This window comes from Equus asinus, chromosome 15 (genome assembly GCF_041296235.1).
Source record: "Equus asinus isolate D_3611 breed Donkey chromosome 15, EquAss-T2T_v2, whole genome shotgun sequence".
In the NCBI taxonomy this organism is placed as follows: domain Eukaryota; kingdom Metazoa; phylum Chordata; class Mammalia; order Perissodactyla; family Equidae; genus Equus; species Equus asinus.
In genome coordinates, this window is record NC_091804.1 from 40,098,076 (window position 1) to 40,169,033 (window position 70,958).

General features: G+C 50.0%; 1 protein-coding gene and 1 long non-coding RNA gene across 3 annotated transcripts in view; one reads left to right on the plus strand and one right to left on the minus strand.

Moving 5' to 3' along the window:
- The window catches only part of KCNG1 (potassium voltage-gated channel modifier subfamily G member 1), an 18,267-nt gene extending 6,922 nt beyond the window's left edge, over positions 1 to 11,345 (minus strand). The window contains exons 1-2 of one of the 2 annotated variants that reach the window (XM_014832480.3): positions 10,880 to 11,345; positions 10,346 to 10,489 (exon numbers count right to left, since the gene is read on the minus strand). The gene's annotated coding sequence lies outside the window, so the exon portion shown is untranslated. The remainder of the gene's footprint in view (positions 1 to 10,345; positions 10,490 to 10,879) is intronic. The other variant, XM_014832475.3, reaches the window with a different exon arrangement.
- Positions 11,346 to 15,565: 4,220 nt separating this feature from the next.
- On the plus strand, positions 15,566 to 22,457 carry LOC106825932 (uncharacterized). The gene is made up of 4 exons (XR_011494443.1): positions 15,566 to 16,751; positions 18,030 to 18,228; positions 18,717 to 18,841; positions 20,004 to 22,457. It is a non-coding gene; the product is annotated as an uncharacterized lncRNA (long non-coding RNA).
- Positions 22,458 to 70,958: the final 48,501 nt, after the last annotated feature.

Below are 70,958 nucleotides of genomic sequence, written 5' to 3' on the forward strand. Positions count from 1 at the left end.
ACACTTGATTTTAAATTAGCCCCCACTTTCTGTATTTATTTAGCTTGGACAGACGGTCTAGTGGACGTCAGTGGCTCTCAACCAGGGCCGATTTGGTCCCGCAGCGGCAATGTGGCCATGTCTGGAGGCATTTGAGATGGTCATATGAGGGATGCTAGGGCATCTAGGGGATAGGGGCCAAGGATGCTGCTGCATGTCCTATGATGCACAGGCCACACTCCACGTCGGAGAGTCATCGGGCCCCAACGTGACCAGTGCTGAGTGAGAAGCCCTGGTGTTGTGGGCACAGGCGTGGGCTTTGGAGCCTCGTGGCGCAGGCAAGTTACTCAACCTTGATGTGTTTCAACTTCCTCCTCTGTGAAATGGGTGTGACCACATGGCCTGCTTCACAGGATTATCAAGAGGATTCAATGAATTATGTACCTGAGAGCACCTAATGCCGTGCCTGGCGTATGGGAGGTGCTCAGTCATTGTTGTCTATCGTTACTACATGCATTTATCTTAAAGGGACACCTGGTGTTGCTTCTATAAATGGGAAACCTATACCATTTGTCATAAATAAGAGGCGATGTCCAAAGTAACGCACAGTCCTCACCACGGTGCCATGTTTGCTCAGGTGTCAGGACACTTCATCTTGAGGACACGGGGGTGTGCTGGCCAGCCATGCCTGCTCCTCCAGGAAGCCTTCCTGGGCTCTTCCAGCTGAATTGAGTACCCCTCCCCCATACCTGGGGCATTTCTCTTCCCCAGTCTCATCACCCAGCTTTAGAATTATCTGTGTGCAAGACTGGCTCCTTTATTAGGCTGCTCACTCTGTGGGGGCAGAACTGTGCTTTACTCATCTCTGAATCCCTGGACCCAGCAGCATAAGAAGTGCTCACCGAATGAGTACATTTCCTGTTGGTGAGGCCAACATGACGAGGCCACCTCTGAGAAACTGGGGTTAAACCATCAGCTTACATAGACTCTTTCCTTCCCACCCTCAAAGCTCAGACTCTGCGCTACTAGAATGAGATTGCTTATGCATTCCTAGCTCATGGGCTGAATTCGGTTCACAAATATTTTGCCGGAATTGAGAAATAGCATGTAAAGATTCATATTTTTGTTTTCTCTAGAAAAATCAGACTATCTGGCAACACTTGGCCCAAATTCCAGCTGAGAAATGGCTGCCCCCTTTAGGCAGGGCAGGTATGCTTCAATCCACCACAGTCGCCACCCTTCCCTATTGTCTCCCTAACACCCACTCTACTTCATTTCATCTATATTTCCTTCTTGGCCCCTTTAGGCATTTGAGTTTGAGACCCCTGGATTTTAGCAACAGAGCTCGCCAGAATTAAGCCAATGCAGAGAAAAGTAGTGAGATTCTAATACTTTGCTTTTTAAAATCACCCTCTTTCCCCACAAGCCCGATCATCCATGGAGCAGCAAAGTCTATCAGTGCCCAATGGAAACCCATTTCCGACACCTGAGTGTGACACCTGAGTGTGACTCTGTGTTCAGGGACAGCGCGCGCACACGCCCACACGTGCACTGCTTCACAGGAGCCGGGAGGCCGGGCTCCACGTTTGAAAGGGGGTCCTTCCTATCAGGAATTCTGTTACAGAAGCAAATTGTCACCCCGCTCATTTATCTTTGGGGAAAGCCACCGTTTCACAGATTGGGTTTGGGAAAGCTAGGCTACACCTGTGTTTGAAATTAAAATCATTGGATTTGAGAATGTTGCGAATGTTTTTAACTTCCCCTAAAATCGGAAGCCATCTCCTCAGGCAGCGCCTGCCAGGATCCCTCGGAGGCGTGGGAACACGGCCTGTCAGGCGCTTCACGGCAGGGACGTCGAGTTTCAGTTCTGCGGCTTCATCTTCGCCACCAACGAGAAGCGGAAAATGACACTCTTTTTGGCGAGAATGGTGATGGAGGCAAAGGAAGCTTCCTCTCATCCTGCAAGCCCCGGGGAGCTCTCGTGAACCCCACAGCTGCAATCACCTCTTCTCCCGGGGAATTTCTTCCTTCAACCCTCCCCACTTTCCCTCCAGCAGAAAGCTCCCCTAATTAGCGACTCTTCACTCCTTTCTCTCAGGACGCATGTCAGCAGTGAGTTAAAGGCTCGGTGTCCTGCGTGGAAAGTTATCCTGCCTCAGAAGCCTGCGGAGTCTGGAGAAGAGGACAGAGCACCCTTCGTTCAGGCTGCTTGCACACGGAGGGCCAGAGTTCCCTGGGGAGGGCCAGAACTTGCTAAATGAGGATGGGTCCACTTTTCCCTGGCCCTTGGTCTTGGGGGCGCCCAGTGTGATGGGTGTGGGGAGGACGGCTCTGTGCGCTGGGCTCTAGAGTCGTGAGTGAAGTTCATAGATCAAACAGGCCCCAAAGTCCTGTTTCTGGAAAATAATGCTCGTCTTCACTCAGCCTGATACCCTCACCAAAAGTCTGGTCTTTCAAACTTTCTCTGCAGTATTCACTCTGTCAGTTCTAGAGCATGACGGATACTAGTGATGTTGCTTCTGAGGGTCTATACGGACGCTTGAAAAGAGGAAGCCGTCTGGGAAAGGGGCTGCAATGGTGGGGACGAGGAGCAGGAGTCCTGAGGGACTGTCACTCATTCCTTCAACGCTCACCACACGTCAGACCTGTGCTCGGTCTAGGGGCACAGCAGAGAACAAGACAGACGCAGCCCCTGTGCCCATGGAGCTGACGTTCTAGTGGGGGAGACAGTCTCTAAATAAGTACATAGATCATTTCAGGTTGTAGTGAGTGCTGTGATGGAAGCAGAACAAGGTGACAGATGGAAAATGACTGGGGGGGCAACATTAGCTGATGGGGTCTGGCAGGGCTTCTCGGAGGAGGAGTCCTTGGAGCTGAGCCTCAAGGATGGGAAGAAGCCACCCTTGTGAGGACCTGGGAGAGGGTGTCTCAGGTAGAGGGGAGGGGAAGAGCTTGCTCCCCGACCTGGGACATGGATGATTAAAGACCAAAGAGAAGGCTGAGTGGCCTGGCAGAGTGAGTGAGGGGAAGGTGGGAGGAGACGAGCATGGGAAGGCTGGCGCCAGATGGAGCAGGGCCTCGTGGGCATGACATGAGCTCAGAAGGCAGTGAGTGGGCCCGGGAGACCAGGCTGGAAGCCCCTGACATCACTCTGGAAAGAGGTAACTGAGGCTTGGACCAGCGGAGGGGACTGGAATTGGGTGGATGTGGGAGGGACTTGGGAGGAAGAGCCGACTGGACTTGCTGACCAACAGGAGTGAGGGAAAGAGATGAATGTAGGATGATGCCAGTGTGCCGTTCACTGAGGTGACAGAGAGGTGGCGCTATCATGAGAGCTGAGTTAGAGGCAGGCTGTGAGATGACGGACAGGAGGGGGTGTGGGCAAGTCACAGATGGAGAGAGAGGAGGGACCCGTGTCTCACATGGATGGATGGATAGTGTCGCCCCATCAAAGCTGGCCTGATGATCATCTGTGTGTGTGTGTGTGTAGGGGGGTGGCATTAGCTGGTAGCTTTGACCTGGCTGGGCTGGAGAGGGCAGGAGGGCCAGGCTAGCAGAGATATGGTGAAGCCCAGAGGCCGGCGTTCCCTGTACCCAGCGCCCAGCACCCACTTCCTGGTTGAAGCTGCATTGCACACCAGGCCCATGTGGTTACTGCAGGTAGACACCACTAGGGGGATGTGGCAGGCAGAATAACCCACCCCTCTTGCCCCCTGAAGATGTCCATGCCTTAATCCTAATGCCTGGAACCTGTGAATATGTTAGATCATATGGCAAGGAGGAACTGAGGTTGCTAATCAGCTGCCTTTGAGGTGGGAAGATGCTCCTGGATTCTCTGGGGGCCCCATGCAATCACAAGGGTCCTTAAAAGATGGAAGAGAGAGGCAGGAGAGGATGTTAGAGTGATGCGATGCTGTAGGAAAGACCTGACTGGCCAACACTGACAGCCAGTGTGAAGATGGAAGGGGCCACGAGCTGAGGAGAGCAGGCAGCCTCCAGAAGCTGGAAAAGGCAAAGACTGACTCCCCAGGGACCCTCCAGAAAGGAGTGCAGCCTGCCGACGCCTTTATTTTAGCCCAAAAAGGTCCACTGGAGGCTTGTGTCTCCCAGAAGCGTGAGGTGACAAATCTGTGCTATTTTCAGGCACTCAGGTTGTGGTAATCTGTTACAGCAGCCACAGGAAACTAACACAGGCAATGCTCAGGAAAAGCTGTCCTCCTCCAGCTTGGGGGACCCCTTGTTAACTACCCCAAGCTGGGGGAAAAGAAGAGCCCACTGGCTCTGAAATCAAGAGACCTGGGTTCAAGGCCAGCCACTCTGTGACTTTGGACAAGTCATGTCCTGCCTCTGAGACTCAGTTTCCTCATTTGTAAAATGGGGATGTGAATAGGTCCTGCCTCCTTGAGTTATGGTGAGGACTAAAGCAGATGACACGGGTGACGTGGTTGGCACATGCATGACACACCGTAGACCCTCAGTGGATACCTGCTCTATTATTAGCTATGAGGAGGGTCTGTCATCACCTCCTCCACCAGCCAGGGGCGACTCCTGTATGGACCCGATCCAGTGGGATTTGAACCCAGCACTGTCGGACCGCCAGAGCCCTCCACTGCAGGAAGTGCAGTCTGGCATGGCCTCTGGGAAAATCATCGGGGTGCAGAGGGAAACGAAGGGTGCTGATGCCCTGTGACCCCAGGATCCTCCTCCCGGGTCTATTTCCCAGGCCTGGGTCCCTGGGGTTGTGGCAGTCATTGCACTCAAATCCTTGACTCAGGATCTGCTTCTGGGAAGTCAGATCTGAGAGGAGCAAGGTATAAGAGTGTGTCCAGTGTTGCTTTTGGTGCTAGGAGGTCCCCCAGCATCCATCCTGGGGGAAATGGACAAGTGATGCATACAGATGGCGGACTCCCATAGATTGCGCAGGAATTAGAAGCGATGCAGTAGATGTAGGTCTGGCAATACATTTAGATCTTAAAGACATGGTGCCAAGCGGAAAAAGAAACAGAATAGCACTATGCTATTTATGTAAATCACCACACACAAAACAGTGCATACTTTACGAAGACTCAGGCGCATGTAAGGATCTGTATCAACCATGAGGGGGTGCCCGGGGGGGCCGGGGAGGGGGAATAAGCATGGAGATTGGACTAAAGGGATCAATGAGCAAGACGGCCTGGCACGGGCTAATGAGGAAGCGTGCTCTGAAGTCAAGACTGTGGTTAACACGACTCTGGGTTTTAATCCAGGTTAAATAACGAAAAAAAGGGAATTGCACAAAGACAGCAAGCACCAGGTTCCAAACCGCCCTGGGGCTCAGTGGAGATACAGACCCTCTCAGTCAGCATCCCAGAGTGGGAGGCCCAGGAGGTGGCATTTTTTGACAGGCTGCCCTAGAGATTCTTATGCATGCTAAAGATCCAGAGAGAGCAAAAGGGGCGGCAGGAAGGCCTGGAGAGCCCCAGGGGCCGGGGAGCAAGAGCTGCTCTGGGCTTCGGCGGGGAGCCCCTTGCCCAACTTCTCAATCTCCCTGGGGCCCTGGAAGGCTCTGGGGGTCCCACGCTTGGGGGACTCCACTGGAGGAGTGGAAAAGCTGCTTAGAGACAAAAGCCTACTTAGGGGCTGCCGTGATCAAACTCCCCTTTGTGAGCCATGGATCTGCTGGCTCTCCCCTGCAACTGCTTTCCTTCCTCTTGGGAGAAGGATGATGTTCGCAAGCTAGGACGGGGGGCTGGGTACACTTTCCCAAAGATAAACGATCGTTTAAACCATAAGGAGTTCTGAGCAGCAGCCCCACCACGAGGCTGCTCTGTGGTCAGCGTCTGACTGCGGGTTGGGGTGCAGGGCCTGGGGAGGGGTAGGAGGGGGTGGTGGGATGGGATGAAGGGCCAAGTCAGGCTGGCCTGGCCATCACTGCTGCTCCTGCCGATAGCCCTTTGACCCGGCCCTCCGTACCCTCTGAGTCACCGGCCCTCTCTGAGCCTGGTTCCGCCCCACAGAGTGGGGATAAGTGTGCCTACCTCCCAGGGCTGTTATAAGGGTCTGGGGAGTGCAGGTTTGCTGCAGGAATTAGCAGGGTCACCCGATCTCTCCTCCTCATGGCCGCATGCCATCAAGGACGTGAAAGGTTTCCACGAACTGTTGTGCGCTGATCCCAACTGCAAAAATACCTCCTGGCTTTCTCTCCGGGGTTTCAACAAACCACCGGCTTCTCTCGACTCTGCTCTTCCCGTCCTACATCCACCCCTTAGGACGGAGCTCGCCCATCCCTTAGGACCCAGCGCTCTGCCCCTCTTCCGAGTGCGAGTGCGAGGGGGGATGCAGAAAGAGTGCTACACACTCACGGGGCTGTAATAGCAACAACCAGCCTCTCCTAACTGCACACTCACTAAGTGCCAGGAGCTCTGCTAAGAGCCTTAACTGTGTGAGCCCATGTCCTTCCCTAAGAGGCAGGCAGTACCATTAACACCCCCATTTTACAGATGAGGAAATTGAGGCTTCAAGAAGGGAACACTCATGGCTCTGGTGATAAGGGATGAAGCCAGAATCAGACCAGGTCTGTGGAACTCCAAGTCAGACCTCTCTGACCTCTGATTTTACTGCCTCACCGGATCCTGGTTCCGGGTATGTGTGTGTGTGTGTGTGTGTCTCCACCACCCAGAGCAAGCCAGGGACTGAATCTCTTGTCTCTATTTTCTACAGACAAACTTTTGGAAAGTCTTTGGGGATGAAGAAAGCAGGCAATTGCCCATGGCTGGGGGAAACATCTTTATTCCTCTTGTGTATTTGTACAAGAGCAGAGTAAGAAATCAGCAAAAACCCTGGTTTTGTTAAATTCTGAGTTGCTATCTGAGTTGGCCTCCGGGCAGAAGATCTCTCCTATGGTGTGGACAGGTACTAGGCAGGGGTGAGGGTGTGGCCTCTGGGCCAGGCTGCCTGGCTCACCGTTTAAAGGCTGTGCACCCTTACTCAAATGCCTTCACCTCTCTGTGCCTGCACGTCCTTGGCTGTAAACTGGGGTAATCACTGCATCCGCCTTGTAACTGCTCGGAGCTGTGCCCGGCACATGGGAAGGGCTCTGTGTTTGCTCCCGTGGCTTTTGTGCAGCAAGCCTGGCCGAACCCCCTCCCCCATTTCCTTTCTTAGAGGAGGAATATGAGGCACAAAACTCCTTGCAGAGGGTGGACTTCAGCACTGGCTCTCCCTCTCACCTGGCACTGAAGTCAAGTCTCTCCCTCGCTGTGCCTCCATTTCCGCATCTATAACATGAACTGACGAGGCATGCCCCTACGGGAGGCAGTCCCTGGGACCTGTGAACATGTTACCTTACAGAGCAATGAAGATTTTACTGGTGTGATTAAACTGAGGATCTTGAGATGGGGAGATGACCCTGTGTCATCTGCTGGCCCAATGTCATCACCAGGGTCCTTATATGATGGAGGCAGGATGGTCAGAGCCAGAGAAGATGTGATGATGGGGGCAGCCGTGAGGCCAGGGGCTACAGGTGCAGCCAGCCTCCAGAAGCTGGAAAAGGCAAAGAAATGGATTGTCCCCCAGGAGAAACACAGCCCTGTGGACCCCTTGATTTTAGCCTAGTGAGACCCATTTTGGACTTCTGATCCCCCCAAAAATGTAATATAATCAATTTGTGTTGCTTTAAGCCACTAAATTGGTGGTAATCTGTGGGAAACTAACACAACCTCCAAGGCAACTTTCTAAAAGAAAAGCATTTCTCTCCTGAGCTCCTTGAGCTTTGGTTTCTTTCCTTCAATGCTTCTCCACTTGTGTCATTCTCCAACTCCACGTGGGTGTCGAGGGGACCCTCCATCCCTCCACACAGCCCTTCCCCTCCCAGGGCGGCTTCCTCAGTCAGGGTCAGGGCTCCTGGCTGGGCTGACTCAGAGGCAGGTCAGGCTGCATTAATCCCCGGTTAACACGTTCATCAAAGCGGGTCCAGTCATTAGCCTGGCCCAGGTCGGGCATGCTTGATCTCCGAGATAGGCTGCAGCCGAGCGGAGAATCTTTCTCAGCTACCTGCCTGCTGTCCCTCCTTGCCACCATCCAACCATGCTGGACCTCAGTGCCGCTTCCTGTGAGCTGGGGTCCAAGTCCCCGGCGGGGGCCGGGGAGTGGGGGAGATCTGCTGAGCGCTGGGCTCTTCCTTCCATCTCCCACCTGTCCCCAAATGAGAAAATGTGCCAGTCTCCCCCCCTACAAAAAAGACAGAGGCGGCGTCTGGAGCCTCCCTACTGCGCGGCTGGCAAATTAACACAAATGCACATTTGCCTTCTGCCAGGAGGTGTTTCGGGGTGGGAGCCAGAAAGTCCTTTTCTGTTTGCCTCCTTGCAGGCTGAAATTTGGGAACACAGGCGTGAGCAGAGGAGCAGGCTGGGGGAGCAGCTGGGACTTGGGGCAGCAGGAAGGGGACACCTGCTTAAAGCATCCCTCAGTTCTCTTTCCTTAGGAAGCGTTGAGGCTGCGGTCTCTGGGGAAGTGGGGAAGGAAGGAGAGAGAGCATGGTGGTGCCTGCCTGGCAGGGGAGGCACGGGGTGAGCGAGACACAGCCACCCCAGAGCAGGGCAGAGTCCGAGGCACAATTCAGGTCCCATCTGTTAGCACATCCACTTTATGTTCTGATTTTGTTAATCGAATAGTCTGCTATCTAATAAAAATGGCCAACCGTGATGGAGTGCTTGCAGCTAGACTTTCTTGCCTCTCCCTTTTTATTCATTCTACCCAGAGTGGCTTTTCCAGCCGCCATTTTCCACCCAGGGGCTCCATTTCCAGGTTTAATGAGTCAACCAAGAGTGGATTCCCAGACCCCTGTACCTTTGGCAACAGGAAATGTTGACTCTTCATCAGGTATTGGAAAAGGGGATGCGGAGAAAGGTCAGCCCAGTCATGACACCCTTTAGGGGCCCAGGGGCTTAATTCCTTGGTTCTGTTTGACTCTCAGCCCTGCATCCAGAACACATCTCTCTGCTCTTCTGTTTCCTCAGGCATCTCTCTCACCTCTCGCCAGAGCCCAGCTGTGTGTCTTGTGCAGAGAATTCAAAGTGGCAGTGGGATCGGAGTGTGGCTCCCAGATCTGCCCCAATCAGGCTCCAGGGTGCCCCCAGCCTGAGTTCTTAAGTCTCGGGACAGGAATCAAGGCTGTCTTGTTTCCAGCACATTCATGGTTCCCCATGGGTTTGGAGTGGGTCCCACGACAGAAATCTTTCCACTGGAATGGGCTGGTTGAGGGAATGACTGATGAGGGCAATCCCCAGAGGCCATCCTTGCCTGTCTGTCAAACATACGTTCTCTCCCTCCCCACTCAGCAGGTGCCTCAGCAGAGCTCCAAGACAGAGGACACAAGGTTGAGCTCAGGTCCAGCAGAGCCTGAGAAGTCCACTCAAGAAAGCTGGAATGCCCTGGCCATGTGTCCTGGCAAGCCCAGCAGTGGGGCCGGGTCTCCAGCAGTGCCAAACTTTCCTTGGAGACAGGCTCTGGTGAGGCACCCCAGAGTGCCTCTGCCTGCCGTCATGTGTGTGGGTATCAAACACACCCTAGTGAATACACCTCTGCTCAGATTCACAGAGGCAGGAGCCTCCCCACTCCACACACACACACACACACACACACACACACACACACACGGCTAATCAGAGCAGCTCCTCCTCTCTCCTCACCCCCCTGCACTCATCTCAAGGTGTCAGCAAGAGGGTGGGTGTCTGCGTCTGTCTCATCTACCTGGGTGACTCTGGTGCCCGGCAGCCTTTATGTGCTTCAGAAAATGCCGACCAAGTGGACAACTTAATTAATGATCCCCGTTGCTGGGAGCTTGCCCTCATCAGTCAGCTTAGATCAGTATTTCTCAACACCCCTCCCCAATGCCACCCTCCCCTAGGGAGCTTTTTAAAGACCTTTTCTTCCTATCCAAGAACCTATTCCAGCCTCCCCCTCCCCTGGAGAACGAACACATCAAATGAGCCAAGGAAAGGCCCTCTGCCACCTGTCCCAGGGACCCTCTGCCTGTCACAGTCCCACCCGAGGGGGCTCAGGCCTCCTCAAGGGAGGGGCTGGGTCTTAATCCCTGCTTCTCTCTGGGCTGCAGGCTGGCCTCCATCGGTCCTACCCGCATCCCGTCCGTCTCCTGCACTGCTCTCTCACCAGCACAGTGCCTCAAGAACTGACTGTGAAACAGTGCAATCACGGTGACGGGCACCTGGCCTGGGGAGCTGCCCACAGCAGGTGCTCAATCAGTCTTTGTCCAATCTGTGAACGAATGAACTTCTCTCTTTTCCTTCCTCCCCCAAAGGCTCCCGTCCACCCAAGCAGAGCCCCTCCTGGGTACGGAGCCCCTGAGGCTGAGGAGGCGATCACCCACCTTCCTACCAGTTGCTGGAGCCTCCCGTGAACAGAGCTGTCTCGAGATCCCCAGCGCCAGGCACACAGTAGACGCTCAATAAAAGCTTGTTGAGTTAATGAATGACTCAGTAAAGCCCAGTGGTGGGGATGCTCCATTCCGTGCCTAAGGATGGAGTCAATGAGCGAGTGACAGACGCCCCCCCCCCCCAGACTCCCCCCAACACTCCCTCCTCTCGGGATCCAGCCAGGCGGCGAGACACCTCCGCCACAGCCAGGATGCGCCCCGCGCCGGGTCACCGCGGCGGAGAACGTCCAGCACTTCGCACCCCGGGGACCCCTCGGGAAGAACTCAGCTGGACCCGCACCGTGACCGCGGCGAGCGCGCCCCACGCCGCCGCCCGCTGCTCCGGGTCTTCCGTCGCCCCAGCCTCTCCGCTCGGTAGGTTTCGGGGCCCCGCCAGGCGCAGCGCCCCCCGACCCCCAGCTTACAGGCGCGGGGGCCGCTCGGCGGCTCGGCGGCGCCCGGCGAGGCTGCAGCGCGTAAAGTTCCCACCTCAAGTTCCCGTCCCGGCGTCCCCGCCTCGGAGTTGGCCGCGCCTCGGAGTTGGCCGCGCCGCGGCTTCGGTTCCCCGGGCTGCCAGTGGGTCGCAGGGAGGACGCGAGAAGGGCTGGAAGTCGCCCGGGGCGCCAGCGTCGCCTCCCGGAGCCGCGGACAAACTTGGGCCCCCGGGCCCGGCTCCGCTCCTGCGCTCGGACCCAGGGCCGCCCCGCCTCTGCGCCCCGGTCCCCGCCAAGCTCCGAGTGCGCCGCGCGGCAGCCGCCGAGGGAGGGAGCGGGGGCAGGAGGCGGGACGGAGGGAGGGGACTGCGCGCGGGGCGGGGAGAGGGGGCGGGCGGCGGAGAGCGCGGCGCCGGGCCTCGCCTCGCAGCCCGGGCGGTGGCAGCGCCACGCGGGCACCGGCGTCCGGGCGCCTCAGCCCGCGGCCGGTAGCTTGGCTGGGCAGGGCTCCGCACGGCACCTTCTGGAGCCCCGGCCTCGGGGGCACGCACGAAGCGCCCCCTGCCACCCCCTCTCCTCCTTCCCCCGCCCCGTGCAGGCCGTAGGCTCCCGGCGCTCGGCTGCCCCGGGGCTGCACGCGCTCAGCCGCGCGCCAGCCTCCTGGGATCGCGCGCAGTGTCACGTGCTTTCCCTGGCGGTTCAAGTGCACCGCTGGTCACTCGAGCCAGTGCCCCAGGGTCTACACATGCCATGCAAAGTCCCACGCTCCGCTGTCCCGGGGCCGCATCCTCCACGCGCTTCAACATCCCGGGGCCACACGCGCCGGGTCTTGTGCTTTTCCCTGGAGGTCCTAGTGCGCCGCTACTGGTGAGCCCCTCTTGCTACCACGGGACACGGGCTGCACGCGCCTTGCCACGTCAACTTCTTAGGGTCAGCAACGGCCACGCCAGGTGCCTCTCCCTCCAGGTCCGTGTGCATCACTGCCCCAGAGTCCGCGTGGCCCAGCCGCCCGCGCCCCGGCCCAGGCTGGGCGCTCGGAATGGGTCCTGGGCTCCCGGAGTCCCGCACCCGGAGGGCAGGCAGCCGGCCGGGAGCGCCGCCTCGCCTCAGAGTTGGTGGGAGTTGCGCTTTTGCCCAGGTTGGGTTGGAGGGCTCAGCCTGAGAGGGCGCCCCCGCAGAGCCGGCCTCTTAGAGTCGCTTGCCTCGCACCTCCTTTCCTCTTTTCCTTCCAGTCTCTGCCGCTTTTCCCACCATCAGAGATTCAGGAAGGGCCGTGAAGCAGCTCTGCCGTGGGCGACCACGACAGACAAGGACCTGCCCCCCAGAACTCACCTTCTGCTGGGGGAGAGGCAGGACCAGGAACACCCCTAACTGCACAGCTGCAGTCTGTGAGAAGGGCAAGGAAGAAGCCAGAGCGGGGTGGGGGGTACAGTGAGGGGCAGGACCACTTTAGATAGGCCTCCGAGGAGGGGGTGTTTACGCTGACCGTGAACGAGAAGAGGGAGCCCGTCTTTGGATGATCTGGGAGAGAGCTTTCCAGGTGGATGGAACAGCAAAGGCAATGGCCAAGAGGTGAGCGAGAGGAGGCACGTTTGAGGCACAGCAGAGATGGGTATTGGGGAGGGTGTGCCGGCTGTGGCCATCCGGTGGTCCCCGGAGCGCACTTTGAGAAACACTGTTAGCTCTAGGTGTTGGGTCAGGTCCCCGCCTTCCTCTCCCCTCTGAAAATTGGCGTTTCTATCTCTTTCCTTGTTTACTGTCTGTCTTCTGGCTAGACATCAAGCTCCATCGGGGCCAGGGTTAGTGCTCTCCCTCCAGCATCTTCCACGCTGCCAGGCATGGACAGAACAGACCAGGCTTCTGACATAAACGCTGTGGGAACGCTCAGGACAGTGCTATGGGATGGATCTGGTCACCTCGGAGAGACCTAGGGCTTGCTGAAGCCCCAGGGGGAGGATGTGGAGTAGTTCTCAGACTTTATTATGCATCCAAATCCGGGTTCTTTGCAGGACTTGTTAAAACCCAGATGGCAGTCCCCCCCCCGCGCCGACAAGTTTCTATTCAGTAGGGTTGCTGGGGGGCCCTTAGAACAAGGTCCCTGGTGGTGCTGGTGCTACTGGTCTGAGGATCCCACTTTGAGAACCACTGATGTTGAAGACTTGAAACTCAACCCTGCTGGTTCTGACTTCAGAGCCCACAGGAGCTGCCAGATCCAGCGGGGCCTCGGGGCCTGACGCCTTGCTTCCTCTTGTGTAGGATCAGCTGGACCTTGTGAGCGCCTCAGGGAAGGGCTGTCCCTGGGGGCTAGGCCTTTCCGAACACTGTGTGCCTCAGCAAAATGTTGGGGTGACCTGTGGATAGAAGACCCCGAAACTTCTGTCTTACTGGTAGAGCCCATCAGTAAGGACGGTCCCTCCCTCCCACCCCCTATCCACCCCCCACATGCACAGACTCACTTGCTGTGCCCAGGAGTTAAATTACTGCCTGGTCTTATCCCCGACTTGTGCTAAACTACGTCCAATAAAATTCTTTTAAATCCTTTTAAGGAATTCCCTCTTCGCAGTTTCTCCCTCCCTTTAAAGCCTTCCAGATTTTCAGCTCTTCCCTTCATATTTTCATTTCCCTCTTGAGAAGCATCCTTCCCAAGCTGTTGTGTGGAAATGGATGCTGATGGTGCCTGTGAGAGTTCCCTGAGAAGACAGGAGCCGTGGATGCTTGCTGAGCACCTACGAGGGCTATTCGTAGACATCAGAGGCACAAACTGGGCCAGTCGGTGGGCTCTGGCTCACAGACCTGTTTTATTGGGCCCTGCTGGATTAAAATTTTTTAAAAATTTTTGAATTAGTTGCCAATCTTTAAAGATCGGGAAATTTCACATAAATTTTTTTCTTCTGAAACACTGGGAGATGTGGCTGACATCCCTCACGTGAGCAGTGTGCTGGGGCCGGGTCATCCCCTCCCTTGCCTGTGGTTTGGGCCTCAGCCCACATCATGTCACTTAAATTACCAACGGGCCCCTGGAAGCAGGAGCTGCTGACCTCTCATCTTGGTAAATTGTCTAGGGTCACACAGGAAATGGCAAAGCTGGATCTGAACCCAGGGCTGTCTGACCTGAAAGCCCAACTTGTCACTAGAAAACAAGCTGCTCTTAGTTTTGGGGGCAGGAGGAGGATGTGGCCTCCCTGGCCCGGAGGAAATACCTTAAAAGGGAGTCACAGTTAGCGGTTAAAGGACAGGCGTTCCTTCTCATTCATAGCCAACTCTCGGTAAGTCATAAAGTTCTGGGTTGTTTTTCCAGGGCACGAAGGGTTACCCAGAGCTGTCCACGCTGTTTGTCCATTCTTCCCCTTGAGATGAAAAGGCTTAGATTTGCAAGACAACTGGTGAGAGTTAGGAGCAGAGTCTGGGGTGGCGGGAGTTGGGGGGTGATGGTAGGGGTGGGAGTGGGGGGATTTTCTTCCTTAGTTCTCCTGCCGGGGGTCTAACTGGGTGTCCCTGGGCACAGCTTGTAGAAAAACTGCTGCTCGGCAAGGCAAGTCGCGGTGGGGGTGGGTGCATGGGCAGTCCCCTGCCACCTCTCTCGCACTCTCTCTGCTCCAGGCATTCTGCCTTCTTTCTGTGCCTCCCTCTGCCTGGAATGATCTTCCCATAGGCTTCCACAGAACCGGTTCCTTCAGGTCGCCGTCAATGGTCACCTCAGGACTCCGGGAGCCGGGAGCTGGGCGCAGCCAGTGAGGCTGAGGTGTGCAAAGGGACAACTTTCTTTAAGTCTTTATTTTAAAAGTTGGTATTTTGCTCACCATGGATTGGTTTTGCACTAAATTTGATTCTTAAAAAATATTGTATCAAAATTTTATTTATCTTGATTCCTGAGCTTTTTGGCGCCTCCTTAAATTTCACCCCCAGGCGAGAGCCCCACCGGCCTCAGTCCAGCCCCAGCTCAGCTCCTGGTCCAGGGTGCTGTGGACTGGGAGTCAGGAGACCTGGCTTCTGGTCCAGCTTGTGCCACTAGACCAGCTGTGTGACTGAATGCATGTACCCTCGGCGCCCTGAGCCGCTCAGCCGCACCATCTCTCCAGGGATGGGCTATTCCTGGCTCTAGTTCTAGAATGATCCAAGACACTCCTTAGAACTCTGATAGGTTGTGTATTGTATGCATCTCCTGGGGGCTTTGGGCCTGTTTTAGGCCTCTGACTCTGGCCATTATGTCACTGTCCTTTCCCCATCCCATGTGAGGTGATCCTCTGTGCAAACACTACATCTTCGTGGCTGCTTTGTGCAATGAGCTTTGATGCCCTTGTCATTTTCCCCATCCTGGGGGGAGTTTCAGTTTTGGAGGTGTGGTCGTGCCCTTTATTCTTGCTTCTTGCTCTTTGGTTCCAATCACTGGATCATGTGACACACCTTCATTAGGAAGCTTCCCAAATGCCGAGCGCTGAGCAACCACTCAGGATACAAAAGAAACCTGTCCAGCCCTGGAAGAGCTGACGTTCTAGCGAGGGAGCCAGCACATAAGCAGACCCGTGTGCTGAGAGAAGTGTGCCCGGGGTAGAGGACGTCCAGCTCAGTGAAGGTCACCTTGAGAGGACGGTGCACTGTCCTTCCTCCTGGGGGGACCCTGCATCCTGGGGGCTGTCTCCAAGTGCCAGCGGCCCAGAGCAGTGGGCAGTCACCTTCCTAATGGACTCTCCGCCATAGAGAGCTGTGGTGTGACATTTTGCATCCACACTTGAATGGGCGAAGCTCTGAGTTACAGCTTTCAGTTCCTTCTAACTCCCCATCTCTCTCCATCCCTCCTCTGGATTGTGGCTTGTTCCTCAGTTGTTCCTAGTTCTGACAACCCTCAAAACCTGTTTCAAAGTGCACCTCCCTCTTTCAGTTCTCCTCCGCTGCTCCAGCCCTCAGGGGACTCTTCTCTCACTTTTTTTCCAAAGCCTTTATCAACTAATAGACCTTCTGCCTGGAGCTTAATTAAGATCGGTCCAGAGTTTCTTGTTGCTTCAGCAAAGCCAGAATGTAATGGTTCTTGCAGGGAGAGGGCACTTGCCTGGCAGTCAGTAACAGCTGGGAGGGCTCTGCTCCTCCACTCAGAGGGTACAAACAGATGTATCTGGCTAGCCTTCTGTGTTTTAAAAATAATGAATTATGTGCCAATACTTGAAAATCAGGAGATCTCAAATAAAAATCTGGGTTTTTGGCTTCCCTTGAAAACTTAGAAGGTGTGCCAACCCTGAGCCTACATTCCTCCCTGGCAAAAATTGGCTAGATCTGGTAGCACCTTTTTCCTTAAGTGGGGCATGGGTTCTCCAGTTTGCCGCAATCCCCACTACTCCTTAATGTCTAACATTAGGCTCCCTTTACTTATCTACTTTACCTTCCTGGCCCCTAGAGGATTTTGAGATTTTAATCCCTTCTAACTTTTTCCTTTAAGAGGGTAGACAGCTCATCAGAGCACTATGCACTGGCTGATGCTTAGCATGGCCCAAAGGGAGGCTGGGCATCACTCTGAATATTGTTGGGGAGGTGGGGAGGGGACACTTAGGAGGGTGCTTGCTGTGAATCAGTCTGAAGAGTCTTAGTATCAACGAACTCCAGTGTTGGAACTTGGCTGCTACCATGCTGCTTTACCTGGACATGTAGAGATATACTTAGTGTGAACATAAAACAATAAATTTATAAAAATTAACTAACTTATCAAGAGCACTTACTATGTGCCAGATACTGTTCTCAGATTTTTACGTTTAATTTCACAATAACCCTGTGTGGTCATCACTGTTACTTCTCCCATTTTAGAGACAAGGGACCTGAGACACAGGTAGGTAACTTGCTCGGGAATGCACAGCCAGAAAACAAGAGGCCGCGTGCAATCACAACCAGACACAGAATGCCTGGAACCTGGATTTTACCAGGATTGGAGGTGCCGGCAGGTGATGGGTTTTTCTATTGTTGTCTTCTCTGCATCATCTCATTTCCTGGGGCTGTAATCTGTCTCCCTCCTGCCAGGAGGCTGTGAAGTTTGAGGCTTCCTTCCCTTGGCACCGGGCTGAAGTTAGCTGGCCCCCAGCTCTGCTACTGTAGGCTCTTTGATCTGGAGACACACTGGACTACACGGCTTCAGCAAGAGGAGGACGGGGGAGGGGTGGGGCAAGAAAGCAGGGGCTTTGCCAGCCCAGACCAGGGCCCCTCAGACAGACCAGGGATCCCAGAAGTGCAGGGCCCACCTGCCAGCCCCTGGGCATGAGCTCGTAGCCCCTGTGTCCCCACGTCTGAGGTCAGCGCCCGGATGCTGAGCTCCGAGCATCCGTCTTGCTGCAATGGAAGATTTGAATCCCCTTGTCGTCACTTTGCATTGCTTCTGGGCTGTGTTCCCTCTTATTTCATTTTCGTCTGAAATCCTGAGCTCACCCTCCTCGGCAGCTGACGGGCCCATTTATTTCCAAGGCTGCAGCCAGTCGGAGGGCTGCCGACAGCTCCGCGGAGTGCTCTGGGTTTGCGCCACCTCGTTTTGTTCCTGCAGACAGGGCTGGGAGACCGGAGAACATCTTCATTTTGCAGCAGCAAAGCTGTCAGAGACTTCAGCCTCAGCCCTCATCCTCTTGGGCCTGAGATGCATTTTGGTTTGCCCTAGAGGTCACTGCCCGGGTCGACTCTGTCCCTTGATCTTTCGTCCTTTTGGACTCAAAACCTTGAGAGCGTGCAGTCTGTGCTTTGCAAATGTCCTGTCAAATGCCCCTGATTTGTCACAGTTGGAACAGCTCCTAGAGATCGTGTTGTCAGATCTTCTCTCAGTGTTCAGATAATGAAACAAAGCCCAGAGAGGGCAAGAGACTCATGGGGAATTGCACAGCAAGTGAGAGGCAGAACAAAACTGACAGGCTCCGGCCCCAGCCATTTCACGTTATTCCAGTCCACCTCTTCAGAATCTCAGAAGGCCAGCCTCAAGGGACTCCCCTCACGAGGCACCATCTACCTGCAAGGCTCTTCCGCCAGCACTTCAGGGCACTGCTGCTCCTCCCCTTCCGGCCTCAGCTCAGATGTCCCCTCCTCAGGGAGGCCGCCCCTCCTGCCTTGTCTGAAGCACCCTCTAGTCACTCTCCATCACATTCTCTCACATCCTCCATTGTTTTCTCCTCAGAGCTCTGATCAGTACCTGCAAAGATCTCCTATCAGAGTTTAATTTGCATTTTTGTTGTCGCTCCCACCAGAATGCGAGCTCCATCTCCCACCAGAATGCGAGCTCCACCAGGCAGTGACCGCGTCTGTGTGTCTCACTCGCCTCAACCTCTCCAGTAACCTCGCCAGTACCGGCACATAGAGGCGCCCCGCATGTCTGCGCATGTGGAGTGAAGGGATGAAGGGATTTCAGGGACTTCCAATGGTCCCTAAACAAGAGCACAGTTTTCAGTAAGGAATGCAAATTTAAATGTCTGTGGGATCACTTTCATTTGCTTTAGATAAGATTTTATTTGTGGAAACAAAGTCCACTCCTAAAGATGCTCCGAGGCCATATGTCCAGTGCCCCTTTTATTGGCGCATGTGACCCTGTTTGCTGAGCTCCGGGTCTGTGCTCTGCCCTGTGACAGGCACCGGACACGCAGAGGTGAGGAGAAGCGGGGGGAGCCAGGATTCTTCTCAAACCGGCTTAAATGCAAAGAAGAATCGATTGGTTTGCTTGGTCAAAAAGTCTAGGGGTTGGTCTGCCCGACTGCAAAGCCCGTGTTCTTTAAACACGGCTTTAGCAAATTGTGGTATAATTTAAACAGAGTGAAACGCACAGATCTCCATATACCTATCAAGGTACAGAGCATTTCCGGGACCCCAGGAAGTTCCTTCCTCTTCCAGTTAAGCCCCCTTCCCTGGCCCTGTCATCCCAGGGGCGACCCCTGTTCCAGTTTCTTTCAGCACAGATCCACTTTGCATCTTCTGGAATTTCACGCGAATGGAAGCTTACGGAGCGTCCTCTTTGGCGTCTGCCTTCTTTTCCTCAGCATCAAGCTCCACGCTCAGCATCCGTGTTGTGAGTGTCAGTACTTCATTCCTTTTCACTGCCTAGTTGTGTTCCGTTGTAGGGATGCACTGCATTTGTTTCTCCATTCATCTGTTGATGGACATGTGGGTCGTTTCCAGTTATGGGCTACTGTGGGTAAAGCTGCTATGAACATTCTTGGTGGACGTGTGCACTCATTTTTAGGAAATTCCTAGGAGCAAACTTGCGGGGTGAAAACCTCATGTCCTCAATTAAAATGATACGCTACCTCCCTGTGCTGGAGTCTTCTGTCTGTAGGTGTGATTGAAGCCTGGCTGTGAGCTGTGTGAGGGCACAGACCATTATTATTTGAAGCATTGTGCTTAGTAGCTGGTCCCCCCCAGGATAGATGGATGGGTGGAGGGGTGAATCTTTTTTGGATTGAGAGTTGTCTGGAGACCATTCTCCTGGGTGTCTTGTGTTTCTACACATCTTGCAAGCAAAGGCACAAACTGCCTTCCTTCAGACTATATTTTAGAGGATGTTCATGCAGTGAATAGTCTTGGAAGATAGAGATAGTGTCTTTCTCCAGAGCAAAGGGCAGGCATATTTACTGTCCATGATAAAAGATTTGGGTTTCTAAATATTATTCAGACTTAAAGAGAAAGGAAATTCTGACACATGCGATGCTATAGATGAACCTTGAGGACATTACACTAAGTGAAATAAGCCAGTCACAAAAAAAGACAAATACTGTCTGAGTCCATTTGTAGGAGGTACTTAGAGTAGTCAGATTCGTAGGAGCAGAAGGTAGAATGGTGGCTGCCAGAGGCGGGGGAGTGGGGAGGGGAGTGGGGAGTTATTTAGTGGGAACTATTTCATCCTGCAAGAGTTTGGATGGAAAAGTTCTGGAGATCTATTGCACAACAATGAGAATATACTTAACTCTACTGAACTGCACACTGAGAAATGGTTAAGATGGTAGATTTTGCGTTGTATGTTTTTACCACACACACACACACACACACACACACACACACACACACAGATTTGGGTTTCCAGGGCTCAGGATTCCTTTCCCGTAATGCAACTCATTACATGTCTTTGCACTGCTCTGTGGGAATCAGGGTTTGGGGAACTTGTGCAAGAAAATGTTGATGCTCTGGCTACTGCTATGGCTGTAAGTAACAACCATCCTTTGTCTCTGACCCAGGAGTCTCCTGTCTTCTGCCAGCATCCATAAAACTGCGGTGGGCTCACTTGCTAGCTTGCAGGTAGGGTAGATCTCAGACCCTTCTCACTTCTTGACCAAAGCGATCTCTGTATTTTTTTCCTTGCAGCACTTTGACAACTGTAGTTAAATACTTATCCTTAAGTATCTTGATGTACTTGTCTGCCTCACTAACCCCTGTGTTCTCTGGTTCACATCTTTATTCCCAGGGTCTTGCACAGTGCACAGTAGCACACACAAGATGCTCAATAAATATTTGTAGAATGAATGACTGGATGGTTGAGAGAATGAATTCTTGTTGCCTTGGTCCCACTATCTCTTCCTCAAGAAGCAATTGTGGAACCGAATGTCTGGCTTGTTGTCCCAGCTATTTGCAGGCAAGCTCCTGGGAGCCATCTCTGCTTTGTGCTGGGCTGGCTCTCATCTTCCTCCTCATCCTCCCCCCCCCCCACCCCCCGTGCTTCTCCTACACAAGTGCTGCTGAGAGCACTTCAAGTGGAGGGAAGTTCCTCTCCTTTTCATCTGCCAGCTGCTTGCTTGAGGTCAAGGATCTCCCTCTCCACTTTACAGAAGAGGAAACAGGCCCCAGAGGTGAAGCTCTCATGTATCTCTTGCCCTGGGTTTGGCCATTTGCCGTCCAGTCTCAGACGGGGCCAGGTGCTGGGGCTTTTGCCCTCATAGCCCACCAGCCCCTGGATATCAAGAGGGTGGGATGTGGGTGGAAGGCAGAAGTATCTCAAACTATTGACGACAGGGTTGACCCACAGCAGCAGTTCAGTTCGTGCTCAGCAGAGTCCTGGCTTTAGATGGACATCATCCTGCTGGGGGATCCTTGGGGGCCTCTGAGCGGCTGCCAGTGGAAGGCCCTTGTTTGGCTCTGAACAGTTCAGGGGGTTACTTACTTGCTGGCAGGGGGTCTGCAAGGGTGGGCTGAGCTTCCAGAGCTCTCGATGCTGACTTGAATCCTGTTCTTGGTCCTGCCAAGTCCAGTCCCCTCAGTCGCCCAGTCTCTTCCAGCCACACCTGGGAGGGGGTCTCTGGCAATCTCTCTGTTCTCTTTTTATATCATTATCATGGCGTACACTTAATGCCTGTTTCCCTTGGCGCCTCCCATTTATTTTCAAGAGCTTCCTTTGAAGTAAGAAAAAAAAAGGAATGTTATCAATTTCTCCTTTCATTTCTGCTGAAACAATTTTAATTCTCTCCCACTTGGTGTGGATCCCTCTGATTTATCGGGGCAGAGTCTTGTACAGGAAGGATGGGTGGAGAAGGCAATGAGAGCACAAAGACTTATATTTCAAGATAGTGCGTTGTGGCATTTAGAAACTGTGGGGTCGGTTCAGGGCTGAATTGGGGCTCCCAGGCTAATGCTTTTCTCAGTACTTCAGGTTACATCCCTGGTCAAGTCAGTGACTGTTTATTAAGCACCTACTGTGTGCCAAATGCTTTGTTGACTCACGGACCCTGAGTGCTTAAAAGCTATGCTTTCTTCTCAGTGGTAAAGCTGTAGGTCTTGCATTTCCTTTCATATGGACTGGAATGAAAACTCTTTTGGGGAAAAGGAAAAAATTAGCTTTCAGTGGTGGTAATAGTTTGTGCGTTCATCAATCCACACATTTATTCATTTTTAAACATTCATTGAGCACCTGCTGTGTGCCAAGCCTTCTACTTGATCTTGGGGATATGGCCTTGGCCGTGACAGGGAGGGTCTCTGTCTTCATGCACTTTAAATATTCTTGTGTAGAGAGGCAATAAACAAAGACACACGTAAGGACAGACAATGATAAACAAAGGGAGGAAAAGTAAAGGGAGCAAAGGTTTAAGAGCTATGGAGGCAGCTCTGGGAAAGTGACGTCCAGGGCTGAGTACGCTCAACTCATTCAGTAATCACTTCTCGAAGCGCTCAGAGCTGAGTCGCAGATCCTTCCTCCAGGCAGCTTGTCTCTCACGCTTTTTTTCTACTAGTAACGGATTCGCTGGGCTGAGCCATGGCTGCCCTCCCCTCTTCTCTTTGGCTCCTGCCCCACCTGCGCTGCCTTAAATCCAGTCCATTCCCTGGGGCCATCCATCCCTTTGTGCCCTGGGCCATCCCTTGAGCATGTGGTCTAGCTGCTTTGCTATTGCTCCAACACACCAGGTGTCTGGAAAGTTCTTCCCCAAGATATCTGCACGGCTTGATCATTCACTTGTTCTTAGGTCTTTGCTCAAATGCCACCTTCAAGGGGAAGTCTTTCCTGGGCCCCCTATTTAAAATTGCAACAACCCCACTTCTACTCCAGACCTCTCCATCCTCCATTTTGTTTTCTTTTTCTCCTAATGAGAGCACTTGAGAGGACCGATGACCTTCAGTTGAGGGACCCAGGCAGCCTGCGGCAATGGTGCTCTCCTCCGTCCATCTTGCTGAGGCTCCCAATTGGCCTTGCCCAATCAGAAGATGGAGGCAAGTACAAGTCAGCCTCCAAGGGCACGGAGAAGGGCGGAGAAAGTGATCCAGAGTGGGGCTGGCCTTTAAACTCTTGTTTGAAGCCCTAGGGTTTTACTAAAGTGTTCTGGGGCTATCACCATGGGCTAGGGGTGACCCAGTGGACTGGACTTTGATCAGACCGTTAACATTCCCACAGGCGTGTGTGTGGTGGCGAGAAGGCGGAGAATGACAAGGCCTGAACTTGAACTTCAGTTCCCGCACTTACCAGGTGTGTGACTTTGGACATATCACCACACCCTCTGAGGCCAGATACTCATCTGTTAAATGCAGCTAAAAATCCCTGCTCTGCATCCTCTCTGGAAGATTGTGAAGATTCCAGGAGTTTCAGGACGTGGAAATGCTTTGCAAACAGCAGATAAAACTTGGATAAAACTGGTTGTTTTAATCTCAGCTACCAGTGCGTGTTTCCACTGTTGACTCAGAAATTCCAAGTCTAGACGCAGAACGGGTAACTGGTCGCCATGAAGACCTGGGGATGACAGGGGTTTCCAGCCCACCCGATGTACTTAAATTGGCTTCTGATGGAAAAATCCTGAAGATCCCAGGCGTGGGTGGCCGTTCTGTTACCCATCAGGACACAAGGTACCCAGTTGTTGCTGGGGGCCTAAGACAAGGTCTTGATTCCAGCTTCATAAATGCTTCAAGGAGCGATCTGTTATCCCTTGTTCCTCCCTGCCTCCCGCCAAAGGGAGCTCTCTCTGAGGGTGAGGGGGGATGGCAGCATCGTGGCCCCGGCGGTGTGCTTCCTGTAAAGCAGTAGGAAACTGCAGACCCTCCTGTCTTGTTTGGGGGCTCAGGCGACATTCTACAGCAGACAGGAGACACCCCGCGGTGGGAGCCCTGTAGCCCTGGCTCTGGGGAAAGCAGAGGACACCACCTGTGTTGCCAAGGCATTTAGCCACGGAGAGGGCATCTCTTTAGCGATCTGGGCTGGAGCCCAGCATGAGGTTGGCTGGTGGGCATGGCGCGGCTCCTTGCTGTGAGCTGGCATTCAGGGCTGAGCACAGTGCCATGTACCGGGCGCAGGGTTAGAGGTGGTTCTCAGCCACCGCCTTGCCTGCTGTCGGTCTCGGGCTTTGAAGAGTCAAGAACCGGATTGGTTCTTGGGGGTGGGGAAGAGGCCCTCTTCTTTTTGTTTGGCAGCTTCCACTCCGTTCTCATTTCCAGCGATGGGGTACCGAGGTTCAGTGGCTGGAACTCTAGCCTGGGCAAAGGGACCCTGAGCATTTGTCTCAGCTCCTCCCCTCCCTGATATCATACCTTTGGACAAATTGTTTCCTTTTCTCGGCCACAGTTTACCCATCCTAAAATGAGGGACTTTTTCTGTGATATGAGATTTGAATATCTTGTGTTTCTAGGCAGGGTTTCTCAACCTGGGCACTATGGACATTTGGGTCAGCATCATTCTCTGTGCTGGGGGCTGTCCTGGGCATTGTAGGATGTTTAGCAGCATCCCTGGCCTCCGCCCACTAGATGCCAATAGCACCCGCCATGAAAGTTTCGACAAACAAAAATGATTCCAATGAAAAATAGCAACGAAAATCCTCTGGGGAGCAAAATTGTGTCTGTTGAGAACTACTGATTCAGGGTGTAGGCTAAAGATTTTGCAGTCGTGGGAAGTGTTTCCCTGGGTCTTACTCTGGAGGGTAAATTATTGTCGTTGTTGTTATTAGCTGTTCAACACACGCAGATATATATATGGATATATGTTCATGTAGATACATATCTATACGTATGCTTCCATCCTCACATCAGCTTCTTCCCTCTTGTGTCCATGTCTCTGTGTCCCGATCTCCCTTTCCTTCCTCCTGCAAAGACACTAGCTTTAGGACCCGCTCTAATCTGGTGTGACCTCATCTTACCTTGGTTACATCGGCAAAGACCCTATTTCCAAATAAGGCCACCTTCACAGGTACCAGGGATCAGGACTTGAACAGATCTTTCTGGGGGAGGCAATTCAACTGGGTACCAAGGCCAGGACTGAACAGCCATGGCCAAGGGGGAACGAGATGAAGTCCCGCTGCTCTGTGAGAATCACGCCCACTTTCTGATGTAACAGCCCCAGGAAGGGCATCTTCAATTCCAGTTCCACGGTTCCAGCAGCTCCGGTTCACACAGCCTCAGCCCTCCTCTCTCTCTCCCTCTGTCGAGTTCGTCCAGCAAAACCCCGACCCTGATTCCATCCCGCCGTCCAGAGCCACGCCCAAGCTGGACAGTGCCGGATAAAAACACACAACTGTGTCGAGGGTCTCTTTACATTTTTGCGTACAAACCTTAAGTGGACCCTCGGCAGTGCCCAACAGTCCCATTCCACCTCCTAGGTCCCGTCATTCTCCTGCTCGGGAGTACTATTTTCCATTCTCTCCTCCTTCCTCAGCCTTCAGCACGCTCTCGCCCTGCTTCCTCTCAGCGGAGGACGTGGCTTCTGATTTCACTGAGAAAACGGAAGCACTCAGAAGAGAACTGTTTGCTTGCCCTCAGCATACCTGCGTCGATAGTCACATCCTCCACCTTTTTCTCCACTCCACCTACATCCAAGCTTGCTTGTGTCCTGGAACCCACCCCTTTCCTGGAGGATTTCATTCCTGCATTTATCTCCTCTCCATCTCTTGCGTTGTCTCCCTGAAACCCACAATATCAAAATGAAAACCTCTGCCTGTATCCCTTGCCGCCTCTAACCACCATCCCAGTTTCGTGCTTCCCTTGACAGGGACCCCCTTGAGTTGTACGTACCCAAGTTTCCAGTTCCTTCCCTGCCCGTTGCCTTTTGACCACGCCACCGAATCTGCTCAAGAGAATTGCCAGCAGTCTCCATCTTGCTAAACCCAGTGGTCCCTTCTCAGTCACCTCCTTACTCAAACTCTCAGTAGCATTCGACACAGTCGATCTTGTCCTTGAATACACTCTTCTTGGCTGTGGGGACCTTCGATGCTCCTGGCTCTCCCCCGGCTCCCTGGCTGCACCTCCGCAGCCCTCCTGGCGGCCCCTCCTCTTCCTCCTGACTCCTGAAGGTTGGAGTAAACCACAGCCTCCTTTGCCTTTTGTCTCTCTCCTGCCCCACATCCACATAGAGCCCTGAAGTGATCATGTTCAGCCCGAAGTCTTAGAAGACCACCTATATTTGGACGAGTCCTAAATTTACGTCTACAGCATTGATTCTCTCTTGATGTCCAGACTCACTTGTGTAACTCACAATTCAACAACTCTGCTTAGATGTCACGGAGTACCACTGGTCCCCGCCTCCTCCCGCAGGTCACTCCTGCCCCGTCTTCCTCACCTCTTCCTCACCTTAATGTTGTGAGCCTAAAATCCTAGGAGTCATCCTCGCTTTCTCCCCTCCCCCATCCCATATCCAGTCCATCAACCAGTCATATTGGTTCTCCTTTCAAAAAATCCAGAATCTAGCTTCTCATTGCTCCACTGGCCCCTCAATCCAGGCCACCATCGCGTTCTGCCTGGAGGAATGTAGCAGCCTCTCAGCTGGCCGCCCTGTGGCCTTTCTCCCCTCCTACAAGTCACTCTCCTCCTTGAAGATGGAGGCATCTTCTGAAACCTGATTCATAGCATGTCATCTGCCTGCTTAAAATCCTTCATTGCATCTAGAAAAAAAATCCAGGTTCCTTCCCGGGTGTCTGGTGGGGTCCTGCCTCCCTCTCCGTCCTTCTCTGGTCACTCTCTGCCTGTCCAGCACACCACATGGGACTTCCTTCTTCGCCTTGAACAGGCTCAGGGCTCTGGCCCTCAGCGCTCCCTCTAAGACCTTCCATGGCTGCCTCTTTTCTGTTCTTTGTGTCTCAGCTCAAATATCGTCTCCCCGCAGAGGCCTTTCCTGGTGGTGACCACTAGGAGTCTTTGAAGCTTCTTCAATTTCTGTCATGACAAGATGTCCCAGACTGGTCTTGTGTATTTCCTGCTCCAGACCTAGAATCAGTCATTTCTCTAAGGGGCTCTGGTTCCTTTATTGGGAAATGACACCTGGAGACCATGATCCAGCCACCAGGGTGCTCATTGTATGAGGTTGGTCATTGCTGCCAGGTCTTTTCAGAAGATAGAGTCAGGAAATATTACTTTAAAATATTACTTTAAAAAATAGACAGGGCCTGGCCCTGTGGCTGAGTGGTTAAAGTTTCACACTCTCCTTCAGTGGGCCAGGTTCATGGGTTCAGATCCTGGGGGTGGACCCACTTCATTCACTAGCCATGCTGTGCAGGTGTCCCACATACAAAAAAATAGAGGAAGATTGGCACAGATGTTAGCTCAGGGCTAATCTTCCTCAAGCAAAAACAAACATACACATAAAAAACGGCCAGCCCCAGTGGCCTAGTGGTTAAGTCCAGCACGTTCTGCCTTGGCGGCCCGGGTTTGGTTCCCAGGCGTGAACCTACACCACTCCTCTATCAGTGTCCATGCTGTGGGGGCATCTCACGTACAAAACAGAGGAAGATTGGCAATAGATGTTAGCTCAGGGCCAATCTTCCTCAGCAAAAAACCCAAAACATACAAATAAGTTGTGATTTCTTACTTCAAATTCACAACTACTGAGTTTTTGCTTGATGTTGTTAATTTTCCATTGTCTTTCTTCTCTTGTGCCAAAAACCTCATTCTTTCAACAAAAACATAATTACTCATCTTCTTTATCCCGTTACACACACACCCAGCCTCACAATCGCAACACTGACATTCTTCTCAACAATATGATTACTAAAAACAGTTTAAGATTCACTTGCAGTCCTTTTTGTCCTTAGAATAAGAGAAGTCAAAATACCGTAGTTTCAAGTCACCCAGCTTCCTTCGTCTCTGGGTGGCTGTACCACCAACTGCATCCACAGGGCCTTTTGCTTCAATTTGTTTTCATTTTTTGGGGATTGCTTTGTGAAAACTTAACTTTGTTTATAAGTATGTAAAACATTTGTATGGTTCCTGTAGTAGGCTGAATAACGCATCCCCCGGCACCCAATAAAGAGGTCCACTTTCTGATCCCTGGAACCTGTGAATATGTCACCTTATGTGGCAAAAGGGACTTTGCTGATGGGAGTAAGGATCTTGAGATGGGAGATTATCCTTGCTAATCCAGGTGGCCCCTACATAATCGTAGGGGTCTTAGAGGACAGAAGCAGGAGTGTCAGAGTCAGGGAGAAAAAGTGATAATGGGAACTGAGGTCAGAGAGGAGGGAAGACGTTACCTTGACAGCTTTGAAGATGGAGATGGGACCCGCAAGCCAAGGAACGCACGCGGCCTCTAGAAGCCTGGGCATGGAGCTCCTTGGAGCCTCCAGAAGGAACACAGGCCTAACAGCACCCTGATTTCAGCCTGGAGAGACCTGTTTTGGACTTTGATCTTCAGAACTGCAAGAGAATAAATTTGCATTGTTTTAAGCCGCAGAACTCGTGGTGATTTGTAACTGCAGACATAGGAAACTCATACACTTCCAAAAACCAGCTCTAACGTTTATTCCTGCCACCTCCACCATATTCCACCCTTCCCCTGTATAATCTTTAGAGTCTATTTGTAGCTTATCCTTCCATCTTTTAAAAATATAATCAAATATGTATATTATCGACTATATAAACATATAACCGATGCATAAATATTTGTCTCCCCTTCTTAGATTAATAGCATTCTATACCCGCTCTTCTCTTCCCTGTTTCTTTCACTTAACCGTCTGTTCTAGAGGTCAGGCACAGCAGGATGTGGAGGCAGCCCTCATTCCCTTTAACGGCTGTATAGAAGTCCATCGTGTGGATGTACCGTCTGTTATTTATTGGTCTCCTTTTGGTGAACACTGGATTAATTCTAGTCTTTTGCGAATGCAAATAATGCTGCAGTGCATATATCTTCTCATATTTTTGCCAGCTCCTCTTTGGGATAGCTTCCTAGGAGAATCGCTGGATCAAAGGATCGATGCGTATGTAATTTTGCAGATATTGTCAAGGCCCTCCACGGGGCTGTAGCATTTTGCATCACCGCCTACAACGTATGAGAGAGCTGCTTTCCCCCAAATCTTGTCAAAATTTCGGATTTTAGCCAATCTGATGGTGGAGAGGTGGTTTACCGATGTCATTTTCATTTGCGTCTTCTTATTATGAACGAGGGTGAGCATCTTTTTGTATGGTCAGCAGACATTTGCATTTCTTTTTTTGGGAATTGTTGAATAATATTTTTATGGAATAAACTGAGTGAATGAGTGAGTAAACATATCAGAATATCTAGGAACAAGATGAGCCCTTGGAGGCAGGCTTCTTACTTTCCTATTTCTTTGTTTTCAGCCACCACCACTCCGTCAGACAGCCGGTGTCTCACCGGGCCCCTCGCCGGTGCTGAGTAAGCATTAATTTCACCACGCCAGAAAGTTGAATCTGAGAGCACATCCTTTCAATAGAGGTAACAGCAAGAGCAGGCTTGTGAGTAGGAGCAGTCAGTGAAGACTGAAACGCCCGGGTCGCTGCACATGCCTGGGGCCGGGGAGCTGAGCAGCAGCCGAAGGCAGGGACACACACTCACTCCTGCGTCGCAGCTGCGGTAGCTGCAGCCTCAGCTGGGACGCATCTGGCTGCAAATCAACAGGCGATTCCTGTGCCCACTGCCTTTTATCCCCATGGCTGTTCTACCTACAGCTCTGCGTTCGGGAATGGAGCCAGAGCCGTCGGAAGGGATGGGCAGGGTGCCACAGCCGGAAGATGGCGGGCTTTGAGTGGGTGGCGCAGGGTCCGAATGCCGGCTCCGTCACTCTGCGCTCTGAGAGGACTTGGGTGAGTCATTTAAGCTGCTCTGGATCTCAGATGCTTCATGGAAAACCAGGATCATTGTACCTTCAGCATCGTTTTTTATAAAAACGAAGGTGTGAAATTGTATGGGTGAGGTACATGGTATCTGGCAGCTGTGGTTATGCCAAGGAGGGTCATTGATTCCTGCATACACAGCATACACTAGGCCTGGCGCTTTGAGTTTTCACGTGTGATCGCGTATATCCCTCACAGCAAGCCTGTGAGGGATTTCCACTCTCCTTTTTCTTACTCGAGTGAGGAAATTGAGGGGCAGAGCCCAGGCCATGGCCCAAGGTCTCAGAGCTCCTGCATGGCCCAGGTGGGAGACGAACCCAGGCCAATTGCCACCCGAGCAAGGTGCTTCCCTGCCTTGCTGTCAGCAGACTCTGCGGACCACACCCGGGGCCTCCCCCAGAGGCCGGTGACCCAGACCTAGCTGCTCAAAGGACTGTGCCCCTTGTGGTGGGCGGTCTGCTGGACCGACTGTGTAGTTTGCAGGGTCCAGTGCACAGGGAAAATGCAGGGCCCTTGTTCAAAAAATATTAAGAATTTCTGGATGGTGACCGCAGAGCATTCAACCAAGCACAGAGCCCTTCTGAACAGGGGCCCACAGGTCGTAGGCCCAGGCAGCCGGCCCCAGTGGTCTTCACTGGGCTGTGCCTCCCAGCAGACTGGGGGCACGCTGTGGGCTCCCTCTGAATGTCTTGTCAGCCTCCTAACTTCTCTGAAGACCCAAAGGAAACCCCGAGATATGCTAAGCAGCCCCAACACAAACCCTGAAAATCTTCCTGGCTGCACTTAGCTCCAGCAAGAATATGACTGGGCCCACATGAAACGGTTACTTGTATCTCAGGCTGGCCAAGAGCCCTCACCTGCCCAACAGGTGAGGTCAGAAAACTCCACAGGCAGGCTCCTCATGTTCCCTCTCCAGTTTACAACCTAAGAAATTATCATAATAATTACATTAATTCTTAGTTATAGTAATAATAATAATAATGGTTTTCAACAGTAATTTACTCTGTAGTCAGCATTCACATTTACTTAACTTACGCAGGTTATAGACTTTCTGAAAAATCAGTGTTACTGAACCAATCTGTTCACGTCCAAAGTTATAAACTGTATTTCTTGTTCTGAAAAACTCTTTTTTTTTCTTTTTTTTGCTGGGAAAGATCCCTCCTGAGCTAACATCTGTTGCCAATCTTCTTCTTTTTCTGTATGTGAACCACTACCATATCATGGCCGCTGACAGATGAGTGGTGTAGGTCTGAGCCCGGGAACTGAACCTGGGCTGCCAAAGTGGAGCGTGCTGAACTTAACCACCAGGCCCCTGGGGCTGGCCTTGAAAAACTCTTAATGCTGCAGTTTCCTGCAAAATTCAGCACAAGATTCCAACACTTCTCAAATCGTTGAGCACAAGGAAGAATACCCTTCTCATCCCCCACCCAACACACACATACAGCATCAATTAATTACATTATTATAAATAAAATGCTGTGGTGTAACATTCCCGGCCCAGACTTGTCCTCACACAGGCCTCTGTCCGGCCATGCTGCTCGTGACCAGCTTCATAATTTGGGTTCCACACACGGGTCCATGTCATCCAAGTGAGGGGAACTGCTCTGGCCCACCTCACAGGCAGGCAGGACCACCACGCACCGACGTGACCCGCCTTACAAACAGGAGACCTGAGACAGGTGGTCAGAGAGCTGTAAGCAGCCTGGCTGGGGAGCGTCGAGTCACTCGAGTGGGCTGTTGGGGAGCCCCCAGCTGGCTCACTGAACTCGACATTGTCTCACATCCACCTCCCCAGGAGTCTCTTTGCAGCAGGTATAAATCTTAGTCCATAAAATTGGGCGTGCCAAAAAAAAGAAGTAGCACATTTCTCTATTTTCTTTCACTTCAAGTGGTGGCAGATTCAGTCTCAGTCATGGATGGGGTTTTCTTTTCCCCCCACAACAGCCAGGCGTGTGCCAAGGTCCTGAGAGTGCCAGGCAGCGGGAAGGCCCTGGCTTCTGTCCCCGGTTGGGGGCACAGGCATCTCCATCGTGGCTGGGCATCCCCTGCATCGCCCGAGTACGGTCGTCCTCCCCTGGGGGCGATTTTGCCCCCGCCCCCCCAGGGGCATTTGTCTGGGGACTTTTTTGGCTGCCACAACTGGCATCTCGTGGGGAGGGCCACTCATGCAGCTAAAGTCCCTTCAACGCATGGGACAGCCCCCCGCAGGACAAAGAATTATTCTGTCCCGATGTCAATAGTGCTGAGGCTGGGAAACCCTGCCCTCAGAGGTTCTCAAGCTCCTATTTCCCCAGCCTTCTGACTTCTGGCCACTTTATAATCTGGCAACTTCTTTTCCTTTCTCTTCATGTTGTTCTGAATGTAACTTCCCTCTCTATTCTTGTTCTCTGCTAAACTCCCTCACCAGTCAAAGAGCCCAGTTGTTCATCCGCCACAGAGATGACCCGTAACTGGTCGAAGCCATCATTTCCACACCCTAGTATTAGAGACTGGCTTTTCCAGCCTCTCTTCCAGCTAGGGCTTGCCATGTGACATAGTTCTGGCCAATGAAATGTAAGGAGACACGTGCTGGGGGCCTCTGGAAAAGAGATTGCTCCTTGTGTGAGGTGTTCTGGAGAGGAGAGCTGTCTGGTGTCAGCCACCATGATTTTCCTGCCTGGAACAACCACGTGAGGATGTAAGGTGTAGGGCTGTGGCAGCCATCTTGCAACCATGAGGTAAGTCAGGAGAATTGCAGACATGAGCCACCAAATGGACCCTGGAATCATCCACTTCCAGGTCTCTTGTTAAATAAGCTACAAATGTCCTTAGAGTTTAGACCATACTTGATACACTTGGGCAAACCTCTTAACCTCTCTCTATCTTACTCTTGCGTAAGAAGGGAAGAATAAATGCTTCCTGCATAAAGTTGTTATGGAGATTTAATGAGATGACGTATGTAAAGCATTTGACTAAGTGCCTGGAATATAATAACTATTCAATGTATTGCAAATGTCTTTGTTACTGTCCCTATGAACCGAATTAATTGGGGATGATATTACGGGTCTTCCGGTAAATTTCTTCTACTGATTGATTGTTCACTCAATTATCCAACAAACAGGTATTAGCGCCTGCCATGCTAAGATACTGGAAATGATAGGAAGTTATTTAAGAGAATACAATTAGGGGGAAATGATACCCGAGAGGTTGTATATTAGATCCCAGCAAAATTCTCTTTTATTCAAGAGCTGGATTTTGCAAACTTTAGTTTCTGTATTCTGTCATTGTATGTGTCATATCCATGTACCATGTCCTTGCCCTGGTACAATAGCTGTACTGTTATTGACTTAAAATTTTTCTTTAAACCAACTTACTCTTTTGGGTTAAATAGATTTATTTTTTTATTTTTTTTTTTTTTTAAAGATTTTATTTTTTTCCTTTTTCTCCCCAAAGCCCCCAGGTACATAGTTGCATATTCTTAGTTGTGGGTCCTTCTAGTTGTGGCATGTGGGACGCTGCCTCAGCGTGGTTTGATGAGCAGTGCCATGTCCGCGCCCAGGATTCGAACTGACGAAACACTGGGCCGCCTGCAGCGGAGCGCGCGAACTTAACCACTCGGCCACGGGGCCAGCCCCTAAATAGATTTATTTTTAAAAGAAACTTTATATCACTATGGTAAATGAACAACCAACATCACTAGCCATAAACAAAAAATAGCCAAAATATAAATGCCATGAAAGATTCTCTAATGTTATTAAATTAAAACAAAATATTCATTTGTGTGCTCCTTGAACTCATCTTGCACACCGCAGTTGTACCCACACCATGCTTAGCCATACACTGAAGAGAGTGATCATACTTAGTGAAAAAATGTTAAAGTTTAAAAACAGCCTAAGATTTATAAGTTCTGAAGTGGGTTTGACATAGAAGTTAGACATAAATAATATGATTATTATACCTAATTATTCCTCAGCAGTCTGTCATACTTAAAGAAAATTACTATGAAATATAGTGTGGCTTTCTGGTTAACAATATTTTCTCCCTCCTTTATCAAGTTTACGGAACCTTTCTCTGTCATAATCCCCGAGGTGTTTCGCTGTCAACGTAGGCTCCGACCATCCCTTTCCACAGTAATTTACTCTGTAGTCAGCAATCACACTGATTTACCTTTTGCAGGTTGTGGACATCCTGAAAAGTCAATGTTACTGAACCAGCCTATTTATGTCCAAAGTAATACACTGTTTTTTCTTTCTTGTTCCGGAAAACTCTTAATGCTGCAATTTCCTGCAAAATGCAGCACACGGCTGCAATGCTTTTTAAATTGTTGACAAAAAGGTCATGCCCTTTGCCCCTGCCCTCTGCCCTGGGATTTGGGGGTTTAGCTCTCTGTTACTATAGCTCCCCAAACCTTCAGGCCCCCTGAACTCTTTTTTTGTGTGTGAGGAAGATGGGCCCTGAGCTAACATCTGTTGCCAATCTTCCTCTATTTTATGTGGGTTGCCGCCACAGCGTGGCTTGATGAGTGGTGCTAGGTCCACGCCTGGGATCTGAACCCGCAAACCCTGGGCTGCTGAAGTGGAGCACATGAACTTAACCACTATGCCACTGGGCCGGCCCCTGGCCCCTAAACTTTGCTGGATTATTGCAGTTGCTTCACTGATGGTGCCTCTGGCCCTGAGCCAAATTCATACCTCACGATGTAGTCGGATCCTTCTCCCTAAATTGCAGCTCAGACTGTTGCTGGCTCTGCTTTTCCCTTTGAAACCTGAATCTGAATTCCGTTTAGCCTTCGAGGTTCTCCCCAATGTGATTCTACCCTACCTCCCTAAACTCGACTCCTCACTCTTTTGCATCTGGCTGCTGGCTCAGCCTGCACCCTGTTCCCTGCACACAGCCCATTTCTTGTGTTCGCCCTTTGTCCTCATCATTCCTCCCTCCCAGACCCTCCTCTGTGAGTCCCCACCCTTCCAGGCTGAGCTTCACAGTCAGCTCCTGCAGGAACCGGCCTGGCCTCCTTGTCTGCTTGCTGCCTTTGATGAATCTCACTGTCTCCTCCACCGTCCTGCTGTCATCTGTGTGCGCTGAGTGTTTCTGCGGCTGGTTTCGAAGCTGCTCGGGTGCAGGAAGCACTTGTGGCTCGTTTCTGTGTATCTTGCTGTGATTACACGGAGGGCAAATTGGACTGACGAGGGGGAACTGACAGCAATGTGAGTGGGTAAGGATCTCACCGAGATACAATAGGGAGCTATGGAGAGCTAGAGAGGGCATGCCCCTCTTGGGGAGAAGGGGCTCAGCCCAGTGCTGTGCGAGCCTCTGTTTTCCAAGAGAAGCCTGAAATCCGGAGTGTTTCAGTGGAACCTCACTGAATGGGCCACAGTGAGCACGTGGGGTCTAGACGGACACTGTTGACATCCAGGCCTGACATCTACCCCCTGAAGTACATGATGGAATGATGGGCGTGGAATGGTTTAGAAATGAAAACCAGCTCACCCACCGGCTGCTTCTCCTATGGCGTTAAACCACTGGGTCATAGGTGTGTTTTTGCATCAAAGACGGAGTTTAGCAGAAAGGACAGCTGTGGCTTCTGGGATGCCTCCTCTGGCCGGGCCTGGTTCAGGTCCTGTGTGGAACGTGCTCATCGCTCCATCCCCACGGCCCCCTGCATCAGGGGCCGTTATTATGCCTGGAGGCGTGATGTGACAGGCATGCGGTGACAGACGCTGCTTGCACGGCCGAGCCGGGGTTTGAACCTGGGCTCTGATGCTGGAGCCACGTCGCTTTGCACAAGGACAGCCCGTGAGCTCACGCTGCTTCACGGCTCTTTTCAGATCGCCTCACCGACTCCCCCTGTCAAACCCTCGGGAAGATGCTGTGAAGTTATCAGGGCCAGTGACAAGTCCCATGTTGGAGGGGGCACTGAGCCACGAGGCGGCAAGAGCACACCCAAGATGACACTGCTGGTCAGGAACGGAGACCGCAAGGCCGTAATTGGGCCGATTCAGCTCTGTTTGGGCTGTCTTCCTGGGTCCGGCGCTCCAGAGAGTGACAGTCCGTCCCGATTCATCGGGTTTGTTAGGCGTTCGGGGAGCTCGGGGCCTTGCGGCTCGGAGGCTGGGGAGACGAGGCAAACGCGATTAAGCAACACGAGAGGGTACAGAAGGTGAGTGCAGTGACAGCCGCGTGAGAATAGATAATTAGGTGCGAGCGGAAGAGCGCAGCCCGTGGGCCCGCGGGCCGCAGAGGCACACGGGGCTGTGACAGGATCACAGTTCAGCAGCCCCCTCAGCCTCAGGTCGTAGAGGAATGGCTCCCTCTGCCAGCCTGGTGTTCGGGGACCTACATTACCTGTCCCCATCCCTGAACCCCGGCTCCGGAAACTTTTTTCTTTATTCTTCCAGCTATTCAGGACTCAGGCTCATTATCATCATAATAGCTAGTATTTATTAAGGGGTTAATGCCTGGCCCTATTTTTACGGCTTTGTATGTTTTAACTCATTTAGCAATCCTAGCAACTCATGAGGTAGGTCCATTTTTAGTCCCTTTTTAAGGTGAAGAAACAAGGGGCTGTCCCAGTGGCCGAGTGGTTAAGTTTGCACGCTCGGCTGCGGCGGCCCAGGGTTTCGCCGGTTCGGATCCTGGGCGCCAGCACGGCACCGCTCATCAAGCCATGCTGAGGTGGCGTCCCACATGCCACAACTAGAAGGACCCACAACTAAAATACACAACTATGTACTGGGGGGCATTGGGGAGAAAAAGGAAAGATAAAATCTTTAAAAAAAAAGGAGAAGAAACAAGAGGCACAGAGAGGCGAAGGTGGCCCAGTGGGATCTGAATCCAGACAGCATGGCTTGAAGGCCGGTGCTCTGAACTCCTGGCTCCGGGGAGCGGCCCCTTGGCTCGCTGGCCGCCCGGGCCCTGCCTGTCAGTGCCGTCCCTTCCCCCAGGTAATGACTGTCGTCAAATAAGGGTGACTGATCCAGGCCCGTTAGCTGTGTTTACACGTGTGTTATAATATATGACCCCAGATGGTATCATGTGTTACCCATTCTTCCTCTTTAAAATAAGTGTACGTGTTAATACACGCATATCCATCTCATTCTTTTTTTATTGTGGTGGTAAAGTGTATATAACAAAATCTACCATTTTAACCATTTTTCAGTATATGATTCAGTGGCGCTATCTTCACTTTGTTGAGCAGCTGTCACCACCATCCATCCTCAGAACTTTCCTTTCCCCAAACTGAAATTCTGTACCCAATGAACAGTGACTCCCCATTCTCCCCTCCCCCAGCCCCTGGCGACCACGGTTCTACTCTCTGTCTCCGCGAGTCTGACTGCTCTACGTCCCACGTACCATGGGATCATACATGATTGGTCCTTCTGTGACTGGCTTATTTCCCTTAGCATTGTGTTTTCTGGGTTCATCCACGTTGTAGCATGTGTCTGAATTTCATTCATTTTTAAGGCTGAGTAATATTCCACTGAATAGATATACCACATTTGCTTATCCATTCGTCTGTCATCCGTTGATGGACATTGGGTTGCTTCCACGTTTTGGCTATTGTGAGTAATGCTGCTATGAACGTGGCTGTACAAACATCTGTTGAATTCTTGCTTTCAACTCTTTGGGGTATGCACCTGAAAGTGCAATTGCTGGGCCGTATGGTAATTCTGTGTTTAATTTTCTGGAGAGCTGCCATACTGTTTGCTCACCTTGTTCTCTTTACACTGCTGTACAGTCATGCGTCGCTTAACGATGGGATACATTTTGAGAAATGCATCGTTAGGTGGTTTTGTCATTGCGCGAACATCAGAGAGTGTATTTACACAAACCTAGATGGTATAGCCTACCACACATCTAGGCTCCATGGTTCCAATCTTATGGGACCACCGTCATATGTGTGGTCCGTCATTGACTACAACATTGTCTTGTGGCCCATGACTGTGGAGCAGTCCATTCCATTTGGTTGCACTTACAATCATAGCTGCAGGGGCCATCTTCAGACCTGTCTCCGCTCGCACACCGGTGACTGTTTATCAGAGGTAAACACTGGCCAAGTCAATGCTGTTGGCCTGAGGACAGTCTTGATTAACGTGTCTGACTTACTGGACTAGGGGTTTAGTCTCCTGTGCCAAGTCCGTGATCGCCCACCGTCTCAGTCTTCCCTTGCTTTAGCTGTGCCCGGTGACTCCCCACAGAATGTGGCAGAACGACCTCCCACCCACCAAGAGGCAGAAGCGCAGTTTCCGTGAGCTGGCTTCAGCTTTCTTTGTCTGTCCCAAGGCTGTGTTGCAAGAGTAACACTCAAGCTCCATCACCCACGTCTCTTATAAAGTCCCCTCCTTTAGTCATGGATACTGGCAACCTGACGGTCATACTTCCATTCAGTTTGTGCAGTTTCTTCGACCAGAATCATCTCCTTCTGTAGTTTCTGCTTAATTGCTCCCATCCATTCAGTTATTCCTGCTTCAATTCCACCTCTTCCAGGAAGCCTTCCCTGCTTACTCCCACCCATTCTTGTCTCTTCCTTTCCTGAACTTAATAATGGTAATAATAAATAATAGTTACTATTTATTGAGCCCTATGTCAGGTGCCATACATGTGTTTTTTTAATCTTTACAAAAGCTCTATGAAGCATACACTGTGGTTGTTTACATTTTGAGAGGAAGAAACAGGCACAGAGAGGTGAGGTAACTTGCCCCAAGTTACCACACTATCCAGTTGGGCTTCCAAGCCTCGAAGCTCGTACCACCATGCCTCCTGCTTTTCCCATGTTGCTGTCTGAACTCTTCGCTTTGTCACATCATCATAAAACCACCTGCTATTGTCTCTAACATGCAACAAGATTGATGCCCTTCTCAAGGATGCTGTATCTTCTCCTTTCCTGGGGTTCGGGCACCCAGCAGGCGCTTGGTGAACAGCTCTTGTCTTTCTCTCATTACTGCCCGTGAGTAAATCTGCAGGCTGTTTTCCAGGCAAGAGGGTAAGTAATTTCCTGTCATCAGTGGAAGCAGACTGATGGAAAAGGAATCTTATAAAGACAATCTTTCTGTTTGTGTGAAAGAGGAAAGGAGACACAGCCAACTCAAGAAGCAGAATGAGTCACTGGGTCTCACTTCCAAAGGGGGTGATGATTAACACTAACTTGTTGAAAATGTATCGATACCTATGGGTTTCAGACTCTAAAACCAGACAGGCAAAGACACAGTCCTTGACCTCAAGGGCTCACAGTGGGGAGGCTGGGAGGTAAAAACGCAGAGACAAGAAAGTGTGATGAATTCTAAGATCAAGTCATCACAGAGAAAGGATGCCTCATGCCCCTGGGTGTGTGTGTGAGTGTGTGTGTATGTGAGAAAGTGTCTGTGGGTACGTAGGCATCCACTGGTATGAGAGAGTGCATGTGTGTGAGACAGTGTGAGTAGGCATGCATGTGTGAGTGTGTGTTTGAATGAGTGTGTGCTTGCTCGTGTGTGTCTGTGGCTAAATGGTAGCATCAAGAAAGTCTTCCTAAAGGATCTGCTTGTATTCATTATCTGTGGCCGTGTCACAAATGTCAGCGTAGTGGCTTAAAACAGCCAACAATTGTGATCTCAGTTTCCGTGGGTCAGGGGTCAGCACTTCGTTGGGGCCCCCGCGTCCTCTCTGACAAGGCTGCCGTCGGGGCTGGGGTCTCATCTGAGGCTCGAGTGGGGAAGGATCCACTTCCAAGCTCACTCCCGTGGTTGTGGGCAGACTCACTTCCTCGTGGGCTGTAGGACCGAGGCCGCCCTCAGTTCCTTGTCACATGAGCATCTCCGTGGGACATCTCACACCATGGGAGCTGGCTTCCAACAGAAAAGTGAGCTGGTGAGCAACAGAGTGAGCAAGATGGAAGCCAGAGTCTTTTAGTAAACTAATTTTTAAAGTAAGATCTCATCACTTTTGCTATAATCTGTTTGTTAGAAGTGCGTCAGTGGGTCCAGCTCATACTCAAGGGGAGGGGATGACACAAGGGAGAAATCCCAGGAGGCGGGCATCATTGAGGGCCATCCCAGAGGCTGCCCGTCGCATGGACGCTTCGGCCGAAACTTTGCAGGTAGCCAGGAGTTAATCAGGTGAATAAGGGTCAGAAGGATGTCGTTCTAGGCAGAGAACCAGGTGAGCAGTGCACAGATATAGAAGAAAGTATGCGGTACCAGGGGAAAGCAGTGTCCTGTGTGCTGGCGTGTAGGTTGTGTGTGTGTTTCTGTACATGTGTACTTGTGTGCATCACACACCTGTGGTTACGGGGAGACGTGAGAAAAGAGAGATGAATCTAGAGCACGCATTTGCCACGTGGGTGATGTCACCAACAGGGGGAAATTGGTTCTGGTGAGGAGTGAAAAATCTTAGATATCACAATGATTAATGGTCCTCCAGAACTCAACCCTATACAGTACATCTGTGATATTAAACTTTCATGAAGAGCAGAGGGTCGATTCGGAAAAACTGTCCAAAGGTATCCTTGGGCTGGGGGTGATAACGAAAAACATCAGGAACACTGGTCTAGAGAAGTCAGAGACCGTTTATTGAGTGCTTATAACCTATTGGGCTCTAAGTATTTCATGCTGAAGTGCTAAGCATTCATATATATCATATCACTCAGTCTTGTAACAACCCCATATCGTCTGCATTTTAGGAGGAGGAAATCAGGGTGGGTGGCTCCTGACATGGCCCCCAGTGACCCCCAGCCTCTGGTGTGCATGCCTCTGCCTCTCCCCTTGAACGTGGGCGGGACCCAGTGACTCTCTTCTAATAAACACAATATGACAGGTGGTATGAGGGTGACCCCTGTGATTAGGTCGTAAAGATGGAGTTCTTTTGGAACCTAATCGTGCAAGGACCGTTCTCTTCTGCACTTTCTCTCTGGCTCTTCTCCAGTGGGTGCTCTGATGAAGGAAACCCAAGAAGGAGACCCATGTGGCTGGAACTCAGGGCACCTCCTGCCAGTTGTTAGCAAGGATGTGAGGCCCTCAGTCCAACAACCCCCAATGAACTGGATCCTGCCAACCCCACAGGAATGAACCTCCATGTGGATCCTGCCCCAGCTGAATCTTCAGATCAGACCACAGCCCAGGCGGACCCCTTGACTGCAGCCTCTGAGGGTCCTGAGCAGAGGACCCAGGGAAGCCTGGATTCCTGACCCACAGAAACAGATCCTAAATGTGTGTTGTTTTAAGCCTCTAACTTTTGGGGTAATTTTTATATGCAGCAGTATATAACTAATATAGAAACAGAGAGGCTCAGAGAGGTGAAGAGACTTGTCCAAGGTCACACAGCAAAGATTCCAAAACTGGCGTATTAATCCTCAGCTCTATTCTCTTTATCACCACCTCTCTAGAGTCCAGATCATGGTGTCCTTAAATGCTTGATGTGGGAGTGAGACCCTTCTCATAAAGGCAATGGGGAAGCACCGAAGGTTTTCGGGGGTGATGTGGAGTAAGAGAAAAACTTGTCTTCCTGAATGGAATAATGTCTGGTATCCAGCCAGCGATGGCTAAACTGGGAGACGGGGACATCTGGCTCATCCTGGCAAGACCTCAGAATGTACTCAGGAGTTGAGCTGAGGGTCAGAGGTGGAAAAACAAATATGGCCTTGTTCTTCTTCCCATCATGATCTTCTGAAGCAGCATGAGCGTTCAGAGGGAAGGCCAGGGAAGGGCAAGGCTGACTCAGGGCGCTGGCACTGCTTTCTGGGACAGTAACAGAGGCACGAGGGTAACATTACGTGAGCTGGGACAGTCGCTGCGGCTGTCTCCGTCAGCACAGCCCACCCTCCCGCACAGGAGGCCTCCTGCAGCCGCGCGAGGCCCCAAACTGGAGCTGCTCAGAAGGCTGACGCCTTTCATCTCCTTGTGACAATAGCGGAGGAAAATAGCTTCCTGGACTCCTCTCCTAACTGATAATTAAAGGAATACTTTATCACCAGCAAGGGCAGAGGCATCCACCAATGGCCTTCCAGAAAAAAGAAAAAAATAATAAAAATAGGCTTGCTCGCTTCAGTCTTTTTCTCTTCATATGGAAATAGCTGACAGGCTTGTGGACAGCCTCAGCGCTGTTTATTTCTCCTCTGGGTTTCTGCCACAGGGATGCAAAGGGACACTCGCCGGCCCAGAGCTTTAGTTCAGTCTCACATTTCTGCATGGACCCAGTGGTCCCATGTGTTCTCTCCTTCCCTTCGGCTTTGTAGGGCCATTTTGTTAGAAAATGCCTTGAGGTCAGCTGCAGAGGGACTACCCAGACCTAGGCAGGGCCAGGCATCAGAATGAGGACGCGAGAGTCGGGGCTTTGGACTCAGTCTGCCCCGGGTGCCAGCGCCGGTTCTGGTGTTCTTTAGCTGTGTGAACCTGGGCAAGTTACTTGACTTCTCTGAGCCTCAGCTTCCTGACCTGTCAAAAGGAAGTATCCACCACATATATGGTCATAAGGATTAAAGGGGATGATGCAGGCAAAGCCCTGGGCACGGTGCCTGGCATACACCAAGCAATCCAAAACCTCAGCGAAATATTAGTGCCGGTGGGGGTTGGGGTGGGGGGTATTTGGGGGATGGGATGAGGCCAGCCCTGTAATCCCCTAAGATGACACCCATGGGTCTCACTCTGCTTACATGGAAGGCTGGACTTCCTCCCAGGAACGCCAGCTCTTGGACCTCTCTAAAAACCAGAGCGTTGTCCTTGTTCTCCACGATGGGCAATGCTGACTGATGGTAACCGGGTTATTAAAATGTGTGTGGCACGGCCCAGGATCCAGGCCCAGGGAATCCAGGTTTGGGGATTAAGGAAACTCCTTGTCCTTGGTTGTTTGAAACAAAAGATCCAACCTGATTTGTGTGTGTGTGTGTGTGTGTGTGTGTGTGTGTGTGTATTAACAGGAGGTTTTTGTTTTGTTTTGTGCTTAACGATATAATTCTGACTGGAGGCTAAAAGCTGTGATGTGATAGAAAGAGCACTGGAGTGGGAGTCTGGACATTTGGTCTGAGGCTGACAGGTGATCCATCCTATTGTCTCAGTTTCCCTAAATGTGACATGAGCAGCCAGGGTCTCTAGCCCCTTTCCAGTTCTAACAGTTCTGCTGGTTCCACCACCCACAGGCTGTATGCTTTTGGGAAAGGGTGCACCTCCCTCAGCCTTTGTGTTATCATCTGTAAAATGGAGTTAATAATCGTCCCTACCTCACACGACTGTTGTGAGGGTTACGTTTGACGATGCTCGTAAACTTTAGCCAGTGTCAGGTAATCAGCAGGAGCTCGACACAGAGCAAGGATGCTGGTGGTGGAGGAGAACGCTGCCTCTTAGAGGAGCTCCCCAAAGACGGAGCCTGAGACGGGATTGCAGCATCTGCTTTACCAAGGGGGTGCTCCCCTGGCAGAGAGAGTGAGGGCAGGAGAATGGGGCAAGGGAAGAGAATTGAATAAGGCTGTGGTCTCAGCTGGAGAGGAGCCTCAGCCTGATCTCACAGGGCCACTGGGTGGGCAGGGCTCTGGAGTGTGAATTATATCTGTGACTCGCACAGAGGTGGTCCTGCTTTGAGGCAAGGGGCTAGCCTTTGTGACCGTGTCAGCCAGAGGTTGCTCCTGGGCTGCTTCCTGGAGTAGAGGCGGGCTCTCCCTTGTGGAAGAAGGCAATTCGAAGTCAATTCTTACACATCCAGAGTAGATAGGGACAGGTGAGTGCCTGGTGGAGGGGATGTGGGTGGGCCCCAACAGGACCCCCTGCACCTCTTCATTCTGAAAGACTGAGGCATGTGATGGGGGCATTTGCTGGCAGATTGATCGACTCAGCCTCTCAAGTGTTATCATCTATCTGGAGTTGATTTTCCTTCATTTCCACAGCCCTGGCATCGAAAATGAGACAGTGCCTCAGCCCTTTGCACAGTCCTTCCTGCCCTTTGCCGGAAATGAATGCAGCCAGGAGCGTTGCCCACGCGGAGGCCAGAGATGAGATCCTGGAGGCTGCGTGACGTGAGAGAAGTCGCTGTAAAAAGCACATTACCACATAGACGGAGAAAAAGGATGTTACCAGGCAGTCCCCAGGGACGTGTAGGGCCTTGGCAACTCATCAGAAAGCTTCCCAGGGGTGTGAATAGAATTCTTCTCTGTGCTAGAGGTTGAGCAATTCCAATCCAGGAGATTTGCTGCAATTCAGTTCTGTCCTTGCAGATAAAGTGGATGGGTGCTAGAATTTGACAGAAGAAGTTCTCTTGGCCTGGAATGCAATCATGGTGGGCTAGAGGAAAGCATCTCAGGGCTGTAGGGGGCGTGGAGAGCCCCTAGAATCAGGGCAGATGCAGAGCTGAGAGAAGCTGTGTCTCAAAAACCAAAGACTCAGACAGGGCACACAGCCAGCAATCTTCAAATCAGAGAGATTAGCCTGGGAGCAACCAGTCCTTGTAACTGGGGCATCAAGGAGGGGGGTTGGTCCGCCCAACCATCCACCCATCCATCATCCATCCATCCATCCATCCATCCATCCATCCGTCATCCATCCACCCACCTACCCACCCACACACCAGCCCGCCCATCACCCATTCATTCATCCTTCCACCCACTCACTCATCCATTTTTCACCATTAATTAAAACAATTTTTTTTGACTAGTTAATACATTCACATGGAAAAATTCAAATAGACTAAAAGGACCAAGGATCTGTACACACAAATGATGGCAAACTATACTCTCTATTCTGTGCCTTGGTCTTTTAGCATATCTTAAAGAGAGATGGCATTTACGTGTGAGCTTCAGCAAGCTTGGGGTGTGCCATGTACGTTTCAAGAACCAGGGTGAGGGCAGATAATTGCAGACACAGGCTTTGCAAAGTTCTGCTGAATGGCTTCACAGAAATCAGACATCAGTGAGATCTAATTTTTCACTCTCTGTCTGAGTAGGGACAGCTGGGGTTTCATTCATCGGCGTCACTTGGTTATAAATTGTGTTCTTTCCGACTTCTCCAATCTCCCAAATAAATTAACAGGGCACTTTCTGCTGATGTTGCTGAGTGATCAGTTTTTCAAGACAGAGAGGTTAACAACTGACCTGTTGTTATTCCAACAACTGTCACACCTGTTGATGACAAGGGCTCCCTTTGTTCACATACAGAATTGGGTTTTCATGCTCAATACATCATTTCCCCCAACTTATTTGGAAATGTTTCAGATCTACAGAAAAGGTGAAAGAATACTATAATAACCATCCTTATATCCTTCATTTAGACGCATCAACTGTTGGCATTTGGCATTTTGCCACCTTTTTCATTTTTTCTCAAACTCTTTGAAAGTAGATTGCAGACATTGTCATCCTTCACTTCTAAATGCTTCAGGCTGTGTCTCCTGAGAATAGGGACATTTTCCTACATACCACAATATCGTTATCTTGATCAAAAATTTAATAATTGCTATAATAAGTTTATCTAATGTAAATTCCATATTCAAATTTTCCTGTTTATTTCATTTTCATTCTTTGAAGCTGTTTTTATTTTTTTCCTCCTTGATCCAGGATCCCATTAAGGATCACACGTTACACTCAGTTCTCATGTCTCTTAGGGTCCTTTAATCTAGAATGTCCCCCCGTTGCCCACTGGCCTTCATTCTTTCTGTCTCTCATTGACATTGGCATTTTCGAAAAACTGGCCAGTTGTCTTCTAGAATTTTCAATAACCTGGGTTTGTTTGATTGTTTCCTTGTGATTAGATTTAAGATAAACCTTTTTTGGCAAGTGTAACATATAGGGGATGTTTTTTACTTCTCACGCATCACATTGGGAGACATATAATGTCAGCTATGATCTGTTATTGGTAATGCTGCATTTGAGCAGTGTTTGAGGTGGTGTCTGCTATTTCGCTCCATTTTGAAGGTACTTCTTTCCTTTTCTAAATAAAAAGTGAGGCCATGTGACTATTCTGTTTCCAACGGCCTTTCTCCCCAGTGGCTTTAGCATCTATTGATCCTCTTCTGAATCTATGATATTGGTGGTTACAAGCTTCTCATTCATTCACTCATTCATGTCATTCATTCTACATTTATTGGCTGGCATTCTTATGTAAAGAAGCTCTCATCTGCCTGTCCCTCACCCTGACTTTAAAATTTCTTATTTTTAGTGGTCCTATGGATTTGTCCCACTCCCCTACAAGATTTGGCCAATGGGAGCCCCTTCAAACTGGCTTCTTTGACCTTGTGACATGCCTTCGTCTGTTTGAGCACTTCCTTACTTTCTGGCGCAAGGTGTTGCCCCAGAAACAGAATCAGTCGTTTCTACTTTTAGTGGGGTCATAGGATTTAGAAACCAAGATCTGGGCGCTGGGTGTGCTTTCTTGATGCTGGAATGTGATGTCTTCTAGATCTTTTGATTGGAGAACTAGGATGTGTATGTATTTGAATCACGAGTTCCTAGCGATACCACCAATTCTTCTCCCCAATCCCATATTTATATCTTTATTCTCCTATCGTGGGAATGCTTATTTCCAAAAAATTTACTATATTTACTCACTTGCTCTATTAGACAACACACACACAAAATACTTTCAGAATTACTGCTGCCTCCATCAACAACAATCTACTGGATCAATTTCAGGATTTCTTTGCACTTCTTTTTGTCCCACCCACTAAGTGTATCGGTTAGAACATGTGTCTAAAAGCTGATTCCATTGTTGTCTCTATGGATTACATCATGTATTTGCTGTGCAGTTGGAGTTATTTGATTCTTCTTGTATTCAATTTTAGCGGTTCCTTCTTCCTACCCCTTTTGATTTAATTTACATGGTTCAATAGTAAAACGATAAAAAGGTTTACTCAGAGGACTCTCCCTCCCATCTCTATCCGTCTTACCTCATTCTCCTCTACACACGACAGCAAATAATTTTCAATGGTTTCTGGTTTATTCTTCCTGTGCTTCATTTTGTAAAAAACCATCACACACACACTACCGTTTTGCACCTTGCTTTTTTCCCTTGACAATATATCCTGGAAACCACTCCATATTAGGTCACAGAGAGCTCCCTCATTCTTTTCTTTTCTGTTTTTTTTTTTTTTTTTTTTTTTTTACAGCTTCATAGTACTCCACTGTGTGGTGCTACCTTATTTTATTCAGTCACTCTCCCAAGGATGGGCTATTAGCTGCTTTCCCATATTCTACTATTTCTAACAATGTTGCAGTGAATAATCTTGTGCATATTCTGTTTTCATATTTGTGGAGCTATATCTTCAGGATAAATTCCTAAAAATTGGATTGGTAGGTCAAAGAGTAAATGCATAAATAATTCTGTTAGATATTGCTAAATTTCCGTCCTGGAGAGTGCACCATTATGCACTCCTCCCACCCATTTATGAAGTGCCTATTTCCCCATAGCCTTGCCAGCAGAGTTTGGTGCTAAGCTTTTGAATTTGCCCATTTGATAGGGGAGAAATGATATCTCAGTGTAATTTTCCTTTGCACTTCTTTAATTATGAATAAAGTTGAGCAGCTTTCCCATGTTTAAGTACCATTTGTATTTGTTTTCTGTTAACTGTTCATGTCCTTTGCCAATTTTTCTAACAGGCTTTTGGTCTTTTATCCCTCTCTATTTTTAAGAGTTCTTTATATAGTAGAGAGATTAGTCCTTTAAGATTGTGTATATATATATTCCTACAATATACCTGTAATATATTATTAGCTGGAAAATTAGTTGCAAATATATTCTCTTAGTTTCTGATTTGTCTTTTGAGTTTGCTTATGTTTAAAAAGGTAGTCATAATTCCTCATTTTAATTCATAGTCTTATAACTCTAGAGTCAATTTTGGAGATTTCTCTTTCTCTTGCATCTCTTTATTCAACTAATTATCAAGGCTTGATGTTTCCTTCTTTCTAATGTTTCTTGAATATGGCATTTCCTTTCCATAGACCATGGCTAACATCCCAGTCACTGTGTCCACATGGCTGTGAGATCCATTCTTCTGGATCCAGGTTTTTGACCCTCTGCTGCCTGAACAATCTTCTCAGACCTCTTAACATTGTCCTGAAAGTTTCAGAGGTTCTGTTCATTTTTTTCTTTCTCTGTTCTTCAGATTGGATAATTTCTGTTGACCTCTCTTCAAAGTGAGCAACTCATTCCTCTATCATTTCCACTCTGCTGTTAAACTTGTCCACCAAATTTTTTATTTCATATACTGTATTTTTCAGTTCTAGAATTTCTACTTAGTTTCTTTTTGTATTTTTTCTTTTCCTGCTGAGGTTTCCTCTCTTTTTATTCATCACAAGCATATTTTCCTTTACATCTTTGAGCAGTTATAATAGCTCTTGAGAATGGGTTACACTTTCCTATTTCTTTGTATGGTGAGGATTTTTTGTTTATATCTTGGACATTGTGACTATTATATTGTGGAGACTTTAGATTCTTATATTATTCCAAAGACTATTGATTTTTTTTAAGCAGACAATTAACATGGTTGAACAAAAACTACAAAGTCTGTCTCTTGAGTGGCAGCCAATATCTAAGTTCAGCTTTTTTTTTTTTTTAACCCTTATCTAGGTTTCTTGGAATCTTCTCCATGCAGTTCAGGGGATAGACAGAGATCGGGGCAAAGTTTAAATACAGAATTTTGGGGGACTCTTTTCTCTGCCTTGGTCCCTTCCAGGATTCCCCCCTACCCTCACTTTCCCACGCCTGTGGCTGCTCTGAACTCTGTCTTCTGTTTGTTTACGCTGAAACAATTGTGGGTTTTCTATCAGAGTTTAGCTGCCCATGCAGCACTGATGGTGGCTTGACTTCAGGCTAAACAGCATAAAAAGTCAGGAAGCTAACCCCTTGCCATTCCTTTCTTCCAAAACCCACCTCCTCTCTAGGATCTGCTTGCTTTCATGGACTTTCCAGTGTCTTTCTGCAGTTGTGTCCTCTGCCCCCTGAATTTATAGTTGTTATTTGCAGGAGAGTCAGTCTGAGAGGAGCCGACCCAGCAATAAGCAGAACTCTGATTAATCTTTGATAAAAAACGTTCAGCTTTCTCCTTTTCGTCAAGAACTGGCTCATGTTTTACTTGTCATATGTTACTGGTCAGAGTGCACAGAGCTGGGACTTCAAAATACCTGCAGGTCAGGTTGCTCTTGCTCGATCTGTGGTGACCTTGCTGTGGGGATGAACCCAACCATGGAGTCTTCATTTAACTATGGAAGGTGAAAATGTCTATGTGCTGTTCAAAAATAATGATAATATTTAGAAGTACAACAAGCACCATATCTAATTATTTCTAATGATTAGTGTTTGCGTACTCACTCAGTGGGAGATGCAATTAAGAGCATGTTCTAAAGAAATACAAACCTCTGAATACAATTAAATATCATCTTATCGTATTGCATTCTCTATTGCCTGTTTTTGCTAAAATTAATTCTGGTTTTTCTTATTTTGCGTGAAGAAGTACACCTTTACCTACCTATACCTTCGCTTTAGGCTTGTTCACAGGTTTCCTAGCAACTGGGCTAATGATTGCAGTAAATTTTTTTTTTTATTCCAGTATACTATGCTATTTTTAAGTAGCAAAATACTGTTGTTTTTAAAATGTAATACTGTTATTTTGGTATTTTTAAAAGTCTGAAAGCTGAATCATTTACATCTTAAGACATTCCAAGAGAGTTTTATACTACTTTAAAAATTCTAATTGAACAAAAGGTTACTTGTTTAGAAAACATTTTCCTTCTCTCCATTATCCTCAAGAGAAGGAAAAAGTTATATTTGACAAAGCAAAGCTTGTGTTGCAAAGATAATCCTAATAAAAGTTCTCTATATTGTGACTGTGTGAATACGAAATGACTGTTTTGAAATGGATACAGGTAACTTGCAACAACAGCTGATGCAAATGATTCTGTAGCTACATATGGCGAAGGGACAGAACCTGGAGCTGGACTGGTCATCATTTCCTTAAAGCAAGAACTCCAGGTTCCTGTCGACAAGAAATTACTGCCTCTGTGAAGAAATAAGTTATCCCAACAGGTCTCAAAGCTGTTTGACTATGAGGCTGTCAGAGGAAAATATTTCAATTAGCTAGGAACCGTCTCCTCTCCAGTCCTCTGACGAGGATGGGAGCATAAAGATTTTTTAACAGCTGGAAAAATTTTCAAAGAAAATGCTTGGCACTCAACTATGACATCATTGATACACATTTTTACTTTTAATGATTGCTTTTAAAGAATTAAATAATATTTTATGTAAGTATTTCCCAGTTATTTAAAACTCCTTTTATTTTTATTTAATGTTGAATTTGTCACTTTTGTATTGCTTTGTTAGTGTTATCTGCTAATAATTTGTGTTAAAGGTATAATATGTACCATTTATATTTTATATACTCATTGTAGTGCTTAACATTTTGTAATGTTTGTAAATTTATGTATTCAAGACGTATTGAATGACTTCTTTCAGTGATTTAAAATAATTTTATTAATTCTGTACACTTTCTGTTACAAATAGTACTATTCAATACCAAAATGCTGGTATTGTCATTTTTCTCGGGTACTGTACTCACTCCTCCCACCACTAGCAGTGGTGTATCTCCTGTCAGTGTTCAGTTCCTAACAGAAGGTTCCCACCTGTGCTCCCTTAGCCCCAGGAAGGCATGTGGAGGGCAGAGCGCTCAGAACCCGTCGGAGGAGGCAGCCTGGAGAAGGAGAAAGACTGAATTCCGATGACAGACAGAGTGCCAACCCGAGTTTACATCTCAAAGAATTCACTGCTCTGAGCCTTAGTTTCCCTGTCTGTAAAAGAGGAATGATTTTGTCTAGCTTGCAGAGTTGATGTGACTATGAAATGAGAATGTCTGCTCACGTGGACGCCTCCTCGTAAACCGTCACCCTATGTCGGTTCCCCTCTCTCCCTCTCCTCCTGAAAGAGTCCTTTTCTCTGCTAGAAGGTAGCTGGCTGTAAACCGAAGAGCAGTGTGGAGGCCGCCGCCGTGGTGGGGTGTAATCTGTCTGATTGACACGCGCTCTGTTGGGGGAAAGCAAAGGTCTTTGCTGCCCAGAAGGGAGCTCAGCACAGTGGGAGGTGGAACCTTCAGAGGAAAACCAGAGTGAGCAATCCACAGGTTCCTCAGAGTCGCGTTTTAATCTTAATGCCTTTCTCCTTTGATGCGTCTCAACTGGAAGAGTAAATTGAAACAGTGGGAGCTGCCATCTGGGAGCCTCTTCATTTGTTTTCCAAGGCGCTGTGAGGCCGCCCAGAAGGAACCCATGGGGCCCGCAGGTAGATAATTGTTTTGAAGAGCCTTTCAGAAGAACGGTGGGGTGGGGGGAGGGGGCGAGGTGGCGTTTCTGCTCTTCCTTTGGAGCCAAGTTAGACCTTACAAGTGGCCTCCGGAGACCTCCAGATAACTCTTTCCCGGTGCTGCCATAGCACATTGCACCAGCCTTTCCTTGTTAAATAACTGAGGTCAGCGCGCTCGGCGGCCCAGAAGACCAGTGTGCGGGGGTCACTATTTGCAGCCATTTCGAGTTTACCAGATTCTTGCAAACGTTGGTCTATTTATCTGATTCCACGACATAAATTCAGTTGGTTTGTAAACTTCAGCTGACAGACCCCATCTTTTTCAGATACCACCCGGGCTGCTATGAGCCCTCTGCGACGTCCCACGCGTCTCTTCACCAAGTCAGTTTTTAAAACACTGGGGACGTTGTTTACTTAACTCAAGCTTTGTGCCCCGGCTGGTTAAACAGACCTGTCCTCGGGATGGAGATGGATATCACAAAGCTTTCAGCCCCGCTGTCCGTGTCCATCTGCCCCACGCCGTCGTGAACAGGAACTTGGACCCCCTCAGCCTTCTCCCCTGACCGCAAGCACAGTGCTGGGCACGTGGCAGTTCTGGTGAATCGACTTTATTCAGAGTCCCTGCGAGGCTGATTATGTCAAAATGTTTACGGCTGATTTCCGTGGACAGCTCGTCCGTTTGTTCATATCAGGACTCATTTCAATAGATACTTGCTGACTTCCTCTGGGGAGTCCCCCGTCCTAGGATGGCTGCGGTCCCCGCCCACTAGAGTGGTCCCACTGCTCAGGTGACGTTGGTCCATCTCGAGGGCCACTTGTCTCTTCGGACTCGGACTGAGCGTTCCTCACTCTCCAGCGACATACACCTTCCTTGTCACGAGAGTCCCGGGGGCTGGAGTAGGACGGGATCTAGGAGGCTGGCGAGGTCCGTGGTTCACAGTCTCTTTGGGGGCACAGGACACTTTAAGAACTTGATGAAAGTCCAGGAAAACGCACATGTACATATATTCACCTTTCATTCCAAAATACATACTGAGCCCCCACAATGCCCCACAGCCTGTTCCAGATGCTGAGATACAGCAGAGGACGAAACTGTGACAATCCCAGAGATTACCCCCTGGGTTGAGGAGTGGGAAGGATAGACAAAAATAGTCATTCATAAACAAATTGTACCCCAGAGTGTGATAAATGCTGGAGAAACACATAGTAGGGGCAGAAGGCAGACACGTGGGTGAAGAGGGCAGCGATGGGCCCACTTCCTCTTGGCTCCATGGACTTACCAACTGGTGAATACCAGAAGCTGGTCAGGACGGCTGATCAAAACCTGACCAGAGCAGGTGGAATGGACATGTCACAGTGACCGCGGGAGCCCTGCTGCTGAAGCGCTCCTGGCGAGCAGGCGGGGTCTGCTTCTCTCCTTCATGCTCAGCTTTCTCTGCATTCGTGACTCTGACTGCCGCTCCTTCCAGTGACTGTAACCTTTCGGAGTGAGGCACATGTCTTCCTCTGGACCTCCACCCTTCTCGGCCTGCCCCCAACTCTGTGTCTCAGCTGCCCCAAGAGGCTCAGGAGTGTGTGGGGCTGTCACCGACTTAGCAGGCCGTCTAGCACGGCAATCGAGTGCACAAGATGTGAAGGAAACGGCTGGGTTTGAATCCCAGCTCCTCCCGCTGGGTGCCTGTGGGTCTGTCGTCTGCCCTCTCTGAGTCTCAGTTTCCCTCTCTGTGAGATGAAGACACCGTGCCCACCTCCCAGCATTGTTGTGAGGGCTGAATGAGGGGGCACAGGCAAAGGGCCGAGCACAGAGCCTAGCGTGTGGGGAGCACTCAGGAAAGGCAGCCATTGCTGTAGAACTCGCCTGAGTTGATGTGCTCGGGGCGTTGGTTTTCCCAGTGAGTGTGGTAGGAGGTTGGCAATTAGGCACAGAGGCGGAGAGTCATTCAGTCATCAAACATTCACTGAGTGCCCCTGTGTGCCACGCACTGTTCGAGCACTACGGACACAACAGACAAAAGTCCCTTTTCTCATGGATCTGGCATTCTGGCTCATGAAATATTGGATAAATGGATGTGGACATGAAGGTGGAGATCCATGGATATGGATGGATAAATGGAGACTTGGATGTATGGCTTTCAGCTGCAGGTAAGAGAAAACTCAACCAATAGTAGCTTAAATCATAAAGTTAATCATTATTTCCTTAAGAAGAAGGATAGATGGTCCCAGGGTTTGAAACTCAATGATGCCACCAAGGACCCAGAATACTTCTGTCCTTCAGCTCTACTGCCCTCACAGGAGTGGATTTTCATCCTTAGGCTCATTGCTTCATGGTCACAGGATGGCTGCTGCAGCTCCAGGCATCACATCTGCCTATGATGGTGATCCAAGGAGGAAAGGTGAGAAGGGAAACAAGAGCCTTTCTCCTCCTGTGACCCTTCCTTGTATCAGAGAGAGAAATCTCTCCCAGAAGCCTCTCACAGACTTCTCTTTACAGCTCATTGGCTACAAGCAGGTCATATGCCCAGCCTGGACCACTCATTGGCAAAGTAGAAAAGGATTACTGTGATTGCCTTGATGGATGTTGCTCCTCCTTTGGTGCTGGGCATATTGCTACCTGAACAAAATCAGGGTTCAAGTCCCAAGGGGGAAGGAAGAATGGCTGTTGGGTTGGCGACCAACAGTGTCTGCTTCCCAGCCGGCCTGAGTCTCTTTGGTAGAGAGAAGTTAGAGGTAGGAGCTGGAGGGGCCCTTTCGGGATACTTCAGCTTTGAGGTTCCCACCTTGTGCCTCAGGTGGCACAGTCCAGTAGCAAGTTGAGGTGTGGGCTTCCCCCGTTTTACTGTGTGGGACACAGAGGTGGCATCTGGTATACCCGTGGAGTGGCAGGGATGAGAAGTGGCAGGTGCGCTTGGAAAGAAAGCAGGAAAGTAAACACAGCACCGGGGCCCCTCCCTTAGTGGCCCGTGAGCATCCTAGGTACGGGCTGAACATGGGGAAAATGTAGCCAAGACCCCTCTATCCGGGTGCCTGCAGGAGCTCTCTTGGAAACCCACAGGCACAGGGAACACAATCTCTACAAAACTGAACCCGGGACCTGGCTCCCCACCCCAGCAGCCTGCTCCTCCCCTCCCCTTCCTGGCTCAGTGCATGACGTCATCACCTGCCAGCAGCTCAGAACAAAAACCTGGGCGTCCTGCTCACGTCTCACCTCTCCCTTCCCCTGCCCCGGTCAGACCCTCATTAAGAGCACAGATCCTTTCTCTTCTGTCTTGAGCAGGTCCGTCCGCTTTTCTCTACCTCCAATGCCGCTGCCTTCTCCAAGCTGCTGGATGACCAGGACAGTCTGTTAGCTGTGCTCCCACCTCTGCTCTTGCTCCTCCCACCCCACCACTGCAGCCAGAGCGACCTTTACAAGTGGCCTCTAGCAGCCACACCTCGGCTTCATGGCACGGGGGCTGGTCTGTCTTGTTCTCTGATCTCAGGATCCAACTTGGTGCCCAGCCCGTGGCAGGGGCTCAGTAAACAGAGAGAGAAGGATGAATGAGGATTCATGAAGCGTAACAGACATGCAGCGGGAGTAGCTAGTGCTGGGGAGGTGTGGGAAAGTTCACACAGGGAGCTGGTGTCGGTTAGGTACTAAACGACGGGTAGGAATTTTCCAGATGGAGAAGGACGATGGGTATGACAGGGAGAGCGAAGGGCAGGTGCAAACACATGAAGGCGTGGAGCTGAACAATACGCTTGCAGAGTGATCTGTGCGGCGAGTCTGGGGAGAGAAGGTGGGGCAGGGGCAGGGAGTGGTGCCCAGGAATCAAGGGGGCGGGGGAGGCAGAGATCAGAGCACAAAGGACCTTGTGAGCTGTGCTTGGCTGTGGGCTTTACCCTGAGGGTCATGGGAAGCTCCTGGGCGTTTGTGAGCAGGTGGAGGAGATGCTGAAGTTTGTGTTGTAGAAAGATGACTCGGGGGCGGTGGATTGGAGGGGACAGGAGCCAAGAAGGGAGGCTGGGCTGGAAGGATATTATGCTCATTGTGATACACCTGCGAGCTAATTTCTGTTCTTCCCCCCACCTCCTGGGGCAGGACCCTGGATGGTGGCAACCCCCGTTACACTAGCCCCTTCTCCATCGTGAGGGACGGCCCGAGGAAGGGGAGCCAGTGTCAGCAGGGACCAGGGGAAGGGCTTCCCCACCGCCCCAGCTGTCATCCAAGTGACCAAAAGGGGCTCATTTGGGGGAAATCTCCCCCTACTTCCACCAGATCTGGGGGCCTCATTCTGACTGAGGCTCTGCTCCCCTGTCTGGCTTCCAAGAATGGATCCAGGTTGGAAGAAGTCTGGGATGGAACCAGGAAGGACAATCAATCCATTCAAAGTAGGTGGGACTCCTGGGGAAATCAACTGCTAGTTTTGGTACCTGTGAAATCCACGAGGCAGCTGCCTGCCCGCTTGTGTCTGGAGAGCGGGCTTTCAAGTCGAGCTAAACTCGAAGGCGGACAGGGTCAGGGACCCGCCATTTCTGGAGGATCCATTAGGTGCCAGGCACCGTCTCATTTAATCCTCATGCAACTCTCCTGAGGAAGTATTGTTACTCCAGTTTTCAAAAGAAGAAACTGAGGCACATGCTGAGAAGTTCAGGACCTTGCCTGAGATCACACACCAGATTCCCAATGCAGCAGGCAAAGGCTGGACCGGTTCTCGTGGACCAGCGGCAAACTGTTCTGATTTTTGTCGCAGATATGTCATCACTGCTCAGTCTATGTCCCTCTGCAAGTACAATAGCCTGTTCCACAGTGCCAGGCACTGTCCATTGTATTATTTTGGATCCTTGCAACAACCATTCAAGGTGAAGGTATTTATCCCCATTTCACAGATGAAGAGTTGAGGCTCCCGGAGCTGAAGGGACTTATGCAAGGTCACACAGCTGGTAAGCTAAGTGGTGAAAGCAGGTTTGAATCGAGGCAACCTGACCGGACTGTGGGAGCCCAGCTCTCTGCCTCTTTCTCCCTCTGTTGCTCTCCCTGAGGACAGCACTTCTTCCCATCTCCATCTTTCCCCAGCTCCCTCTTCCTCCCTGCTCCTCCCAAGCAGGATCTCCACCCGGCACGAATGCTCAGACCTGTCTGTTAATGAGCAAAGAAAGTGAGTGTGTGTTAAAATGAGTCAGCACGTCATGCAAGCAGAAGTTTCTAGACAGCAGTCTGCCCTGCCAGTGACAGAGGCAATTACTGCAGCCCCAGGCGAGGGCTGTTCAGCATCTTGAAAGAATTAACCAACCAGTGCATAATTATTGCAAATGAACCGCCTCTTAATTATATCCGTGTTTCCATTACACACCCCGGTGTGCTCCAGCCCGGCCACCCACGGCCCCGAGTTTAAAAGTCCCCTTTGCCACGGCCAACTTCTCAGAGAGGATGGTGGCACTGTGCGTGTGGGAACGGCCCCTCTCCTTGAACTATCAACTTATAGGTCATGTCTTTGCTTGTGAACATTTCTGACAGAAATATAAGAAAAGAGCAAAGTTGTTTCCACAGGCCCCAGCCTTCCTGTGCGTCCGCGGAGCTGTCTTCTGCCAGATTCAATTCAGTTCAATAATAACAGCCGCCCTGCTGGCGTCTCTCTTGTATGCCAGGCACAGTAATTCTTGCCTGCACAGTGGGTGCTGTTATTCCCCACTTTACAGAGGGGGAAACTGAGGCTCGAAGGTGAGAGAGACTGCCCAAGGTCATTGATTTGGTAAATTGCAGAACCTGTGTTTAACCCGGGGTCTCCTGGAACAGAGTCTGTGCTCTGTGCTGGCGGATCACGGTGCCCCTCCCCCAGCCAACCCAGCGCGGGTCTGAGGACCTGGGGTCTGCGGACCTGCTCTGCGCCCGCGCTGACTGTGCCAGGGTTGGAGCACATGACGTAGCTCCAGTCTTCCTCTCCACTTCCCACAGAGTAATCCCTACTCGCACCAGGCATTTTTGTGTGGAATGGGAATTTTGCATGGAATTTTATAGAAAATTTTTGGGACGATAAGGAGGTGGTTTATGTGGCTGAAATTCCAACAATTTTTAACTGACTATTAGGCATTCTGTTGTTGTGTGTAAACTTTTTACTCAAGGGCACACAGACAGTGAATAAGTCATATATGTACAGCTCAGTGAATTTTCACAAAGTGAACACACCCATGTAACCAGTGCCCAGACTGAGAAGAAACCATTCTAGCACCCCACAGGCCCCCCCAAACCAGGAGGCCCTTCCCAGTCACTTCCCTCTCCATGCACTTTGCACTCATATCAGCCAACGTGGAGAGAACCTTTACTGTGTGCTAAATTCTTTACCTACATCGTCTCATTTCGTCTTCCCGTTTGCTCTAAGAGAAAGGCACTTATTATCCCCATTTTACAGATGAGGAAACAGACTTAGGCTAATTTGCCCCAATATTTTCTGCAGGTAAGTGGCAGAGGCAGGATTTGAACCCGGGGCTCTCTGATTCCAGCATCCCAATTCTTAACCTCTAGTCTGGGAGAGCATCGTGGCCTTGATCCCTCTGTCTATGCTCCAAGCCCTCGCTGAACGCGGACTCCACTTTCCAAAGGTGGGGGCTCCTGGTGGTCTTTGGTGTCTGGTACAGTACAGCGCATCCAGAAGGCATCTAACGAAAGCCGGATGGATGAATGACTAAACAAGGAGTAGTTGTTTGAGGCTTAAGCTGTCTACTCAGATGCTGGCTTGGAGAGAAAAAAGCTTCGCAAAAGGAGGTAGTTTGTAGCTATTTTCAAGAAGCCGGCCCTTTGCACGTCTCTCCTGTGAGGCAGAGCATTTGCAGGGCACAAGCAATCCTTTGGCCTTTGTTTCATCAACATTTCCTCATCTTTTAATTTGTGGTAAGACGACATGGGAGAAAATAAACACAGCGATGGGCTGGGGAAAGACTTCTTGGCTCTGTCGGGGGAGGCGTACAAGATGCAGGGAGCACTCTGCCGTCCTCTCAAAGTTCACGCCGTTTTTTGCTCCAAAGTCGCTTCCCTGCGTGATTTATCGCGCTATCTGGAAAATCAATTTTTCCTTCTCGAGACCACAGGAGAGTCTCGGGCTTCAAAACACATTTGTGCCTTTAAAACGAACATATTCAGTCTTACTGCCTCTGGTATCTGTAGGCAGATCCATTCCGTGCTATTTTTAGAGTCATTTCCAGAAAAATAATTTACTTTTCATTGCGGAGTCTGTCAAGCTAGGTGGAGTTATTTTCTTTGTAGAGTTGGACGAGTAAATCTAGTCCTAAGAGATGAGGAGTTAAAGCATTTCCTGCAGAGTTGGGGGTCATAGCTGGGTTTATCTTGTGGATTAAAATAAAAAAAGCTACCAGAACGTCTATGTGTCCAATATGCTTTGTTACCACCTATCGGGTGTATTTCCTTAAGAAGTCAGAGCTGTTTGCATTAATAATAATAGCTGTATCAAGAATAGTCTTTAGGGGCTAAAAGGCTCCTTTCCTGGGATCAAAGGTTGAGAACTTAGACTCTGCAGCTGATGGACCAGGATTCAAATCTGAGCAAGTTATCTAACCTCTCTGGCCTCAGTTTCCTGACCTGGAAAACAGGAAGAGCAATAGGACCTCCCCTAACAGGTTCTATTAGGGGTAAAACAAGATAAAGCATGAACATCAGGGCGGATGTCTGCACGAGGCACAGAAGGCACATGGTCTGGGGCCCGTGATTCTTTTAGGGGCACACAATAATGTTTCCATTTTAGCTTTTTTTTAAATCAGAAGAAAAATACAATAGTAATGAATACATAATAATTAATTCAGCCTGGATTATATTGGTCTTTATACCAACAGTCATAAAATACAATTTTTAATGTTTTTTATGGAAGAAGGAGCCCACGAAGGCAGAGTGCTCAGGATCCATGAAAGCCATAATGCAGCTAGAGTGTGTTATCAGTTGGGATTAGATTATACAATAACAGTAGCTTCAACAAATAGAAGTCTATTTTCCTCTCATGTAAAAGAGCCCGGAAGTTGGCAATTTCAGGGTGGTTTGGCAACTTCTTGGTCTTCAAGACCCCAGACTTCTGTTTTTATGCAGTACTTTTCTGAAGTTTGCCTCATGGTCCACAATGGCTGCTGAAGCTTTAGCCATCATGTCTGCATCCCAGGCATCAAGAAGGAAGAAAAGGCAAAGGGCAAAAGGAGCCCACTTCTCAGTGGGGGGCAGCTCCCTTTAAGGAACATTCTAAGAATTCCCACACAATACTGAACTTAGTCACAAGGCCACAGCTTAGCTACAAGGGGGGGCTGGAAAATTTCAGGTTTGGATTGGGTGCATTGCCTTTCCAGATAAAAGTGGGTTTATACCAAATAAGGGAAGAATAGGGCCAAGTCACACAACTCAGAAATAAAGAGACAGTAGCTCTCTCGATGGGGCACATCTTGACCAAGAGGGAGACAGGAGAGAGCTGGGTGGACAGATTCCTCCTGCCAGGGCCCCTCTCCCGTGGTGGACTGCTTCACCCGGCTCTGAAAGGGGCGGGCGTCTCTGCCCAGGCGGGCTCCGTCAAGTGAGAGGGTCAAGAAGGAAGGGGAAGGAGGGATCCGGCAGGTGCGTGGGCTCTGTGCCCCACCAGGTCTTCTCCCTGCCAGGTCTTCTTGAGTGTTCCGTCCACGGGGAGGCTGTCTGACCTCGGATCTGCTCCACGCCTCCGCTCCTCGCCTCGCTCACCTTGTGCTGCTTTTTCTGTGTGGCACATCTCACGGCCTGGAGGTTTCGGCATTTGTTCTGTCTCCCCCAGCTAGGGTGTAAGCTGCAGAGGGGCAGGGACCTGGCCTGGCCTCTCCTCCCAGCATCCTGCCTCCAGCGTCTGTGGTGTTTCCTGCCTGGCATGTGGCAGGCGCTCTGCGTGCTGAATGAGTGGCCTGAGGCGTGAATATTGACCACCAGGGAGGCTGGGCTGGCATGGGCTCTGGCGCCTTCTCCAAGCCCTCGCACTCTCCTCCAAGCTCCTCAGCTCTCTTGCTTCATTAACTGTCGTTCAGCAAAGGGTTGTTGAGACCCTACTGTGTGCTGGGTGCTGCTCTGGGCACCGGGAATCCAGCAAGCAACAAGGTAGACAAAAATCCCTGCTCTCAGGGGATTTCTCTTCTAAGCGAGGTGGGAGGCAAGTAAATATGTCAGTTGATGATGTGTGGTGTGTATGGAGGGGGCTATGTTCTGGGAGTGGGTGTTATCATTTTATATAGAGTGGCTGAAGGAAGGCTTCATTAAGAAGTGATTACAGTGGAGAAAAAACCTGAGGGAGCTGGGGAGCCACATGGACATTTTGAAGGAGAATGTTCTAGGCAGAGGGAACAGTAAGTGCAAAGGCCCTGAGGCAGGAGCATACCTGGTGTGTCTGAAGAACAGTGAGGGGGCCAAAGTGGCTGGTGGAGAGGGTGGGAGATGCAGTGGAGGGTGCTAGGATTGGGGCTGATGCCTTAGGGCCCTAGGTCACTGTCAGAACCTTGATTTGTGTTCCAAAGGCTATGGAAACCCCTGGAGAGCCGGGGGGCAGAGGAGGGGCATGGTTTGCTTTTGTTCTGAAAGCATTCCTCCAGCTGTGCTGAGGATTGACTGTGTGGAGTGGGAGCGGAGGCAGGGAGACCAACAAGGAGGCTCCTGCTTTGTGAAGTTTAAATTTATGTGTCAACTTGACTGGGCTAAGGGATGCCCAGAGAGCGGGCCAAACAGTTCTGGGTGTGTCTGTGAGGGCATCTCTGGAAGAAATGCGCATTTACGGACAAGGCTCCATCTCCATGCTTCTCCGTGGGCGCAGATGCGGGAGTTTCAGCAGGCAGGCTCCGAGGTGAATTTCGCCTGCAGACAAAGTGTTGGAAATATTCCACTTTCCTTCATGGGATCCTGCTGCTGTTTTTGCTGCAGGCCCCACTGCTCTCTACTGCCTTTCATACACTGCCAGTTTCACTCATTACATTGTCTTTCTGGTTTCTGAAGAAGACACAGGAGGTTAGTGGAACGTGGTCTTGCTGACTCTACTTGTACCAGCTGGGATCCTTATTCTACAGATCTTTTAACCCCATGTTTTCAGACGGGGGTCAACAAACTGGTTCAGGGCAATAAAATGACCAACCCAAGGCCATGTGGTTCTTAGTCGGTGATTACGACTGTCTGCCTTCAAATCTCTTCCTCTCCAATCTACTGGCTTTGTACTTGGTGAGAGTTGAGAGAGATTCCCCTCCGTCCTCAGAGAGGTGTCATACCCCGCTTGCAAGTAGGTGATTCCAAGAACAGAGTCATAGGGAAGGGGCTGTGTTCATATTCCCTCCCCACTCTCCAGGAACAAAGCGAAATGTTCACCTGTGAGTTCATCATTTGCACCACAAGACCCCTGCAGCACGCTGCCTGGTCTCACTGTGACCAGCAAAGCTTTCATAAAGCGCGGGCTTACACTTCTCCAAACGAAGGGTTTCTTTCCAAGAGACAGTATCGGCAGCGCACGTCTGGTTGTCAGCACTTGTAACATTTTCACATTCACAGTCCTCTCCTTACTCCATGCCCCTGCCCACCCCTGGCCCTTGAAAACCATCTTGACAGGGTGCTTCTTGATACAACTTGCCACATTCTGAATTAAATTTCAATGGCGATGAAACGCTTGCCAGGGAGCGAGGATGCCACAGAGGGAGAATGACACTTGCAAGCGTTCTGGAGCCTGCCCCAGGAACCAGGGTTTTCAGAAGTAAAAAGGCATTTGCCCTCTGTGCGTTTCCAGGAAAAAAAGACACTCGACAGCCATTTACCTTTTTCTACATTTTCCCAATTTTCTCAATCTGTTCCTATAGCAACCCTAATAGGGATGGGGTGGCTAGAAAAGCATTCGTTTCTATAGAAACAATTTGTTCTATAAGAGAAAAAGTTTACTGGGTAGCACATGAAATCTAATATTAGGATTTTGGTTTTGTTGGTGGATTTTTTTTTTTTTTTTTTTGTCTGCCAGAAGCCTATTTCCCAAGCCACCTACAGGCGTATGTTGCATCTTTAAGCTCAAATGTTCCTCTCCTAGTGTGCTCTCGCATGGGTTCTGATGGAGGGTGCAGAGTCTCCGCCCATGGGGATCCTTCCTAAGAAAATAAAATTAAAAAAATTTTCGACCACTCACACAATCAGATAAAAGGGGCTAGAGTAGATGATCTCTTGAGACTTTTTTTTGGTGCAGAAATTTGCTGTTTCTCTTGATGTGCTTGTGAAAACCCTGAGGGTTTTCAGGGTTTGAACTAGACGGGTGGTTTTGGTTGAAAGTTACAAAAATCTAACTCAAAACCGGTTAAGCAAAAAAAAAAAAAAAAAAGAGGAGGGGATATATATTCATTCTCATATTTTAGAAGTCTACAGGTTTCAGGTATGGCTGGATCCAGGGTTCATTAAGGCCTAGTTGCTTTTCCTCGCTCAGCTTTATTTCCCACTTTGTTGGCTTCATTCTCAGGCAGGTTCATCTCCTGAGGTTCCAGCAGCTCCAGCCTTATCCTCTGCCGTTTCCAGTTAAGCATCGCCAGTGGAAAGAGGATACCCCTTTCCAACATTTCCTGGAAAAGTCCTGAGGATGACTCTAACTGGAAGCTGCAGCCCCAGGCTCTAACTGGGAACGGGGGCGGGGTGGGGGGAGAATGAGATGAGCTAATTGGTCAGGTCTGGGTCAGATGCTTACCTTTGGGGTCAAAGTGAGGTCAGCACTTCCCAGCCCCCCAGAGAGAGAGAGAAGAAAGTTTCTAGAGAGGAAAATTTGAAAAAAAGGGGAACGGATGTGATCCAGGCACCAGTCAGTCCCCCCAGACTGATTCCAAATCGCCGACTGGACCCATCTGACCACACACTGAAATTACAGGGCTGGACCAGAAAGTCCTCCCAGCTCGGGCTGAGGGAGAGCCGGTCAGGCTTTCCCTCCCCCAACCATTTCATTTTTCTAATTAACCTGCTATCAGCTCCATCTCAAGTACATCTTTCAAACAAGATTTTTTTCTTCCTTCTGAAAGGAGCTGAAAAAAATCAGAATACATTTGCATGTTACCTAAAACACTCCAAACCGTGCCTTATCTTTGTCACTCCGCACTTTTCTTCTCAGTGCTGGTAGCTGTATGATTACAGTCACCTTCAGCCTCCCCGGTTCCTTCCTGAAAAGGTTACTGCGAACAGGGGCAAAAAAGTCATTTGGAAACACAGTTGAGGTCTGTTTTTCAATCTTTTCATCCCAAAGTTCAGAGATTTCTGGAGAATCATGTGTCAGCAGAAGCAGCACATAAACAATCTCATATAGCTTTTTTTGGAAAAAAAATATTCCCTGAGATGATTGAAGGTGTGAATTATTTCAGGAAGGGTGTTGGCGTGTGGCCAGTGATTTAAATTAACTGGGTTCCCAGGGCTCATTAAGAGCTTGAAATTGGGTTGTTAAAACTCGGGGAGCGTTTAGCGCACATTTAATTTCCGCTATAGGGGCTCTTCTGTGTAAAAAATGCTTTGTTTTCATTGCTATTAGCTTTCAGACATATTTAAAAGTTTAAAATATCCTTAGGATTTTTTTTCCTTGTTAATAAACTGGGTTAATGATTTCCGTGGAGATTATTTCTAACAAAGCTCTTGAATTTCAGGCAAGGAGCTATCCTGTCGGATCAGAAGAGAATGTTTGAAAGCCTCGATCTGTGGGGAGACCAAGGGTTCCATATGAATGAGTCCCTGCGTCTCAGCGGGTGTCTGAAGGGGCCTCCGAGATACAAGGCTTTGTGCTACAGAAGAGGAAACCTTTCAAGTAGGGCTGGCTCACAAGAAGGGACTTTGACAAGCCTGGTTGTAGGAAGTGTGCTAGTGTGTGTGGGGGGGGGGGGCGTGGGCATGTACGTGTGTACACGTTGGAGGTTGGAGGAATTTGTCTAGGTTCTGCTGTTAGGTGAAGGGATCCCCTATAATATGAGAATGGAGGCTGATGTTCAGCTTGAAAAGCCCCTTGGGGCCACCCTGGAGACCTCGACCTCAGGGGGCGTTCAGATGCAGGAGGAGGACCGGGGACCAGGCTGCGGAGGGGGGCTTCCCAAGCTTGAATGTATGGCCACATGACCCGGGCATCTTGATCAAACGCAAGTTCTGATGCAGTGGGTCTATGGGAATGGTGAGGCCCTAACACTGTCCCCATCCAGGGCCAGAGGATGTCCTAATCCTGGCGGAGAATCAGGCCACAAGGAAAGAAAGAGAAAGGGGCAGATCTGCAGGGGCTCAGGCAAAGCTCATCTTTCAAAGAGGGGATGGAAATGAAGCCAGTTGTTCCTTCAGAATTTCTTTAAGAAGCTTTCTCGGCTCCTCCGGGGCCTGTGTTCCCTGAGGGAGTGGCGGTGCTCGGGCCTGTCTTTGTTCTTTTAGCAGAAGGCGCATTTCTCTGTCCCCCTCGCTGGGGGAGCATCTTGTACCTGACTCTTCAGATAAGCCGCAGGCGGGCTGAAGCGTTTCATCAGATTCTGCATGAAGATGAAGCGGAGAAGGGAGAGGCCCCTCTGAGCTTTGTGGGTACTCACAGAGAGGAGTACTGCTGCATAACAACCCCCCAGAACTTAGTGGTTTCAACAGCAGCCTTTTATTAGTTCTCATGAGCTCACAGGTGAGCCGGGTGGTCGTGCTCGCCTCAGCCGGCGCCCGTTACGTGTCCGTGGACAGCCGGTGGGTCAGCCGGGGGCTGGTGGCCCAGCAAGGCCTTGGCCGGGTGACTCAGCATCCTTCTGTGTCCCTCCACGTTCCTCACAGTCCAGGCATGTTCTCACGTGGTGGCAGTGGTTCAAGAGACAGCTAGAACCCGGGTCACGAGGGCAGACAAGTGGGAACGCCCACACGCTGTTCAGGCTCTGCTCGCATCACGTTCGCTGATGTATCCCACAGGCCGTAGCAAGTGTGACGTCTCAACCGGCGTCAGAGGGGAGGGACGACAAAGTCGGGGCGAAGGGCCTGGTTGCAGGGCCCCTTGATTGGGGCCATTGGTAAGATTCGTGGACTACAGAGCCCTGATTTAAAGCTTGTGGTTGAGTCTGTAGATCTCTGAGTATGGTGGGACTGTTTCATTCCTTCACTTATTCAGTCATTCATTCATTCATGAAACATTTATTGTTTCTCTCTGCAAAGCACCGGGCTCTGCCAGACTTGACTTTGAAGTTCCACTTGCTTCAAGATCCACACCCACTTAAATCCCACCTCCAGATCGTTTCCACGTGGAAGCTGTGAAAGCTTTTGCTCACTCCTCAGCAAGGCTGTGGGCCTGTGGAATCATAGTCTGTGGAAAGAGGGGGAGGGTCCCTTTCCCAAAGGCCATGGGGGGCAGCCGCTGCTTGTTGCCATGGAGATACCAGGTAGCTTTAAACAGACTCTACCTGCCACCCAGTCCTGGGGCTGCTGCCTTTCAGAATAAAAGGGCCTGGCTAGAACGCAGAAGGTCTGTGGTCCACTCAGGCCCTTGGGTTCATCATCTCTTGGAGCCTGTTTTCATCATCATCAAAGCAAATAACAAATCTTATTTCACAGTTTTGTGTGATTTTGATGGATTTAAAAGCATATTGTGAACCTAAAGTGTCATGAAAATGTCAGCGTTTCTCATTACGTGTAGGAAGGAGGTCTTAATAGATCCTCCTACTTTGGTAGTTGATGATACGCTAGCAAACTCGCTATGGTGGGGGGGGGGCGGCGGGGGAAGGAGGAGCCCCTTTAACAGTTGCAGATTTCCTTGGTGTAGATGCATCATGGCTGATTCTACCAGGCTTGCCACCATTGATTTAACAAACTGCTTGTAAAATTCTTGCTCAGTTGATAAGCAGAATTCCTGGTTACTAAACGACTTGCTTTCTCTAGCTGAGAGCCAGCTCCAGCTCCCCCGTCCCATCTCAGGTCCCAGACGGCCTGGATCTGACAGCTCTGCCCCTTACCGTCTCTGTGATTCTGTGCAAGTGACTGAACTGTCGGTTTCCTCGTCTGGGACATAGGGACACAACGGCACCTGCCTCCTTGGGTTGAAACAAGGATCCCACGAGGAAAGGCATATGACGCGTTTCCCGCATAGGAAGTGCTCAACAGATGCCAGAGGTTGTTGTCCGTGCTGCATCTCTTGCTCAACTGATGGTCAAGGGCTGTGTAGACCACTCTCTCGACAGGGTGACCTAGTCTGTCGTCTGGAGGTCGTTGGCTCATCCCGCCACCTGCCCAGGCCCATCCTTAGCATCCAGCCTCTTACAGATCCTTCGTTCATCTTCTCCCGCAGAGCTCAGTTCCTTTCATCAGGCCCCTGACAAACACCACCTCACTCCGTCCCCCTGGCAGCCCTCTGAGGGAATACGCTTTCAATATTCCCATTTTACAGATGGGACAGTTGAGATTCAGGAGGCCGACGAAGTCCACAGCCACAAGGAAGGAGAGGCAGGGTCCTTGGGCAGAGTCCTTGGCTCTAAACCTCCCCACAAACTTTTTTAAAGAAAAAACCCCATTTATTTGGGGGTAATTTCCTGATTTTCTCTGTTCTTCTCTTTTTTATAGCAACTTTATGGAAATTTAATTTAAATTTAATTTACATAGATAAATTCACCTTTTAAAGTGTGCAAGTGGATTTTTAATATATTCACAGAGTTGTGCAATCATCACCATCGTCTAATTTTAGAACATTTCTGTCACCCTAAAAAAAAAACAGCAAACCAGACACCGCCTCTTCTCCCCAAAGAAACTTGGAGACGCTGGACATGTCTCCAGCTGCCGCAGGAGCCACCTCAGCTCAGCCAGCTGGCCCCACGGGACGTGCGGGCTCTTAAGCAGACGTGTTCAGCTTACATTGGTTGAACACCTCATCCAGGTCCCAGAAAGCGTCACTCGATTGTATTGAGCTGTTTATTCTGTCCTCTCTCCCAATGTGAAGGGGCGTGCTTAATTATTTCCAGGGCCACAGGCTGTTCTCATTTATTGCCTTTTTCCCCCGCCCCTCAACCCTCCCACTCTTTCTTGGTTTGGGGAGAAAGCGGGCATGTGGTGAGTCCTGGGACCCTCTTTGCCTCTTTTGTTAAATCTCTGCCCTTCTCCTTTGTCCCCTCTCCCTGTCAGCTGCCCCTCCCCAGAGTTGAATAGCATCTGATTCTCGGGGCTGGGGATGCAGGAGCTGTGATTGGGACCCCCTGGTGTGCCAATCAAAAATACAAATTAAAGAGTGGGTTTTCTAGACAAACCTGGAGGCAGCTGTTTGGTACTTAAAAATCAGGCTGTGTTTAATCACTTGGGGGAAAATATGGATCAATTGCAGTCTGATCACAGTATTGTCTAAACAGCCCTTTGAATTTGTAAATGACATGTGGCAGGGGTATTTTTAGCTCGTGATTTTTAGAAGCTGAACAGTCGCCCCTCCCCTTCTCCATATTTCACTTCTTCTCACGCAATAATCCCCGGTTCTGTTAGTTTCACCTTCCTCGGGGCTGTTAAATATGCAAATTGCATTCATCTCCCTCACCTTCGAGACTTTTCCTTTGTTCCGTGGTGGTGGATATAAAGGAAAAAAGAGTGGTTGAGCAAAATAATTCATCTTCTGTTGTTTTTTGAGGCCCGAGAGTCTTCGATTCGTGAGCGGTGCCTGTGGGTGTGTTTCTGCTTTCTGGAGGCTGCTTTTTTTTTTCTTTGAATCTTCTTGGCATTTGGGAAGAAAGAATTTCAGCAACATTCCAGTTGATACCGTGGTTTGAGAAAGACCCGGCGGCAGGCCTGTCTCAAGACTCATAAAAGGTCTTCTGGGACCCTCATCCCCAGTGCCCTTGGGTATCATTTCCTGGGTTGTACTTTTAGACTTAAAGGCCAGTGCTTGACCTTGTCCACAAAAGAAGACATTTCTCTCTTTTGTGGACCCAGCGCCTTTTCCGCGGGAGGAAATCAATGATTACTTATTAATGTGTGAACTCCAGAACCAAGGTCTGTGAGCGCTCAAAGTGCTTTTTCTTCTTTCCCTATCGTAAACAACCAGACTTCCCAATTGCAATAGTGTTGGGAGCAACAGCATCATTAGCAAAAAATAATAACAGCTTAGTACCGGGCAGGCACTGTTCCAACAGCTTTACAAACACAAACTCTCTATATCTTCCTGCGACGGCCGGGTTTCTGTCAACCCTGGCACTGTTGACACTTGGGGTTGGGTAATTCTTGTCACGTGAGTTGTCCTGGGTGTTGTAAGATGTTCACAGCATCCCTGGCCTCTACTCTACCCATTAGCACCCCTCTCAGTATGACAACCCCAAATGTTGTCAGACGTCACCAAATGTCCTTGGGGGTGGGGGACAGGTCATACATAATTGAGAAACCACTGGAGGGTTTGAGAGGGCCAAGAAAGAAAGAAAGACAAAGAAAAATAGTAGGGAAAAGTGAAATAGGAGAGAAATCGACACAGATGAAAGGTGAGGTGTGAGCGCAGAGGAAGATCTGGGTGGAGCTGGGATCAGAAGACCTGGCCTTGGTTCTTGGTACCTTGACTGAATCGGCTGTCGGTGCCCCGGGCAAGTCTTTACCATCCCCGTGCCTTGGTGTTCTCATCTGTAAAATGGACATCTGCCTCACAGGGTTACTTGCAAAGAGCAAATAATTGCCTGTTGTGAAAGTACAGTGCAGATCCGAGTTATCGTTATTCCTGCTGCTGTGCTGATGACACAGACACACAGTCCGATCACTTTGCCTCTTTGTCAGAGGCAGCTGAATCTCCTGTCCACGCTGGGAAGATTAGTGGAACGGCATGGCATTCTCAGTTACCATCAGAGCGTAATTCGAATACGGGCACGTTTGGGCAAGATGCAAGCGAGGCACTGGTGGGGCCAGCCGGAGGCGGAAGAGTTTTGTGGAAGGGAAAATAGATTTGGGATTTCCAAGTCTAGATGCTTCTGGATTGCCCCTGCTTCCTGCCTTCTTTTCTCTGCAGAATTCAGCCGCAGGACTTTCTCAAGTAGTTTGGAAGATGAAAATTAGCTTGGCAAGTATGGCTCTGTGTCCACGCACACAGGAGCACAAGAAATAGAGCAGTTCTTTATTTTCTTTAAATCTATTTCAAGCCTGCCTCCTTATTCTTGGGGATCCTTGCACCATCACCATCCCCAGGGCGGAGAAAGCTTGGGGGGACCTTAGGTAGCTTTGAAGCCCTGGGCAGGCCCCTGTGGTCATCTGTCCACAGTGGTCACTTTGGAGACCCATATTGTCCCAGCAGATCCCAGGTCTGTTGCATCCCTCCTGGCCACTCTTGGTCAGACAGGGGCAATGTGACATTCCCTTTCAAGGGCATGACACTCTCCCATGCACCTGCAGTACAGCCAAGGACCGGGGTCTTGGACTCCCACCCAAAGGCCCACAGTCTCAAGGAATCTCTTCATGCCCTGGGGTCATCTCTCTCTCTCCCTTCTTGCATTCCCCAGGGACACATGGCTGAATCCCATCCATTATTTGTCCTTTGAAAACAAATCCAGTGGTGAGATTGTCTTGCAGACCGCTCCAGTTTTCGTCTTCCTGCAAGCTCCCTGTGTCCCCTTCTCTCCTCAGCCGGGACAAGCAGGAACAGACCTGGCCTTGCTAGAATGGAGGACAGGAATGTGAATATGCAGGGGGAAACCCAGACATTAATGTTTCAAAGAACGGTCTCCTACAATTTGTTTGTTACCTCCAGGCTTCCTGGCCCACCTGGCAAGGCTCCAAAGTGTGGAGAGCTCTCAAGCCTAGAGCCAGGAGACATGGACAGTGCCGGCACATAGTAGGTGGTCAGTGCACAGGTGATGAGTGAAAGAATGAATGGGGCTTTTCAGCTAAGTCAGAGGGTCTGCAGCCCAGGCTTCCAGGCTCATGCGTGCAAATGGAAATTCACCTGGTGGGTGAACGACTGAAGGGAGACTGGCGTTTTGGCATTTCCCTCCAGCTGCCTTTTTCATGTAACTAAGAGTCATTTTTGTTCCCTGCTCTGCTGCCTGGTACAACTTGGGGAAGCTGCTCAGCCATGCCAAAGGGGCTTTTTCTTCTTTAATATAGCATTGTTGCTCTGACATTTCCCCAACTCTCCGTCCCCCTCCATCTTCCTGGTTGTCAAGGCAACAGTTTCCTGGACAACCTGTTGACTTATTTGGCTGCCGAGTTTGTATTATCCAGGGTGGGGAGCTGTAGTGGAGACTTTTTTTTTTTTAAGTCACCAAGGTAACCGCCAACAGCCGCTTAATTATAGTTTTAGGTAAAGATGAATTCTCTTTTGCAAATGTTAGTGTATTTTTGGTCTGGGGAGGGGGAGAAGCACCCAGACATTAACATTCTCTAATTATATGCTTTCAGCTGTGGACAATTCAGTTTTATTTGCAACTAAAGTTGGTTTCATTCAGGATTGATTTTTTTTTCCCTCTGAAAAACAAGGAAAACAAATATAATCATGAAAACAGAGGGAAAAGGCATGGGTTTGGTAAGAAGCAGGCATTGAGCGTGGTGGGTACGGCTGGGACGCAGGCGTTGCTGAGTGATGGTGCTGGTGCTTGTCTCCTAAAACGTGAATGTGTCTGTGGCTCTGAGAGGTAGTGCAGTGTAGTGGTTACACACCTGGACTCTGGAACCAGACAACCTGGGTTCGAATCCCGTCTCTGCAACTTGCAGGCTGTTTAACTTTGGGCAGGTGACCTGACCTGTCTGTGCTTTAGCTCTGACAGCTGCAAAGCGGGGAGGTGGGAAGAAGGAGTTCGTCTTCACTATAGGTGTGCTGCGAGGGTTAGGATGTATTTATTAGGCTCTTAGGAGTATGCCCAGCATGGCGTAGGCACTCGACAGTGCCAGCCATTCTCATAAAGCCAGGGTCTCTTATGAAACCACATTTCGCATATGACTGGCTACTTGAGGAGGGAAATGGTAAGGTATTTTTTTTAATTAGAAGATCAAATTTTAAAGGAATTTATGAGTAGCCATCTTTGAGCTGTTTTGTTTTACGTTTCCTCCTTGGCTGCACAATACCGATCAAACCAAGAACCCAAGTGAAGCCTCTGGAGTTACCCCACGGGCCAGGAAGCGTCCCTCCAGGGAGGAGCTCTCGGGGTTGGTCCTGGGAGCCAGACTATTGCAGATTCCTTGGACCGTGAACGGTTGCTGGGATGTTCAGGAAGGCCCTGGCCAGCCTCCTGCACCCCAGGCGCTCTCCCAGGTCTGGGGACAGTCAGGCTGCAGAACCACGATGCGAAGGAGCACGTTGCATTGGGGTGGGGATGGTCCCCTCAGTCATCCCCCAGACAGGTGAGTGCGGGATGATGACCCACTTCAGTCCAGAGCGGGACATCAAGGGTCCGCTGTGTGGGCTCCGGCAGGAGCTTTCTTCATGCTCCCAAGTTTCTGAACCTATGAAATCAAGGAGTTTAAATAGATCGTCTCCAGTAGCTTCTGGAAGTTTAAAATACTGTGATTCCATAGGGGAGAAATGAGTCACAGATCCGGCATTCACA